General features: G+C 37.4%; 3 protein-coding genes across 3 annotated transcripts; all 3 read left to right on the forward strand.

The window, feature by feature from the left end:
* Window positions 1–2,286: 2,286 nt before the first annotated feature.
* Window positions 2,287–31,895, forward strand: LOC113079959 (segment polarity protein dishevelled homolog DVL-3-like; the record flags this gene model as incomplete). Its single annotated transcript, XM_026252205.1, has 15 exons — window positions 2,287–2,379; window positions 10,909–10,978; window positions 16,652–16,776; window positions 21,809–21,945; window positions 22,024–22,159; window positions 24,740–24,833; window positions 24,919–24,988; window positions 25,555–25,694; window positions 25,771–25,847; window positions 25,940–26,007; window positions 26,861–27,010; window positions 27,717–27,848; window positions 28,779–28,946; window positions 29,051–29,266; window positions 30,855–31,895. Coding segments are annotated over 15 exons (2,053 nt in total), but the record flags the coding sequence as incomplete, so codon positions are not given.
* Window positions 31,896–34,658: 2,763 nt separating this feature from the next.
* Window positions 34,659–51,365, forward strand: LOC113079958 (AP-2 complex subunit mu-B). The gene is made up of 12 exons (XM_026252204.1): window positions 34,659–34,836; window positions 37,051–37,165; window positions 38,424–38,689; window positions 39,772–39,854; window positions 40,089–40,094; window positions 41,021–41,156; window positions 41,264–41,408; window positions 45,719–45,838; window positions 45,912–46,047; window positions 46,136–46,233; window positions 49,394–49,505; window positions 49,745–51,365. The coding sequence occupies exons 2-12, from the start codon at window positions 37,092–37,094 to the stop codon at window positions 49,877–49,879; spliced, it is 1,311 nt and encodes a 436-aa protein (XP_026107989.1). The 5' UTR covers window positions 34,659–34,836; window positions 37,051–37,091; the 3' UTR covers window positions 49,880–51,365.
* Window positions 51,366–54,591: 3,226 nt separating this feature from the next.
* Window positions 54,592–59,906, forward strand: LOC113079960 (matrix metalloproteinase-23-like). The gene is made up of 8 exons (XM_026252206.1): window positions 54,592–55,152; window positions 56,656–56,798; window positions 56,987–57,126; window positions 57,232–57,399; window positions 58,326–58,490; window positions 58,792–58,902; window positions 59,050–59,176; window positions 59,675–59,906. The coding sequence occupies exons 1-8, from the start codon at window positions 55,075–55,077 to the stop codon at window positions 59,868–59,870; spliced, it is 1,128 nt and encodes a 375-aa protein (XP_026107991.1). The 5' UTR covers window positions 54,592–55,074; the 3' UTR covers window positions 59,871–59,906.
* Window positions 59,907–64,162: the final 4,256 nt, after the last annotated feature.

The following is a 64,162-nucleotide window of genomic DNA, read 5'->3' on the forward strand; positions in this document are numbered from 1 at the left end:
TTAATGTGTTGTGTCTGAGGATCCAACCTGGATTTTACTTTCTTGCATATGTGGCAGACACTCATCAGCAAGTTTCTCTAACTTGTAGAATCATAGTTTTGTTGATTGTAGGCTTTAACACTGCACAGCCAACAATAAAAGGGGTTGTTTTCCACCCTCATCTAATGTGTCTACCTTAATGAGTAAATGTGTTACTGATCCTGTCTGTGTGTGCTTTGATATGCGGTTTCAGCCATGTGACCCCTTCAGCCCATTGTCAGAAATATATCATGTTTTTCTACAGGTACAACTTAGCAACTATGGAATTGAGAGAGAATTATTGTAGATGCTAAATCTATTGGGGATAGAACAATTACGGCATTTCTAGTTACAATTACTGTACCATTAAAAACCACACTGTTTTAAGAAAAACAGTAACATTGGTATTACTGCAGTAGTGAGAAGTAAATCATTGTGGTTAGTATGGACTTAACTATGGTTAATATGAAAAACTGATAGGCGTGGACTATAATAGGCAAACATTAATTTATATATATTTAATAATGAAATAAAAACGATGTTTACCTTTTGTAAGCGAGACGGATGGGCCTGTGTTTTTGTTCATCCAAACTTGGAGTAAGACTCGTTACTGTCAAATCTTACTTATCCTCTTTAGCCTGTGTCTGTGTTTGCCTCATGCCTAAATATCTTCAGGATCATTGTCTTCAACCAAATGTCCAATTAATTAATCACTCCATTGCAAGCTTCAGTACACTAATGGGTTAACTGTAAGTCGCGCCAATGATGAAAATGGGCGGAGCTATTTGGCGTCAGAAACGTTTTGGATTGCGAGAAATATCGTAATAACGTAAAAACGTTTAGTTAGGCGATATAACAACACGATTCTTGTAATGAGATATTAATCTATATGTAAATCATTTCACGAAAACCTAAAACTAGTGCTATCAAATGATTAATCGCGATAATCGCATCCAAATAAAGGTTTTTGTAAACGTGTGTGTATATTTATTATGTATATATAATATACACACACATGCATGTATATATTTAAGAATGTTTTACATTTATATATTAAATATATTTATATATGATATAATTTATATGAATATAAATATATACTTGTAAATCCATGTAAATATGAAAACATTGCTGTTTGTGTGTGTCTTTTATATACATAATAAATATACACCGCACACACACACACATATATTATGTAAACAGAAACTTTTATTTTGGCTGTGATTAATCGTGATTAATTATTTGACGGCACCATTACACTTACTGTAACAGTGAAGTTTATAAATAGGTTACAGTATTTATATCAATGCAAATCCATCTTAATGACAACAAAATAGAATATATCAAATAATTAATACTAAAAAGTAAAAAAAAAATGTTTTAATTCTGTTAGAGAAAAAAAATCTGCTACATTTTTTTTAATTTTTATTATTAAAATTATAGTGTATTCTTAAAATTGGACCACAAATCCATGTAAAACCCAAGGAAAAGAAGTAATGTTTTTAACAAACTAAGTTTTCTTTAACTGAAAAATTTTAATTTTAATATAATTCATAGGCTATATGGGTGCAAATTAAACTTTTGTTAAAATGCCTTACTGACTGATGTTTCATGACCATTTAGTTGTTAACACTTTTCAAATTTCATGTAATTGAATACATGTAATCTCACAGTATTTACACCTCCTAAATTACTACATTAAGTCACAATTCTAGAATGGTACGATTTACTTCAGGCCGATTACTTTTTTTTTTTTGAATGACATTAAACAATTTCTTTAATATAGTTGTATATAAATAGGTTAAGAAAAACAAATGTGATTATTTTTGAAAAATTTTAAGGCAGACATTATGGTACAGTACAAATATTTTGAGCAGTACCCTTTTTCTCTTATTAAAGAATCACAATTGTTCCTTATTTTCCCATTTCTGAAGTTAATTGGCAACCCTAATGATGACCGTAATTATCGTTTAACGCCCCCCTAAGGGGACAGTGTTTTAGGCACCTTGCTGAAAAGTCGTCTGTTTTTGAAGATATGCGAGTAAATATACAATGGATTACCAGGCTGCAGAAAACAGTTCACTGAGGTTTTTATTACATTATTTAATAGGCCTATAGTCAGTTGTAAATTAAAGTGGGCCTGCATGAAACTCCAGGGATGAAAATGAGTCCCACACCAGCCCTGAATTACCACGTTAAAGGCATGCTTACTTTGATATAGCTTAAAGAAAAATAAGTTTTGATAAATGTTATGTTGTGCACCTCCAGAGGTCACCAGAGTTCACCAGCTGTACAGAAGCCGTTTCATCCTCTAGAGGGCGTTATCGGCGAACAAATCATTACTCAGCATCTCCTCCTCAGGTGAGTTTGTTGGGTTACTTCCTCACAGCCCCCTCTAAACACACACACACACACAAACATTTAAGGACATTGAAAATAATTAATGAATAAACTGTTCAGTTTGACTGCATGTAGTCAAAAAGATCGAGTTGTTCTATAGAGTGATTCATACAACACGACTGAACGCCTCCCTGCGTAATTGAGATGCGTCTTTCTCTATCCTGAGATCAAATAAGTACATTTATTAGCCTAGCAGCCAAAGACCAGTGCTATATGTGTATAGCTCGTCCTGTAGAGGAGCGCGGTGGTGAATCGATAGGAGGGGCTGTCTCGCTGTGCTCACATCGGCCGACAGTTGTTTCCAAAGGACAGAGAAGAGGAAAAAGCAACAGTATTCACACGCAGGGAGCCCAAAGTCCGAGCTGCACGATCCGAAAAACGCCAAGGACCATCTATTATAACTAATATATTCTACTATTAGATATATCTGTATTACAGACGAGGGCAAAGGATACTCTGTGCTTGTGTTTAATCGTCTCTGACTGGAGAGCGCGCGCAGAGGCTGCGGCTGGACAGAGGCGCGGTGGAAGCGGAGAGCGCGAGCCGCTGAAGGGCTGATGCGCGCGGCCTGTCCCTCAGCAGCGGCCCCGCCATGGCGGAGACCAAGATCATCTATCACCTCGACGAGCAGGAGACTCCGTACCTCATCAAACTACACATCCCGCTGAAGACGTCACGCTCGCCGACTTCAAAAATGTCCTCAATAAACCCAACTACAAATTTTTCTTCAATCCATGGACGATGATTCTTCGGGTAAGGCACGATATACGAACGTTTTAATGACAATAAAACCGTTTGTATTTGTGTCGTCCGTTGTTCCTGTCAGACTGACCACTTTGTAACGGCTTTATTCGGTGTCATTATTTACTTATTTTATCTGTATTTTCGCAAAAACCCCGTCGGTTTCTCTCACAACCTCAGAAATCTGAGCTCTACTGTCTGTATTAGTATTGTTTACAGTTACAGACAGGTAACAAACCGCAATTTTCGAGCACATATACGCGTCTGTTGTATAAAAGGTGGTAGGCTTCATGTGATTTGAGATTCAAAGTGTGATGATTATCAATTATTTTAATTATTATTATTTTTATTTTTTTATAAAAAAAGACGGGCTTTATTTCAGTGACAGATCAAGTGTGGAACCATACACCAGACTGAGTAAGAGCATGGTTTACATTACAGTGTCCATGTTTCATGTTAAAATAATGACTTACAATAGCAATAACAAGATGTAATTATACAGTACACTGTATGGTGCTCATTGCTTACTCATTACTTACTCATGTAATCGTTTCTGTGACATGGACACCGCAGTGTTAACTGTGATTGAAGAAGCATATGTCACTTTAGGCAGTGAATCAGGACTCTCACTTACATGGACAATTCGGAAATAACATGGTGTTTTAACTTTACTTTCCATGGAAATAATATTTTTCTAGTCATTTTCAGCTCAAAAAATATTTTATAAGCCAGAAACATGGACTCTTTGGGAGTGCAGTGTTTACTGAAAAGAGGCAAATTACATAAAAAAATTAAACACACTCAAACAAACAAATATCAATCAATGTATAAACAAACAATGGCGTGAAGAAATCAGGTCTTCGCATTTTCATATCATCTGACACAGTTTCTGATTTGCACCCCATTTACTCAATGTTATTAAGCTCTACTGCAAACAATAAAACCAATTCATTCATGTTTGTCTGGTCAAACTCAAGACCTGCCTGTTCCCACAGTCATGGAAATAACAAGACATTTTTTTGATTGTGATTTCCAGGCTTGGAAAAGTAAACAAAATACCCAAAATCCTCAAAAGTTATGACACTGCCTACGTTTTATTTATTAACCAGAAATGAAGAAAGTTAGTAAATCTGACTCATGAGAGCTGACCTTGGTTTTGACATAATCAGACTCAGAGTCAGACTCTTATCATATTCAACCACTGACACACTTGCATATGATTTTACACACAGCTCTACTTTAAACAATAAAACTAATTTGTTCCTGTATATCTGGCCTAACTCAAGACCCGTCCCACATCCAGGGTTCCCACAGTCTTGGAAATATCAGGGAATTTTAAAATTGTGATTTCCAGGCCTGGGAAAGTCATGAAAATTACCATAATCCCCCAAAGTTATGGAAAAGCCATGAAAAATCCTCCAAAGTTGTGTATGAAAGTATAAACGTCGTCGTCATGAACATTTATTCATCAAGAAATTTAGGCTATCAAGAAATGTGCAGCTCAAGAAAATGACTACAAAATAGTTCTTCGTGAGTTAAATCTCTGTGAAATGATTTTTAAAATCTTGAGCATCTAATAAACGGTGACTATGAAAGTAATGGCAATTCACTGGTCATAAAGTGTGGGATTCTGCCTGTCAATATTTACATGGTGTTGTTTCAATGCTACTGTGTTTAGAAAGCAGCAGGCTGCGTATTTAGATGTAGGAGTTGAAAAATGACTTTGCTCGGTCACCACCCCCAGTAGTGCAGCAGTCGTTCCAGTGTTTATGAGCGGTAAAGTGCACTTTAGTGCTGTTGTGCACCTCCCAATGCATGCGGCTGAGGTCTGGAATGCTGACTTGGAAACACCGGACCACTCGGGAATCATCCTCACTGATCCTCTGAGCAGATTTCCACAGTCACTGTTAAGCCACAAAGAACAGTGTCATGTTGCGAAATTCAAGTCCATGCGATCTGCTTTTTGTTTGCTTTTCTTGGCATGCCAGAAAGTTCTCCTTTAGACGCCCAGCTACACAAACCTCTTCGCACACACACACACACACAGACCCATCCACCACATGCAAAACAGGACCCTCCTAAGACACTTTTCCTGTCCACGTTGCTTGTTTGTATCAGCGTACTGTCCAAACCTGCTCATCAAGGTGAACAGCCAGCTATTGTTCCGTACCCTGTGGCATAATCACTTCCAGACTCTCCTCTGCCGTGCCATGATGCAAAACAGGCCCGCTTGATCCATGCCCATTACACTGCATGTGATTTCAATTCAAAACAACAGCTGAATTCGTCTCAGTGACCTGGAACAACATGCAAACTAAGAGAAAGATTAATGAAAGTGACAGTAATAAATTGTGGTTAACGTTTGTTCGTTACAGCACGTACTGTATGATTAGGTTTTGACCTACTGATTGGCAGTTACGACTGGTTTTATTTTTGACTGGAAAAAGTCTGTTTATGATCCCCTCAGTTTGTTTCACACACATATTTCATATGGATATGAGAAATCTGACGCATTTGACACATTATGATAATTCGCAGATTGTAGCGCATCATGATCTGTTGATCTAAGAGTGTGTAAATACACTGAAAAAACTGTGATGTAGAAACAAAAGAAAACAAGATAACAAAAGATAAAGAGAGTAGCAATGCATTGAATTTGAAATTTTAAAGGAGAAAAACTGGAATGGTATTTTCTTGTAAAACATGCTCCAATAATCTTTGCAGCAGTCCTTTATGAATTGAATAGAAACATAAAAATGTGCAATTTGATGTAGAGTTCAAAAACTCTTGATGAAACTAACCAAACTTACTGAATGTGCCTGGTGCCATAATTATAACTTCCCAACTCATAAATATGAACTTCTTGACTTGAAGACATCATTAGTCCTAGCACTTACTCTCCTCACTGAAGATGACTGCTGGCCAAACATTATGTTGATTATGTTGCAAGCTGATTTAGTTTAGAATATCACAATTTATAATGTGCTGAATGTACTTTTTAACCCTTTGTATAAACACTCTTATGTATGCACACTCATTATTAACAACATTATACTGGATCTCTATGCTCGGACTTCATCCAGTGGCGGGAATGTGGCGTTGTGATGTAGCATGAGAGCATGATGAAGCTGAGCTCACTGCAGATGTGTCATCAGTTTCAGGGAAGCGATCAGATTCAGTTTCATCATGTGCTTGTTCTAATGTATGAATTACTTCTCTTTGAGAAGGTGCCATTGAGAATAGAGATCTTGCCAGGTGGTGTACTTGATTAAATGGGTCACTAAGTTTTCATTCAGAATAGACTTTGTGTACATTTAATGGTGGTAGTCTGAACGACGGTGTGTGTGTGTGTGTGTGTGTGTGTGTGCATCAGCCTCTCTCTTGGGTCTCTCTCTAACAGCTGCAGGGCCAGTAAGGCCATTAGCATCATGATCATCATTATAGTACACACACACACACACACACACACACAGGTTTCACAGACAGATGGAGCATCCTACTTGAGGAAAGCCTTTCATGGGGAAACAGTAATAAATGGAGATTCAGAGGATTTGAAGTATATTTCATGGCATGCATCAATCAGGAATAAAGTATGTTTTGCCTCTAATTTCATTTCAATATTTAATTTTTATTTGGAATAGTATATGAAATTACAATTGCATTGTAACGTATATCAGAAACACAATAGTATTACAGTGCCCAAGCCTTAAAATATCGGCTATGTCACAGTGTTTTCCACGATGCATTGTAGCCGTTTAAAATCAGTTAAAGAAAAAGATATATTTTTGATTTGTATTATTTATCCTAAAACTTATTAAATCTTAAAATAATTATAGAAAGACAAAATTAAATGCTATGCAAGTGTAGTATATAATTATATTCAACAGAATAAGCCCAATGCCTTCAAAATGTGCTGCTGATGAATTGCAATGCAAACATTTATTATTAACTATTATTATTATTTTTTTACATGGAATTTTATGTAAAAAAATATATTTATTTCAATGATTTGAAAAAAAATAATATTGTATAATTGTTTTACATTTTATTATCATTTTTCTGTTAGTTGCAATTAACTAACCCTGATTATGACTCCCCTGCTCTCCCATACCACTCCGGAAAAAAGAGTCATTTGACAGCGTTACTTAAGTGCTTAAATTTCAATTACTTGCAAAATGTGATTCAAATTTTGAGCTATAGTTGCGATTGGATCAAATAACCATGCTCACACAATTAATCAATAATCTTGACAGGCCTTTTGAAAGCGTTTTGGAATGTGCAAGGAATCATTAGTGTTGTCCATCACTGTGGAAGCAAAGACTGCAGTGTTTATTTGTGCAGTGAGGGGGAAACTACCCACAAATTGTAAAATTATGAAGTTGATTATTTTGTCACTTTTGGAATTCAATTTCATAGATCATTTCTCCAGTGGTATTGAAATATTCTGTTGATTCTTGTACAGCTCTGCTGGCAAACACACCACATACGGTCTCTCTCCATACTCCATCTGATTGTTAAATGTTTGTTTTGAAGACTTGTGGTGGATACATCAAGTTTCTGAAGAAGTTGCATGAATAAAATGTGTGTGAGTGGTCAGCGGAGAGAGGCTGAACTTGTTCTCTCTGATGGAAGGGATGTTTCTGTAAAGGAGACTGACCTACTTTCCCCTGCTTTATTTTCCTGTCTTGTCCTCTGCCTAGTGCACGTGTGTGTGTACAGTTCTTCAAGTGTGTTGGACAGTATTAGCATATTGTACATGTGTGTGATTGCATTGTGTGTATTCTGGGTCTCTGTGGATTTCATTGCATCACTGGCTCTTTGTCTGGCAGCTTCAGGATCTGGATTGACTGTGTCTCCAAAGATAGGACAGAGCACTTTGGGAGTGCTTTCATTCCTTTCTTTTTTATTCTCATCTATTGGCCTTTCTCTTAACCTCTCCCTCCTCTCTCTCTCCTCCTCCACATCTTCTGCTGTGGGGGTCAAGGCTTGTTTTCTAGACTAAATCTAATCATCTTGGGCTATGAAGAAGGAAGGCCTCTTCATTAGAGATCAGCTAATCAATGGGCCTGTCCACACACATGAGCCATCTGCACACACTGCCCCAATTCCACTGGGCCAGTCTAATGAAGTCTTTGTGCGCAAGTATTGGAGCGATTTTATGTTTTATTGCTAAAGTAGACTGAAAAGAGATGGAGAAATATATAAACGGGGGAATGATAAGCTATGGTGTTTGAAACAAATAAAGATCTTTGAAAGAGTCGGAAAGCCCTGCACCATTGTAATAAAACCAAGATTTCCTGTCAGTCACCTCGGTCACAAGGGAGGGGGTTGGATGCATATGTGGGGAAGGAAGTAGAAAGACATGAATATCTGAAGATCCTTGCAGAGATGTGGACATCCATCTGTTAATCACCAGCATACACTATTTCAATCATTTAAAAGGCTGTTAGTTCACTAAAATGGTGTTGTTCCAAACCAATATGACCTTACCGGTAGATGTTTAAAGAATGTTCATGCCCTCTTTTCCAAAATATATATTTGCTAAGTTCATTTTCATACAGTGCACTTAAATCACAATATGGAATAAAAGATCTCACTACTTCCGTTTCATTGCATCTGATAGTTACTGTATACACACCACTTTTAATGTTTTTTTTTCCTTTGTGTTATATTTAGTCCTTTTTGGTATATTAACCTGGTTACTATATGATTTGGTACATTTTATTTCACTTTTTGTGTTCCGTGTAAGAAAGTCATACAGGTTTGGAATGACTTGGTGACTAATTGATGACAGATTTTTTATCTTGGCTGAACTGTTCATTCAAGTAAAGATATAACTCATATCTGAGAAGAATTTCTGCTGTTATCCAAACTGAGCATTTCAGACCTCATGCTGCCAAAGGAATGAGGAGAGCAGAGGAGAAAAACAGAATGGGAAAGGAGAAGTAGAGCTGCTCTCTGAGCCTCTTATGTCACCATCCCTACTGAGTTTTTATTGCACAGCCCAAGCAGGATTAGAGTCTGTGCTGTGGAACAGTTGAAATCCACTCACCAAAAGCAACAAAGTGCTGAGATTGGAATTCACTGAGAGCTGTCAATCATGCCTAAGTCTACATACTCTGCATGGGATAAAATATGCACACACACAATAATACATGAAGCATTCTGAGGCGTCCACCAAACTCAACAGCATGGTCTTTCTGTATGCTGTATTGCACAAGAAAAAACGTATATAGGCACAAGTGTATTGGGACATGGAGTTGGAATGAGATCTTGAGCCTGAGAGGCTCTGACTCATCACTTCAACAGATGTGCATTCAGCAGATACAGTCACTGTTGAAGGGTTTCATTAGATCAGCTTCATCTGGCAAGAAGAGAGGGAGAGAGAGAGAAAGAGAAATGATGCATGACACAAATCCCTTAATGTGGATGTAAAAAAGTTTCATCAGATCAGTTTGAATTCATTTAATATTAATTTAGTTAGACACTAGAGGAGGAAACAGTAAATCAAGCCAGTCGGATCAGATTGAATGTTGTTCTCAAATGCTGCCTTTTTATATGCAATATGCATCGGATGGGCTTTACGAAGCTGAGAGGGCTTGCATTCACATTAGGGATGGTAAGATTCACCGATTCACATCGATTCATCATCATAAAAGTTAACAATGCGATGCATCGATTTAAAAAAAGTGTGCATAATCGGATACAAGTTGCCATTTGTATCGCAATGCATTGTTTCTAACAAATTTGCATGGGTGAAAACTGATTCATTTATATATTATTATTAGTAGACGTGCTACAGTTTTATTATGTAGTAAGTGACCAATAATTAGTGACTGATAATTTATATCAAGATTGGTTTCTCCTCTATGAACTGTTTCTCAAGCACATTCTCTCATCACTGCTGCTATGTGAATATGATGCATCACAACAGAGACAGAGGTATGTCCTGAGTCACGTAGAATATAGATTAACATGGCTGTCTATCTGAACCGAAAAAAACATAAGAGAACTATCTGTAGCATATTGAATTGCTTAGCATAATTTTTTCCATTGCATTAAATTGTGTGATTAAAGAGAGACGCCCGGCTTTGATTTATATTGCATGAATGCAATCATGATCACTCAGCTAGATTTTTTATTATTAATAGATCACATGCTCTGTTTCTGCAAACCTCACGTGCTTTTCAAGCCAGCTGTCTTTCACCCTCTTCCTTTTTGACAAAGGTTTCCATGGCGACAGGAGTCAGAGGGGTCAGCACCTTTTTAAGGAGCAGCTGGGAAGGGGGAGGGACTCTGAGGTTTATGTTATGGATGACTAAATTAACCTGTGTACGTGTGAGGGGCTGTTTATAAATGGAGCTGATAAATGTGGCTTTACTTATTTAGGGGTGTATTTTAAGTCAATTGTCAATTATACTATGGCCTCTTTTGACATGAGACATAAGCAACTATTTAGCAACCACTCAGAACACCTTAGCAACCTATTAGCGATGCTATATCAGTCAACTGAATATAGCTAGATCTCTGTAGCAACTGCATAGTACAGGCAGAACTGAGATTTTCTTTAGTTTCTCAAACAAAACCATATAATTGGTTTAAGTGATTAAGCATAATCAAATTAAAGAGGATTTTGTTATGTGTGACAACAGACCACAGTGCTTGCTTTTATATTTTGAGTGCAACTCATGTATTTTTGTTACATTTTAATAAACTAAAATCATTTTAATAGACGTGTTGTCTCTGCAGGGTGGTGAAGGAGGAGATATCTGATGACAACGCCAAACTACCGTGTTTCAATGGACGTGTTGTGTCATGGGTAAGTTAGCCTTCACACACACACACACACACACACACACATCTTCACACATCTCATTTCTCCTTCATTTACCTCAGAATGTAGCAGGGCCCTAAGGTTTGATTAGGAGGCCCAGGTGTGAGGGAGCTCAGAGATCAGTCAGTCAGGGGTGAGTGTGTGTGTGGATGCGTTACATTGAGCGCGAGTGTTTAGCGGTTAACAAACATCTGCTCCTCCTCCGTCTGTCTCAGAGACACAATAGAAAATGTTGACAGTGCAAATTCCTGATGGTATTTTTTAAAGCTTCTTGAAGGCCATTGCAGGATGGAGATGCTTCTATGAGGTTCATTTTCAAAAAACATGAGAATCTTTACACAAAGTGCCCTTCCACAGTTCTGTCATGAAACTCTAGATGGCGCAGTCCAATAGGTCTAACTCAATCTCACAAAGTGACATCATTATCACATGGTGCAGCTGATTGGTTCTTTTCATATCAGCAGCAGCAGTATTCAAAAACTTGGCTAGTGCTTGTTGTAGCAGTTGCAGTGTGCTTCAGAAACTCTCCACCTTCCCCAGCTCCACCTGTATTGATCTGCTGGAGGGTGATTTCATGTATGCTAAATATAGGAGCTATTTCATATGTTAAATGCGCAGCAGCAGTATTTCTTACATGCTCACTGCAGCATCTGTGGATGTTTTGGCAGTAGTTAGTCTTTCTATTTGATCTGCAGCAGCAGCGTAGCAGATCTATTCCACCGGGAACAAACACATTAACATAGGGTGCGTTCACACTGCTGCTAAATATTGTTGTTACTGTTTTTTTTTTAAAAGAGAAAGAGAGAGTGAGTGCTCACGAGAGAGCGCATGCGAGAGAGAGAGAGAGCGCGTGCGAGAGAGAAAGAGAGAGAGAGAGAGAGAGAGTGCGTGTGCGAGAGAGAGAGAGAGAGAGAGAGAGAGCGCGCGCGCGCGAGAGCGTGAGAGAGCGCAAGAGATAGAGAGACAGAGTGCGCGCGAGAGAGAGAGAGCGAGACCTAGCCGCACGATCACCGGTCTTGCTTTCTTTCCCTCGCGCATATTTATCAATTGACATGATGGTGTCATTAAAAATGAGAATGTAAGTGTTCTCACCCCATTTTTGTTTGTAAGAAAAAAAATTTGATTAGATTTCATATCGCAATATATATCGCAGAGAAATAAAATATTGCATTGTAATTTTTTCCCAATATCGTGGAGCCCTAGTTTCTGTACACTCTTAAAAAGTGAACTTGGCAATAATGTTAAATGTTTTACTTTAAAGTACATTTTAAATTATCATTCATCATGTCTTAAAAGTAGTCATTTTGATGTGTTGACTAACCTACTAAAACTCATGTAAAGTAGATTATTATTTAAACTGTATTATGCCGTTCAAATTTCATTTAAAGTTAATATGTTTTAAATGTCTAGAAACTGCATCTCCATCTTTACAGTTGTGTAATTATAAATGTAACCTATTTAAAAACATGACATATACATAGGGGTAGTTTTGTAAATCGTCAGACATGATATTTACCACTTCATTAAATTTTGCTTTGTAGAAAACCTTTCTTAAAAACGAATTTCGTTTTGAACAAATTTTATCTTAATTTTAATAAATTTTTCATCAACCAATTGCATGTATTTTAATAAATAAAAAGCAAATATAGCAGACAATGATAACCATGACATGGAAGCACTAGCGCGCCGCGTTCACTTGCACTGCACTGTGAACTAGAGCGCATCTCATCGTAAATTAAACTCAGCGTAGGCCTATGCCTCATACATTAGCATTAAATATCTTTGCTGCATCCTTTCTAGAACAGACAATGGCTTTTATTTTTTTGCGGCTCGCATCAGCAAAGCATTGCATCGCCATAGACCACAAAACAGTCAGTCAGCTAATCAGTGGATGGCGGGCGGGTGCGGCTTTGAAATTTGCTCAAAATACTTTGGCGCGGATGATGAGTTTTGTGTCAGATCTCCTAAATGGAGGTCTGAAATCTGTGCCCCTTTACCGATCAGAGCATGCGCTGACACGGAGTTAACCCGCTATCTCCAAGATCAACCAATTGACTCTACGGCAGATCTACTAGCATGGGGGCGAGACAATATGAAACAAAATGAAACACGCTATCCGCTAGACCCCCCCCCCCCCCCAACGGTTAAGTTATGAACCGTCCGTCACATTTCACTCGCGTCATAACCGTCATCACCAATTCTGAAAGCGGCACACCCCTACATATACATTATTTTAGTTTACCTTAAATGCTTGTTAGTACATTTGTCAGTTCACTTTAATAATAGCGGTTTCCATTTAAATTTAGGAATTTAACTTATGCACAAAATTGGAATATTGCATAAAACATTTGAGAGTTTCATCACTACCCAGAATCATCACTACCTGATTAACTTGCACAAAATATCACAAAGAAAAACTGAATTTGCTTGAGTAGGAGAAGGTAATATATATAATAATTTGTATATACAACAAATTATGAGTTACAGAGTGCGATGATGAAACACGGTCATGTTATATTATTCTCAGAGTCTGCTGCTTGCGAACACAGTTCTTGGAGTTAATTAGAACAAAGCACTTTGACGAGACTTTGCTCAAGCATATTAGAATGACAAAACTAGCATTTCAGATGCTGTGCAATGAGATCGGTCCATTGGTTTGTCCAGTTTCTTGCTGTCCCATCGCAAAATACCGTCTTTTTTAATGAGCAATTGTGGAATTTAGGGAATTTTTTCGGTAAAAGTGTTTCCTTCGTAGATTATGCGCTTGTAGCTCATAATTTGTTGTATACACAAATTACTATATATATTACCTTCTCCTTCTGCAGCAAATTCAGTTTTTCTTTTGTAGTTTATGTGCATGTAAAGATGTACTTACTGTACTGTAAGTCCTACATAAGAGGATGAAAAAGCACTTTTTATTTTGACCTATTGAATTTAATATGTACTGCAATTAATTCATGTTGATATCCTGAAATACATCACATTACAGAAATTGGTTTTAAACAGCATTTCTTTTTCACTTTAAAGCAAGAAACGCACACCTGTACACACACACACACACACACACACACACACACCCACACACACACACACACACACAATCAGAGGTACTTGCTTACACCTGGTTGCACAATTTAGATGAATGCACATGTAAGTAACAAATTCTCACATTGCCTATTATTTGCATCACCTCCCTCTGATTGACTCTTTTCCAAACACACACGTACACACCCTGTTTCTTTCAGCCAAGAGAAACACACACTATTCCTTCACATGGATTTAAGCACACATTCACACATGCAGCCAGATTCCCGTCTCTCGAATCTCCCGTTCCACAGAGAAGCACAAGGTGTGCTCTTTATGGCTGCTTTACTCCCTGCCATTTTCAGATGCGCTTTTCCAATGCAGCGGCCAGGAGAAGCAGGAACCTGGGGCGAGGGAAATATGCACGTCCTCTTACTGCCCCCGTTTCAGATTCACACCAGCAGCTTTCCCATGCAGAGCCGAGCCTGTGGAAGCTGTCGGGCAGGGAGGGACTTGGCTCTGTCCGTCAAAGAGCTCGCAGCCTTTGAAAGAGCAACGCAAGTGTGCTGGAGGGCCATCTAGTGATCAGAGCGGTACTGCATCGCTTTCAACACCTGGGAGTAGTCAGCTGGTTATCACTGTAAAACACAACATTTGATTTTATATCTGGCATCCATCAATTAGAATTAGATCTAGAGTCTGCCAACAGGAAATTCTACCATATATTAACATTTGCTGCCAGAAAAGCAATTTATTGTGGCAGATTAGTGATTGGGATAAATATATATACAAACACTCACACACACTACAAATCAAATAAGTTCTAAAAGTTATGGATGCCCTTTTTGGCCTCATTTCTTTCTCAAATGCATACATAAATGTAAGATTTATGTATTCATGTTGCATATCAAATTTCCATTTATGCAGTTTTAACATAAACTAATAAACTATTTATCACTCATACATTAAAAAATGAGATTAGAATTATTTACTAAAAAAATTGCATAATTTATTAACTATTTGCTTCTATTTTTTTTTAAGTAAACATATTTTCGAAATGCATTTATCCTAATTGTTAATTCGGCATAAATTAGTTCATCATGAAAAAAATTTAATATATTCAGTTATGCACACGATTAAACATAACTGTGTAAACCAGATTGGATTTATTGATGATAAATACATAAACCTGGTTAGTGTGTATTAAAACACTTTCAGTTTATTAGTACTACTACAGAAATCATACTTATTTCTTTTCTTTTTAATTTCTGTATGACAGGCAAATATGCATCACGTTAAGTTTATTATTTTATGTAATGTTTCATTCTAATGGCAATTTTTTTGGCTATATCTTAAACCAGGCCTAAATAATGTTTTGCATGTACCATTTTACAAGGAGTATCATAAGAATAAACTTTATTTATTTATTTATTTATTTAGATGCATTTGTATTTATTATTTTATACATTTAACATATCCGATTGTGCTTTTTCTTTCTTTCTTTTTCTTTTCTTCTTCTTTTTTTTATTTGAGCTGTTCCTTCAGATTGTGGAAAATATGGGAAATAGTGTTAAAAAAGAAAAAAGAAAACTATGACCCAAAATGTAATAAGTATCACCCAAGGTGTAATAAGTGAAAATGGCTGCTTCTTCTCTGTGCTGCTGTGCTCTTAAAGCACATTGTCTCCTTCCATGTTGGCTGTGATTGGATTATCTAAGTGAAGTCACAGGGTGGGTGAAAAACACTCCTGAAATATCCCCTCCATAACGAGAAGATTCAATCAGACAGATTTAGGGTGGTGTTGGGACTCCAATAGCACATTGTGGCCAGTGTCGCAGGACGTATGAGCGGATGTGGTCGTATAAGAGACTCTCTGTTTCTCCAGCAGGCATGTGAAAGCTCTCTTTCCAAGACACTCATAATGATCATTATTATAGGGTTCATGGCATTCTGGTTCATTTATACCCCTCCTAAACTATGACATGCCCCCTGTGCCCTCAGATCTCCGTTGGTTTTAAAACATGGAGAAAATTAAGCGGACAGTACACTTTTGATTAAGATTCAATACAAGTTCAGTCCTTTACACTTACAGTGATACTTGTACAACAGGAAATCGATTCAATGAACTGTTTATAAAATATAGACACAAAGCTTATTTATCTATCATACACAACTGTTTAGAAGAATGATGCAATTTTTTGCATGAATTTCTAATTTCTCATTCTAACATGTCTAATGTTGCAAAAGATTTATATTTCAAATTAATTCTGTTCTTAGAATGATTTCTGAAGGATCATGTGTCACTGAAAATTCAGCTTTGATCACAGGAAAAATCTGAAAAAAGCAACCGTTTAACTTTATCTTAAAATATATTCGAATAGAAAACGGTTATTTGGATTTGTAATAATATTTCACAACATTTACTGTATTTTTAGTTAAATAAATACAGCTTCGTTAAGTGACATTTCTTAAAAAAAAAACATAAAGAATATTTTGACAGAACCCAAACCTTTGAATGGTTGTAAATACTGGTATGTTAGCATGAGACATTTTCGATCATGTCACATATGCTGTAGATAGAGCTTAACTTCCTTTGCTGTAGATAAATAACTCTTTTTCTGTGTCTCTGTACAGCTGGTGTCTGCAGATGGCTCTCATGGCTCTGACGGCGGTTCAGTGTGTGCAGACTCTCAGGCCGATGTGCCGCCCCCGCTGGAGAGGACAGGAGGCATCGGGGACTCCAGACCCCCCTCCTTCCAGTCAGTAACCCCACAGCTATCCCACACTGTGTGTGTGTGTGTGTGTGTGTGTGTGTGTGTGAGAGTGTGTGTGAGTGTGTGTGTGTGTGTGTGTGAGTGAGTGAGTGAGTGAGTGAGTGAGTGAGTGAGTGAGTGTGTGTGTGTGTGTGTGTGTGTGTGTGTGTGTGTGTGTGTGTGTGTGTGTGTGTGAGAGTGAGTGAGTGAGTGAGTGAGTGAGTGAGTGTGTGTGTGTGTGTGTGAGTGTGTGTGTGTGTGTGAGTGAGTGAGTGTGTGTGTGTGTGTGAGTGAGTGTGTGGTGGTGTGTGTGAGAGTGAGTGAGTGAGTGAGTGAGTGAGTGTGTGTGTGTGTGTGTGAGTGTGTGTGTGTGTGTGTGTGTGTGTGAGTGAGTGAGTGAGTGAGTGAGTGAGTGAGTGAGTGAGTGAGTGAGTGAGTGAGTGAGTGTGTGTGTGTGTGTGTGTGTGTGTGTGAGTGAGTGTGTGGTGGTGTGTAGTACACCAGCAGACCAAAATAATACATATTCAGTCGATATTAGTAGTGATGTACTAAAATAAAAAAATTATAGAAACCAAAACTAAAGTTTTCACTGACACTTTAAGTGATGTTTATGTATAATCAATTAAGAACATTTCTATTTCACATAAAGCAGTTCTTACATCAACATGATATAATTATGTTTCTACTCAAATGCTTTCTCATTAGTCATTGTTAAAGCAGGTAGTCACACCTCTAAGACTATGTTTATACGACATCGATGAAGTCAAAAACAGGCAGAAATGCTGTATGTCAGACCAGTAGTTGGCGCTGTCACCGTGGTATTAAACAGTACCTGACGATTATATGATGTATATGATGCGTCTCCGCTGTTGGTTGTAGTATTGGTGAAGTAAATTCACACTTTGCTGATGAAGTGTTAGCAAACTTATGAGCAGCAACAACTACCAAATACTCGGTTGCACTTTATTTTACAGTACGTGTACTAACATGTACTTATAGTGTACTTACAGTATATTTGTCTAAGAAAGTTCTGGTAACACAAGGTAACTACATGGGGTAAGGTTAGGTTTAGGGGTAGGTTCAGGGTTAGTACCTAGTTATTACATAGTTATTGTAATTACTATAATAAGTACATAGTATGTACATGAGGAACAGGACTGTAAAATAAAGTGCTACCAAATACTCCGCCATTGTTGTGTAGGTTTGTTCGCATTTGCCTTTAAAAACAACACATACTGAGCATATTGGGTGTTTATACGAAAAAACAATAATGGTGGCATTTTCAAAAACTTTGAAACCCATTTCCAAAAATATGTTTTTCAGTTAACAAAAAACTGTTGTCATGTAAACGCACAGGCAAAATGCATAAAAAGTGTCCCGTTTATGTCTGAAAACCTTTTTGTGTAAACGGCCTCTGAATCACACCACAGGTTGAGCCCGACGTTTTGTAGCCACAGTTTTCACACTGTATGGCTTTGTTGTAGTTGTCTTTGAATAGTAAACTAGTATAGGAAAATTTATTTTAACTCAAAACAATTAAACAATAATAACTTAAAGAAAGGACACCGTATTCTAAATGATGTTTGTGATCTTGTCAGATACATTAATTTGAGGTGGTTAGAGACCGGAAGCGCTCGGTGTTGACATTAACTCATTACCCTTCGTCTCAAAGGCACCAGTTTCCTTTAACGTGAACTAATCAGAGCCCTAACCCCAAGAGCGCTTACACGTCAATACCCTTAATGACATCTGGCTGATCACAGGAGTGTGTTATAAGGAGCTGTGCGAGTCTCAGATCCACGTGTTCAAATTTTCCAATTAGCCGGAGACCCTGTTACTTGTAAATCTAATCAACTCTACAGGCCCTCAAAGAAAGACCTGCTCATCAATTTAGATCAATGTTTTACTTACAAAGGCATTGATTGCTTTAAGTGCTCATTTTGACGGGAATGTGAAGGTGGTTAAGAAAAAGACCTGGTGGAGGTGAAGTGCTATTAGGTCTGAACAGTTAATTAAAATGTGATGCAGCCTATTTTAAAGGGTTCATATGATGTTGTTAAAAAGAACATTATTTTGTGTATTTGGTGTAATGAAATGTGTTTATGCAGTATAAGGTTAAAAAACACATACTGTACATTATTGTTTCTCCTCTATGGCCCGCCATTATGAAATGCATAGTTTTTTACATAACTCATCGGTCTGAAAAGCGAGGTGTGCTCTGATTGGCCAGCTGTCCAGTGCATTGTGATTGGCCGAACGACAAAGCGTCTGACGGAAATGTTACACTCCTTAACACACTGTGATGCGTGTCCCGGATTGACTAGACAAAACAATAAAAACCCATTACAAACGAGGCATTTGTTGCATCCAGTGGGGACATAATTGCAGATTATAATGACTTATTCTGTCTTTTAACAAGTTGCATTGTATCGTGCCGCCTAAACAGAAAACCATGCCTGCATTTGTGATCAGAGAAACGTCAAAAAAAGCGCTATTCTACACCACTGGTTCTCAATTCCAGTCCTCGCTCCCCCCATCTCTGCACGTTTTGCATGTCTCTCTTTGTTAACACACCTCATTCAGATAATCCGCTTGTAAGAAGTGAGCTCCGTGCATGAACTGTGTTCCAATTAGCCGCTTTTCCACTGTCGGGCCAGTGCGAGCCAGTGCTTTAATCGGGTTGGATGGGGCTAATAGCCTCGGACCTGTAGCACCGAAGCCAAAATAGCGCTGCGTTTCCACCATCGGGTCAGAAGCTCTGCTGAGCTTCACTAAAATCCGGCCTTTACACACCTCTCAGGAAAACATCATGAAACCTCATCATTTCACCAACAAAGAGAAGTTATCAGAAAACTAATGAGAAATAAGTCACTGGAACTAGCACGATCACAAAACGAACACTAACTAACGTCTGCTGACTAAGAGTGAGTTTTGAACTCAACTTATGTTAATAAGTCTTTAATGCTGATGTTATAACTGTTATCTTTCTGAAATGATCTGCGGCACTGATGCTTTCCAGACATGGAGAAACTCTGCCTTTGTTCATAACCACTTCTCTAGCTCCAGCTGGCCCGCTTTGGCCAAAGGTTTTCGTCGGGCCAAAAAACCCTGGCCGTTTTTTGTGTGATAATTTTTTTGGCGATGTTATGCAAATCTTCCCACATTGTGATGTAGACGTGGGGCCATGTTTGAACGAGGTGTTTTAGGGGGGTATAGACGAGTCTTAACTTTGATAAAGAATATCTCTTTGGGATTGAGACTTTGCAACTGTACAGAGCTTCTTCATGCACCAAGAGCTTGTAACACTCCCAAGGAAAAATTCAAATCGCATCCATACTTTAGAAGCAATTATGAAATATAAATATGTACTTAAGTCCTAAGCCAACAAAAGCACACTTAAGTTCATGTAATTGCATTGAATAAATCCCTGTGGAGAAAATGAATTGGAAAAAATGCATCCAAAACCAAAAAGCTGTTGAACAAGGGCTTACTGTTGGGACGTTAAATGTTACTGATTTCAGAATTCAACTTTCACTCTCAAAATAATACCAAAATGATTTATTTTGACAAAATCGTGCAGCCCTTATATAGGTTTTGATGTTATTTATTTTCTTGTTCATATCAGTGTGTGGTCCTCCAGGTTTCTGGGTTTCCCCACAGGTCTGTTTGTGGCATAGTTGGTCAGTGGGTGTCTTTATCTGTGTGTAACCACATGTGTGTGCATACTTGTTTGTCGTGCTGGTGTTTCCTGTCTGTGTGTGTGTGTTTCCTGTTCTGTCTGTCAGGCAGCATGACTCCCCTCTGTGTGAGTGTGTTTGTGTGCAGGTTAATTATTCATACACTGAACACAGGCCAAGAGCAGTTTGGAGAAATACAGCCGCATCCTGTGATCTCCCTCTGCTGTTGATCCTCAGTACACATGGACGAAGATCTCCTCACATACAGAAACACTTCAACACTGTACTTTGCTCCAATACACAGGATCAACTTACATTAAGGATACTTTCAGGAACTTTCTGAGTTACAAATTGTAATTAGCCATAATTAGGTTTTCATTGGGAATGTTACTGTACACATTTTGTGTACTATTGATGCTTTATAGCTTTTAAGCCAGCTAGAAAATGCTGCTCATTAGCTTGTTTATGGCATGACAGGCTAATGAAACACATACTGTCTGTGCATGTGTTCTGTCCAGTGTTATTTTAGGATCATTCATATACTGTATACTATTATAGGAAAACACTATTAAATATATTATCTGTTTAATTTTATTTAATTTTATTTTTGTATTTTCTATTTTCATGTTAAATTTAGTTCAAGTTTTATTTATTTTTTATTTTATTTTTTTATTATTATTATTATTATTATTATTTTTAGCTAAATTTGTTTAGTTAATTAAGTACTTCGAGTTACAAAAATGAGAATTGTTGGCAGCTGACTCAAAGAAAACATGTAAAAGTTTTTATTTTATTTAAAAATATATTTAAAAAATGTATATGGTATAAATATATTTCAAAATATACCAAAAATTATATGTTTTATTATACATAAATTATATATTTTACTCATATATTTTGGGCCATTTTTTGTTTAGTATATTTTCAAGAAAATAATAATAATAATAAAATAAATGTGTGTGTGTATGTGTGTGTATATATATATATACTTCTGTATGGAATTTCAAGTAACTTTTTTAATGGTTGTAGTTTTATCTGACTATAATATGAATTTCATTCTTAGTTCAATACTGCAGTTCATCGCAGTGGTTTTGTTTAATTGTATTGAATAGGTCAATTGTTGAGGTGTCTATGATTCTAACATGACACTCTTTCATATTCCAATGATTTACAAATGCTTTATGGATTGATTTTGCAAATTAATTATTAAGTTAATTGGTTTTGCTCATCTATGACTAATTGTAAAAGAGTTCTCTTTAAAAAGCCTTCATATGTGAACTGTGTGTGTGGCACGTATTACTCAGCATCTGTCTTCTGGACACTCGTCCTTCATCACTTCATCTTCATCCTCTTTGGTCCAGTGCGAATGCCGCAGGAAGTCAGGGTGACCTGGGCAATGATACCGAGCCTGAGGTGGGTCCATCGCTGAGAAGAGACCGAGAGCGAGAGAGAGTCAGAGACAGAGAGAGGCCTCGGAGGAAAGATACACACGACCATGGTGAGTTTACCCACAAGTCAGTCCTGGCTAATGACGAGGAAACACACAGGCTTGTTTGATGAGTGTTGTGTGCTGCAGGAGGCCGGTTGAACGGTCACTCACGACCGGAGCGCAGGCCGGAGATCGCCGGCTTCGAGAGCTCTTCCACGCTGATGAGCAGCGAGCTGGACACAACCAGCTTCTTCGACTCCGAGGAGGAGGACTCCACTAGCAGGTGAGTGTCAAGACACCAGTCACGGAAAACAAGCTTTTCTCTTACTCTTTTGAAACAGATGTCTGATGTAGGCCTGGGCGATAAACATATCAAGATCACAAGAAAATTTGTCAATACGATGTAAATACGATGATAAGCTCTTGACATTTGTGAAACTGGACCACAAAACCAGTCATAAGTGTCAATTTAGATGTATACATCATCAGCTTTCCATTGATGTATGGTTTGTTAGGATTGGACAATATCTGGCCGAGATACAACTATTTGAAAATCTAGAATCTAAGGGTGCAAAAAAAAGAAAGTACTGAGAAAATTTCCTTTAAAATTGTCCACATTAATTTTTAGCAATGCATATTACTAATCAAAAATTAAGTTTTGATATATTTATGGTAGGAAATTAACAAAATATCTTCATGGAACATGATCTTTACTTAATATCCTTATGATTTTTGGCATAAAAGAAAAGTCAATAATTTTAACCTGTACAATGTTTTGTTTCTGAGATTCACTTCACTTTAAGTTTAATTACTTAAAAATAACTACAATTAAAACAAACATGAAACTCAAAATATCTTCACGTTAAACCACCAAAATAAAAGTTTGGTATACTACTGTATTTTTTACTTCTAAAAATAATAATATCATTATTCTTAAGGGAAATTCATGCAACCAAGATATTTTTTCTTTTAGTATTTTAATTGATACATTTTGCTATGCAGCATCTTATTTTACCAAAAAATTATGTTGAAAGCATTTCCTAATATGTTGGGATAAATATCAATATCATTTGATCCAACCAAACAAGAAAACTCATTAAAAAGCCATTAAATTAGGTCCTTATATTTTTTACTTTTTTTTTTTTTCATGCACAGCTTTTTCTGTTATCTAGTTATTAGTGGAGACAATTTTTGCAGTCATTTATATTAATTAATTTTCCCTTGCCAGTCTGCTATTGTGGCATCTGTGATTTGTAATAAACCTGTCTTTAAACCGCACAATGGTCAGTCAGCCTGTAAAGAAAGAAAACATCATATTTTGCAAGTAGATTTAATCTACTGTACTATTAGCATGATCAGAATTGTTTCCAATATGACATAAATCTCAGTTCACATTATTATAGTGCATCTGATATGGTCTCTCTCATTATTTTAATTACAAATGATTTTCTTTATAGTAATGCACTCCATTTTTTGTTGTATTTCAGTAAAGAATACTATTTTATGTTTTAGTAAAATAAATACATTTCGCTAACATTTTACAATATGGTTCCATTAGTTAATGTATTAACTAACTTGAACAAACAATGAACAATACATTTATTACACTATGTATTAAACTTTGTTAATGTTAGTTAATGAAAATAAAGCCGTTCATTGTTAATTCATGTTAATTTACAGTTTATTATTCAATGTTAACAATCACAACTTTAGATTTTAATAATGCATTAGTTAATGCTGAAATTAACTTGAACTAAGATTAATAAATGCTTTAGAAATATTTTCCATGCTTATTTCATGTAAACTAAAGTAGTTAACTTATCTTAACTAATGAACCTTATTTTAAAGTGGTATCTAAATTTCTCATAATTTTTAATGCTGATTTTTGTTACAGTAAAACTTTTTTTACTGCATTATAGTGCAAAATACAACTTTGCATTAATTTTTTTAGCAAAATAAATGTCAAACAGTTTTTGTGTATATTATATATGTGTGTACTGTGTATTTATTATGTATATATGAATACAAACACATACAGTATATATTTTGAAAATATTTACATGGTTATACATTTATATATTCATATTCTTATATTTTAAATTATATATAAATATATTTAGTATATAAACATAACATATTTTTCTTAAATATATACATGCACGTGTTTGTATTATATATAAGTATATAAGTAAAAATTTACATTTAAATTATTTATTGATTTAAGGCTATACAACAAAAGCTGATGTATGCGTTATAATAATAGTAAAATATGTTAATTTTTATTTTCTATGTTACAGTAATAAGAATGAAATTTTGTAGTTTGTATTACCATGATGAGAATCAAAAGACAGAATGAGCTCGATGGTCCTGAAAATAATGTAAAAATGCCCAAAAACCATAAGGGTCCAAAGTATTTTTGCATAAAGATAATAAAATCTATGACATCTGCCCCATCGTGATCAATGACAGTGTGAACTATACTGGTGTTTTTCACATGAAAAGAGGACAATCTTAAAAGAGGTCATCTGAATATGGACATTATAAAGTTATATGTACAAAAAGATCCAGTATAATTGTTAGAATCAGATATGTTTGAACATGTTAATTGTAGCTTATGGCTCCTCATGAAGATGACTTAATGTACACTCAGATCACATGCTCTGGAAAGCCAACACAAAGCAAGGTTTTCCATGCTCTGATACACTACTACACTAATTCAGGTGATTGGCTGGGAAGCATCACGTGACTCTCAGGACCAATCAGAGCTGAGACGACTGTAGTGTGCATTATATGTGCACAAAAGACATTTTCAGGCTGAATATGATGTTCTGAAGATTGTGTGTCAACTGTGATGCTGCTACAGGTTCAGCAGCTCCACGGAGCAGAGCACATCGTCACGTCTCATGAGACGCCATCGCCGCCGCAGACGGAAACCCAAAGCACCCAGGATGGAGCGGGTGAGAGTCCAGATAAACCTCATGACTATCAGTGTGTATATCAGTGTGTCCTCATCTCTCGCTCTCTTTCTCTCGATCTCTCCAGTCCTCATCGTTCAGCAGCATCACTGACTCCACCATGTCTCTGAACATCATCACTGTCACATTAAACATGGGTGAGTATATGCGCATGTCTATCTGTGTGTCTGCTGCTGAACACTCTGTTAACATTCTTTATTTGATCAAAAATAGAGTAAAAACAGTAATACTGTGAAACATTTTAATTTATTTTCAAATGTAATTTATTCCTGTGATCAAAGCCGAATTTTTAGCATTGTTACTTCAGTCTTAAGTGTCACATGATCCTTCAGAAATCATTTTAATATGCTGATTGGCTGCTGGAAACTGTGCTAATCTTTGATAAACTAAAGGCTTGAAAACAGCAGTTATTAGATTTTTTTGTAGCATTATAAAGGTCTCTACTGTCACTTTTGAGTTTTGATCAGTTTAATGCATCCTTGCTCAATAAAAGTATTAACTGCTTGAAACCCAAGATCCAGTTGCACCAAATCTTTACCAGAGACTGTTTAATAAAAAAACAACTGAAAGTGGGGATTGATTTTTTTTTTCTTTTTACATTTTAACAAAAGTTTCATTTTAAAATGTTGCATTCTCATATAACTAAAATTGTAGTCTACTGTTCATCTCTCCATTTTGTTTTTCTCTCTCCGTCTTACTATAGAGAAGTACAATTTCCTGGGCATCAGTATAGTCGGGCAGAGTAATGAGAGGGGCGATGGAGGAATCTACATCGGCTCCATCATGAAGGGTGGTGCAGTGGCTGCTGACGGACGCATTGAGCCTGGGGACATGCTTCTGCAGGTCTGTTTTATACTGTAAGATATTCCTGATCATGCCGGCTGTTTGTGATTTCTAAGAGTTGCTTGTTTTGTTGTAGGTCAACGATATCAACTTTGAGAACATGAGTAACGATGATGCAGTGAGGGTGCTGCGAGAGATCGTCCATAAACCTGGGTAAGAAGTGGACGTGGTGATGTCCCGTTATAGACTAAACGAGATTTATATAAGCACTGATGATTTTTTTTGGTGTATCTTTACATTTACAGACCCATCACACTGACTGTGGCCAAATGTTGGGATCCAAACCCTCGTAGCTGTTTCACCCTCCCACGAAGTAAGAGAGCTGCTGCGTTACAGTGCATTAAAGAATCAAAATGATGTCACCCTGAGGCTATCCAAGATGTAGATGAGGAGTTTGTTTCTTCGTCAGATTTGGAGAAATGTAGCATTGCATCACTTGTTCACCAATGGATGCTCTGTAGTGAATGGGTGCCGTCAGAATGAGAGTCCAAACAGCAGATAAAAACATCACAATAATCCACAAGTAATCCACACCACTCCAGTCCATCAGTTAATGTCTTTTAAAGTGAAAAGCTGCGTGTTTGTAAGAAAAAATACATATTTAAGATTGCACTCCTATCCATGCTATATTGCTTTCTCCAGTGAAAACATCTTGATCAAGCTCTGAAAACAGTCAAATTCTAAACATATATATCCGTGGATTAAGATGTGAGAGGGAATGGACTTTTTCACTTAAGGATGTGTCATTATGGATTATGGACTTGGATTTTGGCCAAATATGATGGTTTAAAGTTAAAATGTCCAAAGATGCAGCTTTTCACTTCACGAGACTTTAAAAGATGAACTGGTGTGGATTACTTGTGGATTATTGTGATGTTTTTATCTACTGTTTGGACTCTCATTCTAACGGCACCCATTCATTGCAGAGGATCCACTGCTAAGCAATTGGTTTAATGTTGAATTTCTCAGATGAAGAAACAACTTGGATAGCCTCAGGTTGAGTAAATGTAATTTCTGGGTGGAACTATTCTTTTAAACATGAAGTGCTGTTCACAACCATTTCACTCTCACAATTAAAATTAAACCATTTTCTTTGACCGTTTTCGACCTCTTTGGTAGCATCTGAAGTGACCAGGCACCTGTTTGCTCCCCCTGTGTTTGTTCAGGTGAGCCGATCCGTCCCATAGACCCTGCTGCCTGGGTGTCTCACACTGCCGCTATGACGGGGGCGTACCCAGTGTACGGTATGAGCCCTTCCATGAGCACAATCACCTCCACCAGTTCCTCCATCACAAGCTCCATTCCAGAGACTGAGCGTAAGTGTTTATCCATCCACCCTTCCCATAATCCACCTCTGCTGTGCACACGCTGTCTGTCACCAGAGGAGGACTTCATCTGCCAACCCACTGCTTACTGTGCTGTGACCATTAGCCTTTACCAACTGAGTGTGTCAAATTAAAATCAAAGATTTATGAGTAGTTATGAACAAAATATATTCAGTAAATTATACACTGAACAAAGACTATACAGAAAAAGAAGTACACTTTAGAATACGTTTACATATAATTGTACATAAAATAAGAAAATCCATTTCTATGAACTGAAAGAAATGTTTACATATAACTCCATGTTATTTACAATTAAAAAAATGATTATAGTTTCAATTTGTATTAGTGTGCCTTAGTATGTTAACTCAACACAACTCTACAGCTTTAAAGCATGTAAAATGAATTACAAATAAATTATTTAAATGCACTTTTTTATTTGACATTATTACTAAGAGCACTTAAGTGTTAAGAGAGTCATGGAAGTGTACTTTTAAGATGTAAAGTACACTACAAGTGCAATTAAGCGCACCTCTTTTTCACCGGGGAAATCAGATTGATTTGTGATATTTGAGAAATCAGAAACTCCTCCTAGATCAGTTGAGGATGTCTACATCTTGATGTTCAGAGCACATGTTTGTAGTTGACTCACATCTGTAGACTGCCGTGCACCATCTCGTTGTGCTTCACTCTGCAGGGTTCGAGGATTTCCATCTGTCCATCCACAGCGACATGGCAGCAGTCGCCAAAGCAATGGCATCTTCAGAGTCAGGCCTGGAGGTGCGGGACCGAATGTGGCTGAAGATCACCATCCCCAACGCCTTCATAGGTAAACCTGTGGCCTCTCTCTTAACATTTCACTTTAGCATGAAGTCAAAATGCCACCAAAAGGGATAAACAGGTCTTTTTTTTTAATATCTATGATCTCATGTTTGATGTTTCATCATTGTCAGTATCTATCCATTTATACCTGTGTGACTGCATCGAATGTACACTTGTAGTGTGTTTCAAATCTTGAAAGTATATTTTTGTAAAAACTGTAATATAATATATAATAATAATTGAATAAAAGGCTGCTTATGGGCACTTAAAAAGAGAAACACACACTTAAGTACACTTTTTTTAAATGTTTTACTTTAAAGATGGAATCCTTGTGTTGTCCTTCTTTAACTACTGCTAATACTATGTGTTAAGTATGTTTAATAATCTTTTGCTTTAAAGAAGTACACTTATTTTGATGTGTTGATAGCATACTAAAGCACATGTACTTGATCATAATTTTACTGTAATGTGATATTGGATATTACAGTTAAAAGATAATTTACAGTATTTTAAATATACTTAAGTTCAACTTTATCATTACTAATGTATAATTGCGAATATATTTACTACTTACTACCTACTTAAGTGGGCTAAAAAGCACTCTTTAGTTTAAAAAAACTGCATTTAGTATAAATTATTAAAACTATTTAATACATTTTAATTTAAATAGCACACAAATGTATTATACTCAGTTCACTCAAGTATATTCTTATAAAGTCAAATTCAAAATAGTTATTTTTTCCATAATAAGTACTCTTTTCTAAAGGCTACTTCTTTTTCACAAGGGTGAATTTACAACCACTTTTGCATTTGATTTTATTGGTAACAATCATTATTGTTTTAAATAATAATTAGTTTCAGAGAATTTATTGAATTGAAGTTGGATGGGGATATTCCGCTAGTGTCTTCAGAAGTAAAATATTGGTTTTCCTCTCAGGTTCAGATGTGGTGGATTGGCTCTTTCATCACGTCGAGGGCTTTACTGACAGACGGGAGGCACGCAAATACGCCAGCAACCTGCTCAAAGCTGGCTACATCCGGCACACTGTCAACAAGATCACCTTCTCTGAACAGTGCTATTACATCTTTGGTGACGTGTGCGGCAGTGAGTTCCTCCACTTCTCCCCACTCTTTTCACACTGAAGCATCTTTTATTTATTCATTTGGAGTGAACCCTCTTCCCTCCTGTTTGTTCCTCTTCTGTCTCAGATATGGCCAGTCTCTCCTTGCATGATCATGATGGTTCTAGTGGGGCGTCTGACCAGGACACTCTGGCTCCGTTGCCTCACCCTGGTGTAGCTCCCTGGCCGCTCACGTTCCCCTATCAGTACCCGATCCCTCACCCGTACAACCCCCACCCTGTGCACGACCCCAGCTACAGCTTCACTGCGGGGGGCGGCAGCGCTGGCAGCCCGCACAGCGAAGGTGAGACTGTGTTCCATCAGGGACAGAAATGAACCAAGGGCTTGAGGCATAAATGCCCACCGCAATTAACAATAATGCCCTCCAAATTCAGGATATGGGGGTAAAAACTGCACCTGCCCAATTAAATAAAACTATTATGATTACATTGCAATTAAGACGTATGGCGTTACATTTAGTTCTGCTCAGCATCAGCATATTAGAATGATTTCTGACTGATCACTCGACGCCGAAGATCGGAGTAATGATGCTGAAAATGTAGCTTTGCATCCAAGGAATACATTTTAAAATAACCTTTTAAAAGAGATACTAAAAATGAAATATTAAAGAATTTCACAGAATTTAGTTTTTGCAAGAACTAAATAGGTCCATCTCTTCCAACCGAGCCAGGGACGGCTGAACGAACCGGAGCGATCACACTAGTTAAACGAACACGGGGGTCAAACGCTTAAATGTTAGAGATTAACAATAAATATTTTAACTGCTATTATGTAAAAGGAATTCTGCTGTAAAAAAGCAGCATATTTGTTTAAAGTGTTTGCAAAACAAATGTTATTGCACTTTTGTTCATATAGCAGTAGGGGTGTGATGGTTAGTATATAACCGTGAGACCGGCGGTTATAGTTGAACACCGTCATTAGAACTCTATAACCGCCAAAACCGTGTCATTAAAATATTTTTTACAAACATTTTTTATCAAAAATTATTTTCATTTTTTAGATAGATTCATAAGATGCGCAATATATCGGGAGACATGGTCTTTTCCACTTAATGAAGTTTTGTAAATCGTCAGACATGATATTTACCACTTCATTAAATTTTGCTTTGTAGAAAACCTTTCTTAAAAACGAATTTCGTTTTGAACAAATTTTATCTTAATTTTAATAAATGTTTCATCAACCAATTGCATGTATTTTAATAAATAAAAAGCAAATATAGCAGACAATGATAACCGTGACATGGAAGCACCAGCGTGCCGCGTTCACTTGCACTGCACTGTGAACTAGAGCACATCTCATCGTAAATTAAACTCAGCGTAGGCCTATGCCTCATACATTAGCATTAAATATCTTTGCTGCATCCTTTCTAGAACAGACAATGGCTTTTTTTGTTTTGCGGCTCGCATCAGCAAAGCATTGCATCGCCATAGACCGTATGTTATGACGGTTTATGTTATGAACCGTCACATTTGACTCGCGTCATAACCGTCATCACCAATTCTGAAACCGGCACAGCCCTATATAGCAGTACTTTTAAATGAATGAATTGCACAATACACTACTTTTGAATGCATTATTGAATTTTGTGCATAATGCGATTAATCACAGAAAAACATGTGATAAATATTTTAATGGTTGCACAGCACTTATATGCACACACACACACTCACAATGGTAAAGAAAAATGCCCAGGAGATCACTCCCAGGGGCTAATATCGCCCCTTAATGCCTCTTTCTGATCCTGTGGTCAGCTTCTCTCCCTTTATTATATCTGATCCGATGACAAGGTGAATACATTGAAAAGTGCCCAAAGAATTAGACTTAAACAGGAAGTCTCACTTTTCTTGTCCTTTCTTTCATTTCGCTCACAGGCAGTCGAAGCAGTGGCTCGAATCGAAGCGGCAGTAAGAATGACACAAACGCAGCGGCTGTAACGCAAGAGTCTGGAGGCCGATCTGGCAGTGGCAGCGAGTCCGAGAAAAGAGAGAAGGCTCCCAGCGAGTGCTCTGCAGCGCCCCCTAGTGAACACAGCGTGCGTAGCTCACACACCATCCGTAGCGTCCAGAGCCTGGTGTGTGCAGCGCCCAGCCTCCCTCCACAGCCACAAACACAGCCACTCGTAACAGCAGCGCCGGGCTCTCCTCCAGAACGAGACCTGGCCTCTGTGCCGCCCGAACTCACAGCCTCGCGCCAATCTTTCCGCATGGCCATGGGAAACCCCAGTGAGTTCTTCGTCGACGTCATGTGATGCTCTTCAGGTGACCCCTAGGGTCAGCTCACATGCTCAAGGCACTGTGAAATCAAGAAAAAAAGATGAGGAGGAAGACAAAAAAGAGATGCATTGAGTCTGAGTGTCCCTCCTAATGTCCCTCCTGTGTCCTGTGGCTTGCACTTTCTTCAGTGAAGAAGACTGGAACAGATCACGTATCCCATCATGCCCTAAGAGACCCGAGGTCTCTGATTTAAGGAGACTCTGTGCGATGCAGTGATGAAGGTGATTGCTTGCTGGCTTTTGTGTACTTTGTATGTACTTTACCTGCATTTTTTTTTATTTTGTCCTCTGACTGGTTTATTAACCTCAAGATATGTTTTTCAATCAAAGATGAACTAAATTAAGTGGGAGAGAGAAGCATGATATGAGAAGGAAGTGAGGACCTTTTGCTTTTTAAGGATGAACAAATCGTCTTTAATGATTTTTAAAAAAGACAAGCACTATCAAAAGATAGATTCTTTGGAAATTATTTTATATCTTTGGCTTTAATTTTCTGCTAAGAATGGTGGAGAGTGAGAGAGAAAAAGAGAGAGTTTTTGAGTTTACATACAGGACTTTTCAATGTTTCAATGTTATCAGCACTCCTAAAGCAACCTGAAGATGCACTATTATTATTATTATATGATGGAGACTCTCACTCTTCCTCAAACAACACAGTACTTAATATGTTAATGTCTGTCATGATTAACCATCAGCACTCTGCTTCATTTTTCCTCTGTAAACCTATTTTTTTTTCTCAGATGCATTTATCACATTTTTTATTATTGGAAACAGATAGTATTGAATGGATCAATTTAATACTCGCTGTACACTGTTTTACGACAAAACAAAACAAATTGTTTTATTTATAAATATAGTTTATTGCCTAAACACTGAGTGTGCATCTTTTCTAGTTTTGGTGTTGAAAAGAAAATCAGTTGTGCAGAAGCACAAGTGCAAATTGAATGTGACGTCTTCGGACACTTAAATGCATGTTAATTACAATTAAATTTAAATATAGTTTAAATTTATGTTAAATGCAATTAGTTATTTCATAATTACAGACAACAAAAGTCGTCTCTGAAATATGATTAAAGTGTACTGCAGAATGTGCTGAAAAGCATTTATAGTAAACTAAAATATATTTGAATGTTTTTTCTATTGAAACTTGTATGTTATATGGTTAACACATTAAAATAAGTGTGCTTCTTTAAAGCATGCCAAAATATTATTATATAAACTTTTATTTATTTGACATACAGGTGCATCTCAATCAATTAGAATGTTGTGGAAAAAATCATTTATTTCAGTATTTCAACTCAAATTGTGAAACTCGTGTATTAAATAATTTCAGTGCACACAGACTAAAGTTGTTTAAGTCTTCAGTTCTTTAATTGTGATGATTTTGGCTCACATTTAACAAAAACCCACCAATTCATGATCTCAACAAATAAGAATACTTCATGAGACCAATAAAAAAAGAAACATATTTTAGTGAACTCTTTGCCTTCTGGAAAGTATGTTCATTTACTGTACATGTACTCAATACTTGGTAGGGGCTCCTTTTGCTGTAATTACTGCCTCAATTCGGTGTGGCATGGATGTGATCAGAGTGCTGTATCCAAGCATTTTAACAGAAAGTTGAGTGGAAGGAAAAAGTGAATTACTGAAATAAATGAACTTTACCACAACATTCTAATTTATTGAGATGCACCTGTACATTACAAAGTGCACTTTTAAAAGTGTACAGGAGTGTTAAGAAACAAGAAAGTGTACTCTCTTTAAATGCACTTAGGTGGAGTTTTTGTATGAAGTACAAGTGCAAATTAAATTCTTTTTCACAAGAAACACTAGGGAATTTTATATATGTGCTTGGGGGAAGTCAAAGCTTATTTGCACTCATGCTCCATTTAAAGTGGTAGAAAATGATGGGTGGATTTATTTCTGTTTTATTCTCATAAAGAAAGTTTTCCCACACTGATTCTGACAGTCTGCCAGCGTTTAAGGGAGAAGAATATATTTAATTTTCTTTGGCTCTTAGAAGAGCTATTCTATGATTTATATTTCCACTGTATCAAAGCTAGATCTAGGTACAAACCATAATTTATATACAACTCAGACTGAACACATGATGAATGCTTCACACTTTATATATATATAAAAAAACAACCTTAAAAAAGTAAGTTTAGCACGTAACCTGTCCTGTACTCTCAGTCTGCATCCTTTGTGCTGCAGACATAAATCATGCTGCTGGTTGAAGAGACTGTTGTGACTACATCATCATTCAACAATAGAATTGGTGAAAAATACCATAAACTTCCATTATAGGGCTTTTTTGACATTTTTGTCGGGTGTAATAGCTTTTCAACTAACACTTAAGCACTGGATTCTCCAGTCCTCCACCAGTGTGATTTACTGAAATGTTTACTGAAATATTTAAGACGGATATTTATAGTCATGATCTGTAACTCTTCATTTGACAAGATGAAGCATCATCAATTGCTCAAGTGAAAAATCATCCAAAAATCCATCAACACACATCTGGAGTAAAATCTACTCCAACAGTCTTCAAGTTTATTTCTACAACATTTTTATATTCATTGAGCACTTTACTATGACACAAACATTTTATGCATTTTTACAACAGAGAAAATGAAGTTGTATGACTTTAATAAATATAGTCTCATTCATTATAGAAAAAAATAATATAATACACTGAATGTAAAGTTTTTTCTTAATTGTATGTTATTTACAATTACATGAAAATTAAGCCATTGCAGTTTAAATGTACTTTATATGCAGTTAGTTCAACTGTACAGTGCTTTTTTGAAGCACTTAAGTACATCTTTATGTGTAATATATATTTTTACTTTGGAATTTAGTACATTTAAGATATAATACATGTAATTAATGTGAAGTAAAAAATAATATTGGGTAACAAATTACAGTTCATTGTAATCAAGCAAAATGTGTTCTTTATGTTAGTCAACACATCAAATTAAGTTATTTAAAATCCAAAACCTTTAGTTTGACATTATTAAAATGCTCTTTTTAAAAGAGTATTTAATTGTTTAAAAATACCATGACGGTGTACTCTCTTTAAGTACACTTAGTGGAATTTTTTTATTATTATTCTTTACCTAAACACGTATATAAAAGCACAGTCTGTGTCTGTGTAGCATTTTGTTTTTGTTTGTTATCTGCTACTAAAGGCTTACCTACATATCGAATAATACATGTAAAGTGTCTCAATGACCTTATTTTCTTCCGCAGAGGTTGTCAAACCAACTTAAGTTCAGCAAATAACAGCACTTCTGTTAAAACGGATTCTGTCTATGGGTCGTGAACCATTCGGCTTTCGTTTTCTGATCCATTTGGCTTTCGATACGAAGCCAACGTTTGCGCGTGCACGTGTCAGCTGACTGCTGCAGAGGGCGGGAGCAGCGGCGACATCTTGGATTTTTGAGTGAACGGTGACCACAACCTAATACACCGAATACGCGGAATAACACGGAGCTTCTGTCAGAACCGGACACAGCTGCCTCTGTTGATCCGGTCGGGTCCGGTCCGGTCCGGAGTGACACAGAGACTGACACACCGAGGTGAGTGAAGGAATCCACCGACGAGTCAGTCGTGACAGCCGAGCCGGGCTAGTTATAGTTAACGTTAGCTTAACCAGCTAACCAGCTGGACGCGGGTGCTTCACGTTACATTCACTGATGGAAATGTGTTTCATTAATAACATTGAGAATTTGGGATTCGATAAATAAAGAAAACATAATTTAATACGCATAAAACCGTGATGTCTTTGCATTTGAATGGAAAAAGCTGCGGCTAGCGCCACATAACGTTAACGTTACTGTCAACGATTTCGGTGCATTTCGGACAATTGTTTTAAATTAAATAAATAAATCAGTTTTTTGATACGTCGATATAGTAAACAAACACCATGTATTTAAAGATATTAATGTGGTTTTGAGGCGAGTCGCAGTGGACATGACGGATCACGATGAATGACATGTTAATTAATCATCATATTCATCATGTTTTATGGATATTCATTTCGTATCTCATATTCATTTTGATATTTATACGGCTTGTAGATATCACTTGTCACTATATCTCTCAATAATATGTCTTAGTAAGACAATATTTAAATGCTTAATTTTATATTTATATCTCTTGTTTGTTTTTTGGTTTGTTTTTTATTGTGGTCGCAAAACGACACAGTGACGATTGATAATCAATAATTACTATGGATAATCAAGTAAACTTAAGTTGCTTGGCTTGGTTTTAAATATCATTAAATATTTTACAGCAAAAAGACATACATCATAACCTGAAAGCTGGACGTTTTTACAGTTGAGTTTATTTATAATAAAAGGCATTTACTTGCTAAAAAAGCATAAACTCACTCTGTTGACTGACTCAAGAATGTAAATTGTGTACAACCGTTTTGTTCATGTTGACAATTTAGAAGGCTTATCAAATATAATGCTACAGTAGCCCTTAAGCATTCATCCATCAGAACAGACTTAAATGAGTTTGAAGGCAGGATTGGTTAATAATTAGTGGGTTTTTCTGCAGTCTTGAAGCGTTATACAGGTAGTTTACTCAAAAGCTAATAAAAATTTTAATTGGTTACTCATCCTTCCAATAAATACATATTTTAAAGTGAATACAAATAATGTGTGCTAATAATTTGTCCCAATGTGTCTGTCACAGATCATTTACTCTTAATGAAAGAATATTTGGTGTGGTCTGCACATTTAATTTGCGTGTTTTTTGTTTTGTTTTATTGATTTTTCTTTTTTTCTTTTTTTCTTGATTTCTGTGAGGTGTATTTTTAGTGTAAGACTAACAGGAGCAGGGTATTTTATGGAAAATCTCCACGTGCTTTCAGCATCTTTGTGGTTGTGCATTTTAATCTCTTGTCTTGTTAAGCTTCTAAGGCAGTTTTTTTTTTTTTACATTTTCAACAGATCACCCTGAAAATATATATATTTTTAAAGTCAAAGCTATTGACCGTAATACAGCGATTAAAAAAAATCAGAATTTAAACTATTTAAATTCAATGCAAAAATGTTTCATGGTGTGTAGATTAGGGTTGTGCTAAATAGAGTTGCAAAGGGTTGGAAAATTTCTGGTAAATTTCTGGAAACTTTCCAAAAATCCCTGGAATATTCCAAAAATTCTGAAAAGTTTCCAAAATATCTGGAATATTTCTTTTTTGCAACCATAATGCCAAATAGAGAATAGTGTGACTGATGCCTCTGACGATAACAAGACTATTGTTATTATTAGTAGTAGTAGACGTCTGTGACAGAAAAATGCATTAAAAAGAATTCAATGGAGTAAATAAAATCTAACTATAATCTCACAGGAACCTACATTTTTTCACATCAACTTCAAATTTGGGACATAACTTATTTAGTCATAAGGCTTTAATTTTATACCAATTTTAGTGTAAAACCTTTTATATAAAATATGTATTATATATATATAAAATAAAATGAGTATAGTGCATTTTCTTTACAGTAATTAAACATTTCTATAACGTTTTGATAAATAAATAAAAAAATCCACTTTTGCAATAATCTGCTGTTTTTTTTTCTTTAAAAAGAGACCAACCTTAGCTCTGTGTTCCTAAATTGTGTTCATAAATGACAACAATTTAAGTTTGTATAGTGAAATTTCGTGCCCATTTAAAAAAAAAAAATGTCGGGTGACCGTTAAGGAGTTAAAGTCTTTGTCCTTATTTTTTTGATGAGTTCCCCATCAAGTGACTTACAGCTTGGCTCCGCCTCTTTCTTCAGTTTTCCATCATGGCCAGTGAACACTGAGTGAGACCAGCACCATGATCGGAGGACTCTTCATCTACAATCACAAGGGCGAGGTGCTGATCTCCCGGGTCTACCGGGATGACATCGGGTAAGTCCGTGAAATGTGAGGTTGTGGAGAAGTTGGGCTCTGATTGCTTCAACAGGAGGTAGATCTAGGTTATTTCATCAAGGGTACATGTCCTTCATGTTCATGCATATCATGTTTTCATGATGTGTCGGTTTGATTTCTTTTCCTCCTTTTATTCACCCTGTCAGATCTGATTGTTTCACTTGATTGTGTAGGGATAAATGTCCTGACCCGACATTTTTTTTTTTTCCCATATGTGACCCAGTTCCATCTTCATCTTCAGCTTGGGTGTTAAGAGAAACAGGAGTGTGGAACACAATCAAGATCAATTTTAGATCACTGTTAGAATTTTAGAATGAATGTTAGGCCTCTGATTTCGTGGAAGTTCCTTTTTTTGGAGATCCAGGAATCCTTTAAACCACAGAGATGGTCTGTTCAGAGAAGGGTTGCTATGGATACAGTGGGTCTGTACACCGCTGCCAGCTCATACTGTCGCAGTGTGTGTGTGTTCACGCAGGCGTGCAGCGCTTTATGAGAAAGAGATCATTAGATGAAGTCGCAGTGCGTGTGCTTGATGAGTGTGCTTGGAGGAAAGGGAACTCTGGGAAGGAGACCGCATTTAATGTCATCATGAAATTAAAGCCCTCCGTGTCTACAGTTCATTTGTGTATATGTTTAACATTTTTCGACCTTGTAATGTTAAATCAGAATGTCATAAAAAATGCCTCTCTGGAGAACGTATACAGGTCTTTTCAAATCATTTAGGAAATTTAAATTAAACTCTGCCCATGCAAGCTCACATTCATCTGCCGCCTCTTTTGAATGCCACACCCACATCTCAACAGCCAATCAACAACCAGTGCACAGAACCAAAGTCCTTTCAGGCAAGTCGTGCCACTCCTCCAGGCAGCTATTTCAGAATAACAAGACCAGCTCCTATCTAAATGAATGGGCAGAGAGTCAGAACTGCACTTTCACTGGTCACCGGGACATAAAAACAGCATGTATAGAAACAGCAGTGAAATATGATAAAAATCGCTGAAAATTTTCGAGGCTTTGCCCCAAAATAAGGTTTAAAACACCTTTTTACCTACCGCAGCTTTAATGCTATACATTTTTTTTTTTAGAGCAGTCCAATCAATCACGTTTGGTGGAGGTGTTGATTAGGTATAGTGTTGAGATTTTGTTTGATTATTTTTCTGTTTAGTTGGTTGATCTAACTGTTATGTTTGGGATAAATCCACACCAGTCTCACACCATCTTGATGGTGTTTCTGCAGGAGGAATGCAGTGGATGCGTTCCGTGTGAATGTGATCCACGCTCGCCAGCAGGTGCGCTCACCCGTCACCAACATCGCCCGCACCAGCTTCTTCCACGTCAAGCGCTCCAACATCTGGCTGGCTGCCGTTACCAAGCAGAATGTCAACGCAGCCATGGTGTTTGAGTTCCTCTATAAGATGTGTGATGTCATGGCGGCCTATTTCGGCAAGATCAGCGAGGAGAACATCAAGAACAACTTTGTGTTGATCTACGAGCTTCTCGATGGTATGAGAACTTCCCTTTACTGAATTATCTTTAAATTATAAATACAGTAAAAAGAAATTTGCCTGATTGATGCTTGACGTAACATTGATCATACTGCAGTTGAGTTTTCTCTTCAGCTCCAGCCGGTCCCACAGCTGTTGTGCTGTTGTTTTTTTAGGTTTTGATTTTTATGAAATGTCGATGAGAAAATCAAAACCTAAAGAAAATACTGCACAGACAGACAGACATCTCCTCTGCTCTCTGAGATGGATGCTGTTAATATACAAGTGAAGTCACATTTATTTGTATAGCACTTTATATAGTACAGACTGTTTCAAAGCAGCTTCACAGTAATAAACAGGAAAATAACTCTCAGTTTTGCACAGTTAATCAGTTATGAAACTAATTTACTTTCAGCTATAAAGCAGCTCTGTAGAACTGCCATGACTGACTATAATGCCCCATAAATTTAGAAACACTTGTGATACCTGACATTTAAGACTCTTGATGAGGACAATTTTCTTTATTGAAGATGCTGACAACAATGTTTTTAAGCTGTAGTTTGCATCCCTTCCATATAAAATCTGACTTTACAGACACTGTACAATGGACAGAAGCAATTTGATTGTTGGGAAGCTCTATAAAAGTCTTTTGCTTGAACAACATTATTTGTAATTTAATTTAAATGCTATACAATTACATTTAATTTAAATCATACGTATACATTACATTTAATTAAAACAATGTAATAACTTTAATAAATATTATCTAAAATATAAAAAATATTATTTAAATCCCTAAAATATATACATTTAAAATGTATACTTGTTTATTATAGAGTTTTATATTATATGTTTCTTCATAATATATATTAAAGTGGGGTTAAGGTTTTTTTTTTTTTTTTCTGGTTAAAAAAAGTCTTTATTTTTAATGCATTTGTTTTGTTAAGAGTACACCAGTATATTAGATGACCTCAACACTAATAGACATGAACCACAAGTTCAAAACCAAATCTTTTTTGACTTTTGATTCTGTAGCACTTCTTTATACTGCTATATTAGTTCAACACATAGTCATAGTTTTTCTCTTTGCCCTTACTATAGAGATCCTGGATTTTGGGTACCCCCAGAACTCTGAGACCGGAGCCTTGAAGACCTTCATTACTCAACAGGGTATTAAGAGCCAGGTGCGTTCTGAATGAAACGCCAGCATTTGGTCCATTAGGTTTTCTAATATGTTGAATGCTTTATGAAAATGGACAGTTAATGTACCTATAACAGAAGTGTTGGAATCTGATTTTATGGAGCACAGCCTTTATTGAAGTATGTGGAAACTGAACTGTGTGTTAATGTTTTTGTCACCTTCATCGTCACATCACTGCTCACCACGTGCCTGATGACCTGTAACTCACTGCCTCCAGCATCATGTAAGCACAGCTGTACTCATACAGTCATAGAGTGCTGCGGTGATGATGTTTTTTGTAGGCCAGTCATCCCTCGATGAAGATCCAATAGGATTTTCTTTCCCCTTGACTTTTGATGTTTTAGGTTCATTTCAGAACATTAGCTGACCAAAACGGATTTATGATTCTTACATGTTTTGGTGATCATGATAATCTTCATGATAGTCTTCAGGAATTTAACAAAAAAAATCTAAATTGACCTTAAATGTTAAAGGGATCAATTGATGCGATTTCATGTTTTCCTTTGTCTTCGGAGTGTTACAAGCTGTTCTTGCATATATAAGATCCATAAAGTCACAAAGATTAAAGTCTCAAACCCAAAGAGGTATTCTTTTTAAAAGTTAATACTCGTCCATACCCTCCTAAACGCCTCATTTAAACACGCCCCCACATGTCTACGTCACTGTGTGGGAAGATTTGCATAACACCGCCCAAATGTATATGCAAGGAAAGATGGTGTAACTTTTATTCTCGATGTGGTATAGTTGCTGCCGCTATGTCGCAGAGATGCTGTGTTTCCAAATATGGCAAGGGGCGTAACGTTTCCGTCACACTTTTGAGGTATTTGACCAATCACAACACACTGGATAGCTGGCCAGTCACAGCACACCGCGCTTTTCAGAACGATGAGCTTTGTAAACAATTTTTTTTTTTTACCTAAAAACTGCATAAACGCATTGCAATACACCAAATACACAAAATAATGCTAATTTTTTTTTTTTGCAATGTCATATGACCCCTTTAACTCGTTGGCCTACAAATACAGCGTCCCTGAAGCACTCTATACCTCACTTTTATATTTTCACAAAGCTTTACATGACAAAGTAACTTGCTTGTTGTTTAGTGGTGCTCATGTTTCTCTCACACTCTACACTTTGGGTTCTTCTCAGACGAAAGAGGAGCAGTCTCAGATTACCAGTCAGGTCACCGGACAGATCGGCTGGAGACGTGAGGGCATCAAATATCGCCGCAACGAACTCTTCCTGGATGTACTGGAAAGTGTGAACTTGCTGATGTCTCCGCAGGGTGAGCCTTACTGTCCTCTACTGGCTGAGAGTTACAGTACCACATGGAGATCATTACTTTGCATTGAAACTTCATGTGGTGTTTTCTGTGCGTCTGTATGTGTGCAGGTCAGGTGTTGAGTGCACATGTCTCAGGGCGTGTGGTGATGAAGAGCTATCTGAGTGGAATGCCTGAGTGCAAGTTCGGCATGAATGACAAGATTGTCATTGACAAGCAGGGCAAAGGTGGCACGACTGATGACTCGGGCAAAAGGTGAGTTGGATGACACTGAAATGGAAATGTGAGAGCCTCTGGGGGTTATGAAGGGGTTATGAAATGGATAATCAAAATGGCATTAATATTTACACATGTAAGATGTTACTCTACATTCAAAAAATAATGCAAGTTTCATACCTCGAAGCAAACTCCAGTTTAAAAGAGTTTTCTGAAACGCCAGGAATTTAAGTCACTCCATTTGTGATGTCATGATTTTCCTCTACATTCCCTCTAACAGTCATATGCAAATCAAGGAGGTTTGCTCTTGGAAACTCATGTCTGTGCATTAATCACTGGTTCATGGACTATATTATAGGGGTGGGCGATATCTCTATTTTTTAAAATATATCGATATATTTTTTAAACACGATATGGATTTTGACATATCGTATATATCAATACATTGTTTATATTTAATTCTGATTCCGCCACTTTGCTTGTTTGCGTTCTCTGTGCTGTGCTCGCCCCCGCTCGCTCGCCCACCCACCTCCTTGATTTTGTCCCCCTACCCTCTCGTGTTGTCTCATTGAACATGGCGATGTCCTCAACCAGACCGGAGGTTACAGAACTAGTATCAGAAAGGACAACAGGCTCCATTATATGGAGATACTTTGGTTTTAAGGTGTCGGGCAAACAGCAGGCAGATGTCTAGCGTAGGGCCCTATGATTTCCACGATGCAGAAAAGGCGGACGGAATCGCAGAATCCAGTCATAAAAGTGGAATTTACAGTTTAACGTGGAATGACACAGAATTCGTCACATTTTAAATGAATTAATCAAAAGTAGGTCATTGCACTCACATCAAATCGTGATATGGACTAATATCTGTAAATATTAAGCCCGGAAAAGTCTATTTGAATATGAATCCTGCATGTTCTGCTGTCTGTGTTAATGAATGGCACAGAAGCGCGTCTTCATTCATTAAACATACGGAAGCGCGCACGACGCTCGCTGTGATTTCAGCGTCTTTCCTCTCACTAAATCGAGACGTGAACACATGAGGAACATCTCCAGAACTGCACTGAGTCACTTCATGAGCATCTGACCGTTTGATTTGAGTAAAACTAGCATCATATATCACATCATAGACTGTAGTATCGAATAATCTATTACTATTGTTCAGCAGAATGTACATAGAGCTACTACTACTACTATTAAAATGAAACAAACATAATTTTTAAGGAATAACCACACAACATTTCTTCCATGATTTATTTTTAATAGTAAACCCCCTTTGTTTACAAAAAATGAAGTTTACTTAATTTTCAATAATTAAAAGATAAATTAAATTAATGTTTTATGCCTTCATTTGATAACCAAAAAAATGTAAATACACAGAATTTCAGAGGGGGGAAAACATTTCATAAGGCTATTTAAAAAAAAATAGTTTTTTTTTTTACAAATTAAGTTGTTTTTATGCATTTAAATAATTACAAAAGCTAAAACACAGAATTAGGTAACAATAAAACATATGGTGAAGAAAAAATACAAAATTTCATAGGGCCCTAAACGTAATATTTGGCATTTTCTTTTTTTGTGGTAGTAGTAGTTTTTGGGGGGTTATTTTTCCTTTAAAGATATCGAGATGTATATCGTATATCGAGATATTTTTTTGCTCCATATCGCCCAGCCTTACTATATTATAGCGCTGGCCGTCTTAAACATCAGAATAGACATCACACATGCTGTGCGTGGATACAGTGCAGTGATGTTTGGCATTCAGAGCAGTTTACTTTTGTTTTTGAAACAGGTTACTCCACTCAGTGAAAGATTGTATGGAATATTGTAATTTTTATTTTTTTAACAAATATTTTAACTTTTTTTTTAAGAAAAAACTGATAACTGCATAAGCTAAATTCCAGAAACATAATATAAAGATCTAAAAAAGCATTTTATTAGGGCTGCATCCGCTGATTACAGAAGTGGCTTTACTGACACGATGCACATTAAATATCGCATGTAATTTAGCGTGCAGCCCTAGATTTTATGACCCCTTTAAATTTAATCTAGCATCAGCATTTGTGTGACTATCTCAGAAACCCCCTGCAGTTCCATCACAAACCCCTAGAGGTTCACAAACACACAGTTAATGGAATTGACAAGTGGCATATTAGTGACACAGTTGGTCATATTTTTGAATCTCTCCCCTATAACCCCCGTCATATAAGAACTTCTCACAGTAAAGTCAATTCTTGATCATTTAAGTCAGGGGTAGGCAAGTTCAGTCCTAGAGAGCCACAGTTCTGCAGAGTTGAGCTCCAAGCCTGAAAAAAAAAAAAAAACTCACCTACCGGTAGACTTACCGTAGTAATCCTGAAGACATTGATGAGCTTGTTCAGGTGTGTTTGAGTAGGGTTAAAGCTGAACTCTGCAGGACTCTGGCTCTCTTGGACCAAGTTTGCCTACTCCTGATTTAAGTCCTGTTAAATGTTAAAATCCATCACATTGTAAAAGTAAAATGGGTTGTAAATGCCAGACCACAGTGACTTTAAAAATAGAGTAGTTTTGATTTGTATAACATCCCCCTCGGCTTCAAATGTAAGGCCTTATGAGCAGACCAGTTGGACACAATATTACAGGAAGTCTCACATGGAGCGAATTCATTCCTCCTGGCCTTTTCTGTGTTCTGTAACATCCTGTCTCACAGTCTCACTCTCCCCCTGCTGCATTTTGTGCTAGAAGGTATATGAATCTTTACAGAGGAATGTTGGATTCGCCCTTTATTTTTTCCATTTTCTTCTGTTGATTTGTGTGCCTCTCTCCTGCTGGACTTCAGTGAGTTGGGGGGCAGGTAGCGTAACTCTCACTCCTGACGTCACCTGATCTATCACCTTCACTCTGTCCTGTCTTAGCCATTTGTCCGCTGTCTTCGTGTCATGCCATCAAACGTTTCAATAAAGATGATCTTTTTGCATGGGATGACACTGCCGTTGCCTCCTGATGTGAGGTGCTTAGCAGCTCTTGGTAAAGGATTGTAGCGTTTTCTTCAGTTTATTTGTCTCGTCTCATACAAAGTCTGTCCCCTGTCTTGTTTTACTCAAAAGCCTCTTACCTGAATGAACTAATAGACATTCTCATTAGAGTCTGTGTTAAAGTGATCTTCTCTTGTGACCCCTCAAGCACCTGCCCCCCTCGGCTCTGACCACAACATAATGCTGGTCACTTAAATCTAGTATCTAAACCACATCCCTCTTACAGACCTTCCCATGCAGTTTTGTTGTGGTCACCATGCTAAAAACAAACATCCTTCCCAACATAATGACAGTATAGCAGGATGTTCTTGTGCATCATGGGTAACCGAGTTAGGCGGTATCACAGTTTTGCACAATTTAATAATTATGTTTACTGCAATATGCTCTACCATTCAAAAGTTTGAAGTCTGTATAATTTTAAAAGAAGTAATATTTTGAATTAGCAAAGATGCATTCATTAATTTGGCAATAAAGGCATTCATAATGATAAAAAAGATTTATGTTTCAAATAAATGGCATTTTGAACTTTTGAATTTTATATGCATCAAATTAATCTTAAAAAATGTATCCAAAAAAATTTGAAGCCTGTTTTTAATATTTATTAAGAAAAGTTTCTTAAGCAGCAAAACCACATGTTAACATGATTTCTATTCTTGTTTTTCTATATTTCACAAAATTGCTGCATTTTTGCCTTGGTGAACACAAGACTTCTTGCTAAAAAAAATAGCAGAAAACAAAACTTTTGAACCAAAGTGCAGTTGTTGATGGAAATTAAAAATGGCTTAGATATTAAATGAGATGTTTTGGATAACTGACTGAATGACAGTTATTTGGAACTTTGACATCTAGTCAAAAATAATTTTGTAACAAATTAATATGTCAGACGTTATTATGCAACACAAGCAGAAATTTTACTAAACTGTAACTGATTAAGAAACATTCACAGCAGTTGTAAAATAGCTATTAATCTTCACATATCAGTTAATCTCTTAATGTCTCAAGTTGCAAGGTTGCTTGACAATCGTTAACTAGGTGAAGCCTGCTTTGTGTTGTGCCTAACAACAGTCTCTCCTTTCCTTGTTCAGGACACATCAAGCTTTGTGTTTTCGCATCAGTTCATGTTTCTTCATCACTCTCATGTGTAACTGCATAAAAAGCCCTTCCCACTGATGTAGCAATCTAAATACGTCCTGCGTTATACATCACAATCTTTCCCAGTTGACCATTTTCTGCCGTCACACCCCTGTTGAGTGATGTGTGTTCGGTCTCTCTGCAGTCTCTGCTCATGCTTCATTGTTTCCTCATCGTTTCTCTCCTCTGTGTCCCCTGCTGCAGTGGGAAACAGTCCATTGCGATCGATGACTGCACGTTCCATCAGTGTGTCCGTCTCAGCAAGTTTGACTCGGAGCGCAGTATCAGCTTCATCCCTCCTGATGGAGAGTATGAGCTCATGAGGTCAGTGAAGAGCATGTGTGTGTGACTGCATACGAGTGTGTCCCACAGCACAATGACAGTGTCCTTGTCTCAGGTACCGCACCACTAAAGACATCATCCTCCCCTTCCGCGTCATCCCATTGGTCCGTGAGGTGGGCCGCACCAAGCTAGAGGTGAAGGTGGTGATCAAGTCCAACTTCAAGCCCTCCCTGCTGGCACAGAAGATAGAGGTGAGACTGACTGCAGTAATAATATTCATTATTCTCAAAGTGCATAATTGGTTTTATGTATTGAAGTATAAATCGTGTGTTTCTACAGGTGCGCATTCCTACTCCACTCAACACCAGTGGGGTTCAAGTTATCTGTATGAAGGGAAAAGCCAAGTACAAAGCCAGTGAGAACGCCATTGTCTGGAAGTACGGCTTGATTTTACTGTACAAGTTTATTATCTTCATTTGCGGTTTCATCGGTTTTGGCCATTCAAAAACAGAGGATTGAGGATTTCATTAAACAAAATTTGCTTCATACTTTAAGACTATTACTAACTTATGCTCCCACTGTCATGGAAAACCTGGGAATAGCGTGGTTTACATTTGTAATTTCAAGGACTGTTTGTTAAAAACTACACAAAGTTTTTTTATTTTGTGTATCCATGCATCCAAATACTCCACCCATCAATACAAATACCTCATCCATCCATCATCCATCTGTATCCATCCATCCATCCATCCAGTACTCATCCACCCATCCATCCATCCAAATATTCCTCCCATCAAAACAAATACCTCATCCATCCATCCATCCATCCAAATACTCCACTCATCAGTACAAATACCTTATCCATCTATCCAAGTACTTTATCCATTCATCCAGCCATCCAAATACATTATACATCCATCCGTCCGTCCATCCATCCAAATACTGCACCCATCAATACAAATACCTCGTCCGTCCGTCCGTCCATCCATCCATCCATCTATCCACAGGGTCCCCGCGGGTCCTTAAAAAGTCTTGAAATGTCTTAAATACAATTTTCGATTTTTAAGGTCTGAAAATGTCTTGAATCCTGGAATTGTCCATATGAATGTCTTAAATTTCATGTGGGATCTTAAATTTCATGTCCGACTTGTCATTTTTATTTATTTTTTCAACCGCAATTTGACCAGCGCAACATTTGGGGGCAGCACTTCGTGGGTGCAACCTGCATCATTCCATCGGTGACATACGATTAAGTGATTGATGAACGCGTTGCGTTGATGGTTCGCCACCACGGCAGTTTGCGAAATCGCAAGCATGGGCAAAGACGATAAACCTGTGGACAAGACCACGATTGTCAGGTCTCGCTATCTTGGTTCTCAGTTTTTGAGCCCCTCAACGGCAGAAGACTTGCTAGAGCACTTTAAGGTAAGACTCTAAAAGTAACATTTAAAATTATTTGAATATGTTAAAATGCTTCATGTGTTTTTGTTATTTCCTAATGAATATTTGGGACAATATATCGATGCGTCACAATTCTTGGATTGATTTAATTTTTTTCCGAATGCGTTGCGATATTGATTCTGAGCTTAGTTTTTGCAGGTGGCGCTCTAGGCTAGTTTTTAACCGAACACTCAAATGCTCACGACGAAGAGCGCTCGTGCATTCTGCTGAGTCTGAGAATGTAATTGATATATTGCTTTAATGACGCGAGATTAATGTAAATGCCCCACTGCAAACACCCTTGTACTTCGCTTCAACCTTTTCGAACTTTATTAATTATTATTTTATAGTAGGTTCAAGTGGTGTGTGTAAGGCACATAAATCACGCAGTGGCATCTGCTGTTAAAAACTAAACTAAGAGAGAGAGAATAGAAATGTATTCAGAAAAATTGGAATCGATCCAGAATAATTTCTCGATTCAAAATGCATCGATATATTGTCCCAGCCAATCAGTTAAAAAAATTTTGTGGGTGGGTGACATCTAGGCATAGGACTACTGCATTATGGATGGAAGGCAGTGCTGTAAATAACTTTATTGTATAAAGCATTCAATATGCATTATGCTTCTTGCATATTTTTTATGTGAAAAGTAAATTAAATTAAATAATGTAGCCCAGTTCATAATTAGACTCCAAATATCTGTTTTGTGCTTCTCAATTTTAGGTTAACAACGTTGACACTGAACCCTATCACATAGGCCCAATTTGTGAGCATTCACTATTATGGCTAAACTTGTTTCTCAAACATTTTTTCTTTCAAATCAAGGACCACTTAGCCAATTAAAAAAAAAAAAAAACTTGACATATTTGGCTTAATGATCATCCCTAATGCATGTAAAAATGCAGGCCATTTTAGTCTTCTGAAACCATGGCTAACTTCACCTGCTAATAATGTGCATGATTAGAAAACAAGTCATGAGAAGTGAATTGGAAATGTTCAACGTGTCACAGTCCATGTCAGTCATTTTTGGTTGATGACTTTTGCTCACAGACCTCTTTGGTAATCTGGCATACCTCCAGTGGTCCCCAGACCACAGTTTGAGAATCACTACTTTAGACAAACCATCTAATCTGAGTGAACATGAATGAAAATGTTATCATTCTTGAGGTGGACTTTGTTTTGATTTTATTTTTTTATAATTTCAGGAGGGCACCAAGGAACTTAATTTAAGGAACATGCTTTCTGTGTCAATGGATGGACCCACAGTAAATTGGAAAGTCATGGATCTCCTACAACTGGAACATGCAATAAATTTCTGATCCTGATCTTTCCTACAATTGTCTGTCATTCATTAGGTCTATGCATAGATTTTTGAATGTGCTTGCATTTATCTGTGTCTGAAATGACATAGAAAACACTAATCAGACCCTGAACAACGTTTTCTTGGGGGAGAACCCCTAAACCCAGCTCAAGGCTATTAGGCAGCAACATTTAACCATAATTTAGATCAAGTATGATGAATTGGGCTTTTGTAATGTCCTGGGGCTGTCTTCCATGTCTTTTTCAAACTGCTATGAGGGGCCAGAATTTAGAAATTACCTGAAGTACCTTAAAGGCTGATAGTTTATACATAGTCAACCATGTCAGGGTTGTATGGTCAATCAGCACTTGGTATAAAAGTTTTCGCGCCCCTTTGACCTGTCTTGAGCGTGGTTGTGATGTGTTGTGCCACACTAATGCTTCGCCACATCAATCTGTGTTGTCGGACTGAACATTTTTCTGTTTTTTTGTTTTGTTTAGATAAAGTCTTAAATTTTCCTTTTAGAGGACTTAAAAAGGTCTTAAAAGTCATTAAATTTGCTGTTAAAAAATGTGAAGATACCCTGATCCATCCATAATACCTCTGTCCATCCATCTGTCATTCCAAATACTTTGTCTATCCATCCAAAATATCAGGATGTTTTTGCCTTTTTGGAGACAATTTTACAATAATAAATACTCACTTAAAACTGTAAATTCCAAGGATTGGATCTTAACATACAAATGCAAATATTTCTCAGAATTCTCTTTAAAGTTGAGATGAAACAGAAGTATTATTATTTTTTTCTTTTAAATATTCTGCCAATTTTTGACTCTTTTTGTCTTTTTTTTTTGTAGGATCAAGCGAATGGCTGGTATGAAGGAATCTCAGATCAGTGCCGAGATTGAGCTGCTACCCACTAATGACAAAAAGAAGTGGGCTCGCCCACCCATCTCCATGAACTTTGAGGTCAGCCTGAAGCCCCCAACCTCTTTCACACATGTAGACATTGACTTCTTCTTTAGGATGTTCTGCAGTTTTTTTTTTTTTCAGCATGGTCTCTAAAACTGGACGGATATTTTTAAAAGTTCTTTTAAGTGGCATGTATTTATGCTGATACAGTAGTATACCAGGTTTCTCTGAGATTTTCTTTAGATGCTTGGTGCAGTCTAATGCAATCTTTGTTTTATTTTTCTTTTGTTTTTCAGGTACCATTTGCTCCATCAGGACTGAAAGTGCGCTACCTGAAGGTCTTCGAGCCAAAGCTCAATTACAGCGATCACGATGTCATCAAATGGGTGCGTTACATCGGTCGCAGCGGCATCTATGAGACCCGCTGCTAACAGCAGCCCTTCTGTGAGGAGGGGGAGAGACACAGATGAATAAATGGGTGTGACGAACAGAGGACGAAGAGAATGGAGTTATTCATTGTCTCGCTCTCCCCTGCCTTTCTCAACTTTTTATATGGGGCTCTGTTCACAGCGAAAACATCAACTAAGGGAGACCCAAAAAGAACATCCAAAACATCATGAATTCAAACAAATGTGCCCTTCAAAATAAAACACACAGATTATCTGCAATGATGTAAGTTTCACTTGCTATGATATGTAAACCCCCATTCGTTTCTCCTTTCTAATTCTTCCACAACATGCATTCCAGACCCAGTCCCTATTAAATCCCAGCTAATATGAGGCTGGTTGTCAGTGATTAGCGCTGAATCAGTGTGGCCATTTCTGGCTCCTAAATCCCTATCTGCTAACCTGGACCCTGAAAACATACACCTTCATGTGTTGTTTTTGTAGCGTATCAGTTGGGTATCGTCCACATTCTTGTTCGTAGTGTAAACGTTAAGCCAGTGGCCCGCAATGTTTTTCAGCATATCTTTTCAGTGTCCATCCAGAGTTTTATGTACGCTGATGTTACCATTTCGATTTTGAGTTAATTTTTTTGTTGTCTCAATATAAAATAATTTCTCGATGTGACCAAAATGAGGTGTGAGGACGTTTGAATTAAAGCAACAAATTGTACTAAAGCTTAAGTCCAGCTGTCTGTGTGCATGCATATATGCTACTATATACACTGTAACAAAACCACCACACCGATTGGTGTCATATAGTGACTGATGCGTATGTGTGTGTGAGTCAGGGGTCCCCAACATCTCTCAGGGACTTTACATTTGTGCACTTAACCTTCTTTCCATGTCACACTTTAACTTTCATCCTCGTTCACCACTTTGTTTACTTGACTGAAGTTTAGCAGATGAGTTTGTCGAGTGCACTGCGTCAGTCTTTGCATCAGCGAAATCTCTCCCTGCATTTCAACACGTCTCATGGGATTAGTTTGAAGGCAAATGCAACTTCAAAAAGACGCATTTCACTGAACACTTAAGAGAGGGGCTAGAATATTAGGGAGAACCTTTTCTAAACCTCTTTCCTTAGTCCAGATCTAAGGCTAGAGATTTTGGAGATGTCAAAACATATAAGCCATGTCTGCCTTTAAGGTCTTGAACACCGTGCTCGCTCCTTTCATGTGCATATAAACTCTCCACTCTGTGGAAGGCGCTGGAGGATTTATCTTAATGCGAAGGCATTTTGGATGCCTACTATGCTTGTGCTATCTACGTTACGTTTTCAGGCAACACTACAAACTCGACCCTGCAGATATAAGTGTGCCTCTTCTTGAACACTTGTGTCATAACACTTACACCGTCTGACCTCAGTATGTTTCAGCTCTGAGAGATGATGAGGCTCCTTTTGCTGTGTATCGTCTTCATTTGGTAACTCTGTGACTGTTGTCTTAATCCTAATAAAATCAGTTACTCTAAACAGAGTTGGTGTTTTTGTTTCATATTATATAAATATTTTATGCCATTTTAAAGTTGGTATCTTTTAGCTTTTTATCTAAATCTTTTGGATAACTGACTAAAAAGACTCTTAAAACTAACTGTTCCAAACAAGCGTTTGGAGGTTTTATCTGGACTCTTCGTTTACTATGAGCAGAGCTCTTTTGAAATGTTGTGTGAATGTTTCTCTGGATTGGTTTATATTGGCTGCAGTGTACTGTAATCCTGTAGATGGAAGCATTTAATCAAACTGGCCAAAATGCTAGATACATGAACACAAGAATGTGTAGAACCTAGTGAATTATGGGTGTTGAATTATCTGGGGAGAAAAAAAGAAATGACGTGGATACTACGTCAAACCACCAAAATCCACTGGATGAGTGAGACTTCTAACTGAAAAGCCTTTTTGCTTCATAGTTCAATGGCTTTGTTTAGCACATAAAGTAAGAGAGCTTCAGTCAAACATAACAAGAGCTCTGCATAACACCAATTGGTGGCACAGAACAAACTCTTACTTCAAAATGAACCATGAGAAGCAGTAAAGTTTATCAAAAAAAATTGTTGCCGGTTGTGGGCAAAGTTAGTTGTAAAAGTAATGCATTAAACTAATGCGTAACTTCATTACTTGGTTACTTTTTATGGAAAGTAATGTGTTGCATTACTTTTGTGTTCCCTTTTCTCATCTAGGCTGGGCTTGTTTGTTTAAAAAAAAAAAAAAAGTTAAATGTGGAAGCCTTTTCACACCAAATGTGAAACAAATCAGCCTCAGACTGAAGGAAAAGTACATTCAGAATGGAGAAAAAAGTTCAACACTTCAGCAATTAAAAAAATAATGAAACAAATTTTATCTTAATATTTTGTTGAATAGTATTAGAATTGGATCATCCAAGGTCAGCAGCAAGGACAGTTAATAAAATGTGATTAAACATAAAGGATATTTGTGTTAACATATCTTAATTATTGCAGATTTGAGTTACTCACTCTGAGAAATGCTGAATCTGTTTTTGTGCAAGTGAGAAGTGTAAATGCATGTTCACATTTAGCGTAGAACTACAGTAACATCAAGTTCACACTGCACACACAACGCCTCCCGATTCACTCCCGATTTCTCTCAACATTTCTCTCAACTCTAGTTACTAGTTTTTCAAGTTAATAGTTACTTGCATCAACACTCATTTCCACGTCATTCCAAACCTGATTTTTTTTCTTCTGTGGAACACTGAGAAAACATTTTTTTGGGGGGAGGTCAAAACTCTTTGGTTTCAAAATATCTTCTTTTGTGTTTCATAGAAGAAATAAAATGCATGCAGGTTTTAATTTTTGGATTAACTATTCCTTTTGTTTTTTCAATGGTTGGCAATTGAGAAGATCATGTGCTCTTGTCATTGCTGCATAGAATGGCTCTACAAAATACAAGATAAATCTGTTTTATTGCTTTGACATAAGCCACACAAGGGAAAAAATCAGTAAATGAGACGATTAGGAATGCATACAAGCACGTTTGTGGGTTCGGTTGGTTGCTGGTGGTCTGATTTTGCTCCACCGTTCTAGCTGGTTGGGAAAGGTTTGGAGCTCTTTTGGAGGGACGGGGTGTTTGTGTGGGAAGTCACTCATTAGTGCGAGTATTTAGGCTGATGTCATGGCCAATCATCAAGTGGGTGCAGGAGCCAGAGGACCTACTGATGGATCGATGGCCAATTAAACTCTCATCTCTCAGGGCCCCTGAAAGAGAATCTCCTGTCCCGCTAGTCTTTTTCTCCTCCGTCCTTCCGTCTCCCTCTCCCTTTCTTTTTTGCTCGTTCCCAGAGTGAGTGACAGGGAAGGGTCGAGCAGCCCCCGGTTCCGCAGTCACCTGGAGTGCAGCCAAAGCCTGGGCCTCCTGCCAAATTCAAAACCACTCGCAAAAGATATGAGGCTGCCTTTCACGTGCCCTTCTCCAAATCCATGTTTCTCTCTGCTTCAGGAATGCCATACTTTATGTTAATGCAGCGTTGTCATTGCTGTTCGAATGACACTGACTGACAACCAAGCATCGGCTCGCTGAATACTGACATGATTGCCTTCTGTAGAGCTGAATTCAACTCGTTTTGTAATCGATGAACTTTGGAACACTGATGCTAAAACAACACTGAGATGAAAAATGACACTATTATCTTCCACAGAGCTGCTTTACAGCTCAAATTAAGTTAGTTTACAACATTGACACTAATTTTTGACACCTGTTTTATTAATGTGTAGCTGCTTTTTAAAACAATCTGTAAAGTGCTGTATAAATGAACGACTTGCCCTTCAATGGCATTGTGCTTCTGTATATGTGTAAGCAGTTGTAATTTGATTAGCCATCTGCGACTGAATGGGTGCCCAGTCTTTGTTTGGAGAACAAGACTAACTTTTTAATAAATGCATCATCTTTTAGACGTCAACAAAGAAATGCATTATGAATGTGAAGCCTGTACACTGACCTTGAAGGTCAAAGAAGATATCCATCATAAGTGACTGACTTCCTCTCAGAGACGCTGACTTCTCTCCATACTGATGTGAGAGTAAAGTAAAGCGCTGTGAAAAGCCCTGGCTGTTCCTGAACCCTGCGAAGGTCAACCAAACTAATGAGGTTAGGGCTAGAGACTGAGGGCCGTTTGGCCATGAATGCCATGAGTTATGCCAAAATCTGCAATTCCTCACAATGGATTTTTAATGAGCGCAGCTTATGCATGCTTAATGTGTGGCCCTTTCAAAATGCTCTCTTGCATGTTGACTTGAGATGTGAGTTTGATATCACTGAAACTGCAGAAACAATGACTCTACATTTTGGAGTTCAAAGTGAGGCACGCTTTTAAACTTTCAGTGTTTTTCTAATGTTTTGTAGAGCGGACCCAAGGTATCATTATTATTATTATTATTACTATTTTTGCAGGAACCTGTTGTGTTGTACTGGAGGTGTTGTTTAGCCTGCGGTGAAATCCAGATATACATTCATATATCTGTTGGGAAAAATGAAGAGGAATTCGCAGTAATTTTTTTTTTGTTTTTTTTTGCCTAAAATACATTCTTTTCCCTACAGCTGAATTTCGCCTAACAAAAAGCCTGCTAAAATTTTATTTCATATATATGATTTTTATTTTAGATTTCGCTTTGTGTTTCCGCCGACACGCCCCCCGAAAAAACGCCTTGAAGCAGCGCTAACATTGTGACGTCACTCAGGTAACATGACCACCTGGGCTACTGTGAATATCGCTGTTCCAGAATTTGGCAACTTGAAAATGTATAAATTAGCCTACCCTACCTTTATTTCAGGTCAATGTGAGGAAAAAAATGTGTTTTTATGTTCAAATGTTCTTTCATGTTTTTGCATGCGTCGTGAAAACACAAGATAGGCTGCATTTTCGATTATCACGCTGCTCTGAGATGGTAAAGGGAGGAGATGAGGAGGAGGAGGACATTAGACTGGAGCAGGGCGGCGCTTTGTGCTCCTGCGGGATCCTTCCTGCACCCTAGAAAGAGCGAAAGTTCAGAGCAGAAGCAGAAGAGCACTAAACAAACCCGTCTGCGAGTGTTAAACACATTCAGCTGTCTGTCCTGCAGCGCGCGCCTGGATGCGGCTGGTTGTGTGGAAATACTTTCTTACTCAAGAACATATGGATGAAGCTCAAAGTGGAAAGGAATTGCCTTGAGGAAAGTTGTGTGATTTAATTAAAGATGCTCTGGGTTTGTTCCTGCGCGCTGCTGCTGCTGCTGGAGAATGCCGTGACCGCGCCTGCGTGGAGAAAAGCCACGGTAAGCATCTCAACTTCACACTGTTCTCGTGAAACCACTGGAATGACATGCACAGGCTTTTAGGATCCTTCAGGATAAGTTTAGCACTGGCATCTGGCGTGCGTCATTTAAACTGTTTCAAACTAATTATTAATTTCATACATGCATTTTTAAGCAGAATAGCCTACTAGAATGTGTTTAGTTTTACACTGCTAAAAGGTGGTATATTGAAGCAAATATTTGCGTTGAAAAATAAAATACAATTGGTGTACGATTTAAACACACACACACAAAAAGTACATTTCATAATAATTAAATAGTACCTGGTGCGTTGTAGCCTATTAAACAATACATTTTGAAATACTTAATAGTATTCTCTTGTAGAAACCAGAAAAAAACACTTTACTTGCTCATTTGTCAGACTGAGACATTCATTGGCGGTTCACTTGCTTTTTTTTCTGGAAAGAGTTGTAGAATCTTTGCAAAGATCAAAACGAGGAGGAAGAGAGAGGGGGGGAGTGTTGAAGGTCACGGGGCGCGTTCACGTGTGTGTGTGTGACAGATCTCCAGAGCTTCAGTTTCACGAGTGACTGACAGCAGATACTCAACCACAACTCATATATATGTGACCCTGGACCACGAAACCACTCATAACATAATAATAATAATAATAGATTTTTACAGGTATATCATCTGAAAGCTGAATAAATAATTTTCCATTGATGTATGGTTTGTAAGGATAGAACAATATTCGTCAGAGATAGAATTATTTGAAGGGTGCAAAAATCACCTTGGAAGTTTTCCAAATGAAGTACTTAGCAGTGCATATTACTGATCCAAAATTAAGTTTTGAAATGGTAGAAAATATCCTAAGGTTTTTTTTTTTTTGACATAAAGAGATATTGCTACAATTGTCTGACTTTAGACTAGTTTTGTGGTTCAGGGTCATATATGTTTGCTTTTTTGTGTTGTAGCCTAATGCAAATAAAAATAGATTAATTTTTAAAAAGGGTGCTTAGTACGAAAAAGTTTACTTCAGAAGGATTAAAGTGTTAACTTAATGTAACGTTTTCGATGCTTAATTTGCATGTGAAATGAAATTAAATGAGAGTAGCTATTAATAGTTTATATTTAGGCTATGTTAAGAGCAATTAGTAGGAATACAGACATCTTATGTCATTTCATAATTACATCATAATGTTTCAGAATCCTAAAACTTGTTGATTTCCACTGTACGCATGTCTACTATCTTGACATAGGTATGTCAGAGTTATTCTGGACCTTCACAGATATCATGGTTGCTCAGCACATGCTTCCTGGATTGGTTAACACTGTGTAATCAAGGTCTTTGCAATCATTTGAGGAGGTTAGGTCTCCTGAACTGATCATATTAACAGTACTTTAATGGGTCAGAATCATCATTTGTGTTACACTTTGGACTTTGTGTTTTGCTAGATGATGATATCGCTCAACATCATAATATCTGCCACTCTTTCAGCACACCTTCTCCTGTCTTCCTCTTAGGTGGCTAGTATAGTAGTGAATAAAGCGTGTGTGCAGACAGCAGCAGCCGTGGAAGAGAGATCTCATCGAGGTCAGGTCCGATCCAAGCGCTATGCCATCAACCCACTGGGATACAAGTGGGAGCATTTCAACATCACCTACAAGTGAGAGAGACACAGGATATATACACACATGCCCGGACAGGTGCATGATATAATCTGGGGTTCAGATGATGAGGGATGTTCTGTTGGGCTTTTGTAAAATTTCATTCTGATTGTTAGCAGACACAGAGACTCTGAAAGCGTGTCATTCATTTTTGGCTGGAAGTAATTTAGATCTTTCCCTCTTCAAGGATCACAAAGTTCCCCAACACACTGAATAAAGATGACACCCGCAAAGCTATCAGCATCGCCTTCACGAAATGGAGCGATGTTTCTCCTCTGACTTTCACTGAGATCACCAACCCCAACAAAAGTGCTGACATCACTATAGGTAAATAAATGTGCGGGAAAAGAGCCAAAACATCAGGCATGTGCACTTTGGCAGGCTGACAGAGTACTCTGTGCAGTTTATTAACACTTCCTTTCTCTGAGTCAGGCTTCTACACGTACAATCACACAGATTGTTGGTGGTCTCCTCTGCACCCGTGTTTTGACGGGCTGAACGGTGAGCTGGCCCACGCCTTCCTTCCCCCACGAGGAGAGATTCACTTTGACAACCATGAATTCTGGATTCTGGGCAAATCCCGCTTCAGCTGGAAACAAGGTACAGATTTAATGCATTTTTAATCAAATGGAGGGTGTGTGTGTGCTTGTCAGAATACAAATATTACTTATCTGCTCGTTGATCCCAATGTTGAAAACGTTGATTTTTTTTTTTTTTTTTACATTTTTGCCTCAATAAACACCTAATTAATAGTCAGTAAAGTAATTGTTCAGTTTAGATACAGGGTTGGATTATGGGATCTCAAGTATGGTCATGCAGAATAATGCTTTATAAGCACTTATAAACAGTACTAATAAACAGCCAACATGCTAGTAATATTCATAGTTATTAGTGAAAATCAGTCCTTAAAATAAAGAGTTAATGAAATTAAGTATCATTATCTTTTTTTAATTATACAAGTACAAATAATCAAAAATAAACCTACATTATAAAAAGAAAAGAAAAAGCATGCACATCCAAACCCTGAATTGGGCTCAGGTGCAGGAGAACAAAACAACAATAAATGGAAAAAGAAATTAGACTGCACACTGAAATTATACCTCCAGGGTTTATTAACATTGTGCCTGATGAAGACCTGGCTAGACAAACCATTGTGCCTTTTTGTAAATCATGACTTCAGTATTTTTCCATTAGAAAACCATTAGACACTGGTTCATGCGTTCATCAGAGCGATATCATTTATTGGCAGACCACTGGATTTTCACACTATTTGGAAGTAAGGTTTGAAACACTATGATATAATGACATCATGTGACTTGGGGAGTGTGATACAAGCTCTGAACCACTGATTTGAAACAAAACATTCATGAATGTTCAAGAAGCAGTTTTTTAAAGAGTTCATTACTAGTTCACCTGCAATTTCAAATGTTTAAACTCACATAGAAGGAACATACTGTGAGGAGATATCTTCTAAAATATCCTCCATCTATTGTTCTTTGATTGGATGGCGTGTTGTCTCGGGACAGGTGTTTGGCTGAATGACCTGGTCCAGGTCGCTGCTCATGAAATCGGTCACGCTTTAGGCCTCTGGCATTCACGGAACCCGAATGCATTGATGCACCCTAATGCAACATACACGGGTCAGAGGAACATCGCTCAAGATGATATCTGGGGCATCCAGCGCCTTTACGGTAAGCATATTCTGAAAAGTCACATATTGTGACACATAAACTGTAGGGCAGGACTTGGTTCTGTGAGTCAGTTGTTAATTGGATGTTGTGGGCATGGCATTTAAAAGTGGAGGCGGAGTTCTGTCCTTTTCACCAGAAGATCCAGTTATTAAATTTTTATTAAACATTATGAGGTCAAAAATGAAACCTACACGGATGAATTGTTAACAGTAGGTTGAATTTTTATAGTTTGAACTTTAAAAATAAGTGATTTTGAAACTCTCCAAAGTTTCTATAATCTGCATGTGTGTGTTTGCTTCAGGATGCATGGACAAGAAGCGAGTGTGTGATCCTTGGGCGCGGTTGGGTTTCTGTGAGAGGAGGCGGAGCTTCATGAAGAAGAACTGCCCGCTGCGCTGTGACCTGTGCTACGGTGAGACAATGAAAACATCCTTCACTTCCACACAGTATTCTTCATTGTGCATGTGGACGGACGGCGTCCATTAGCTGAAGCAGTAGTGATATTATAGACTCACACAGTTGTACAGCTGACTCTTTAACATGCTCGTTTGCTCCTCAGAGCCTCTGGACGCTGTGTCTACACCGACTCCTCCTCCTGAAAATGTGAAGATCAAAATTGTGCCTCGTGGAAAAGTTGTGGGCTTCCGCTGTGGGACAAAAAACACCAGAGTGCCTCCAAAAGTCAGGTAGAGCATCCTGTTGTAAAATCTTGAGAATAATGAGAATAATGAGAATAATATTTCTATAACTACTAGTAATATTTCAAGAGGAACACTGAAGTAACTTAGATTTACTTGTTTATCCAGATAAATGCTCAAATGTGAGTGTCAAATATGATCATCAGGCTTTTGAGGAAAGTTTATTTGTTGATCTCTCAATCATTTTTGTGTTGCATCACATAATATGTTTTGCCCACAATACAACTACAGAGTTTTGATCATGAAACGGAGCATTTAAAGAAGTATTGAACACATCACCGTTTTTCTCAGTGAATGTGTTTCTAAAGATGCTGTTGACTTGAAATTTCGAAAGGCATCGTTCAAATGCAGTCCTGGTTTTATGTTGATGCATTTATCTTTGTAGTGTAACAATTACGAAATGCATCATTTTATGGGCTTCATAGAAAGTGCTACCCTTAGTTTCTGTCCAGTGTATCTCAGCCGCTCCGTTTCATCTTTCATCAGCTGGTATAAAGACGGGGAGCAGTTGCTGACATCCATTCCTGGCTATATTGTAATTAAAGATCGAGACCTGCGGCTCGTGGCCAATGAATTCAATGAAGGCACGTACACCTGCCGCATCCATCGGCGCGGTAATGTCGTCTCTGCCAACTCATGGGCCATCCGGCTGAAGCCAGAGCAGTCGTTCAACAACAGCTGAAGGAGCGATGCTGATGTACTGATCTCACGCTCTACCTCCAGGGCTGTACTTCGCTGAGGTACACACAGCTCAGAGTCATAATGACCGAGTCAGGGTCTCCAGCCTTCATAACGCTGAGATCCAAGACAATATTTGGAAGGACCACCTGTTTTCTTATGTACTTCGGCTGCAGTGATGAAAAAGGTGCTTTTTTTATTATAAGGTAAACATCACTTCTGAGGTATGATATTTGGTTTCGAAGATGCTTAAAAAAATCTCTGAAGGTTAAAAACTAATTGCAAAAAAAATCTAAATCTTCACAATGCATGTGAAGTCCCCAGTTTTTCAGTAGCCTTGACTTGAGTGTTTTTAAGGGCTGTTCACACCATGGGACTAGAACAACAATAACTGTTAGTTAATAACTGTAAGTCCACACCACAATTATGAAAATAACAACTGAAGTGAAAAAGTTTGTTTGTTTAGCACTTTGAAAAAAAAAAAAGTTTTAAAGCAGCTTTACAGAACAATCGTGATGTTACTGTTTATGGCGTCTTATATTCAGGCCTAATAGCTGCATTTAGTAGATCACAGCTGGGCAATTTTATACATAGATAAAGAAGAATATCAAGCACTTTAGGTTTGTTACATAGTACGTATGTGGATGAAGATGGATATGACCATTTATAACTTTATAAACAACTTTTATAAACCCCTGTCGCTGTGGACACTCATATAGTAATGGCTTGTGGTGTGAATGGGCCTTTAGCATGTTAACTGTAAAATTATTTTAGTTTAAATGAAGTTGGTTTTGGTGGCCCTCAAAAGTTCTCAAATAGCCTGAAGTCCCCAAGTTGAGAAGCACTTCGAGGCAGGTGTGACTCTCAGATATGAGAATAAGAGCTTATAAAAAATTCATTCTAGAAAAATTAATTCAAGAAAGAACTAGTAATAGAAATGTGAAAGCAGAAATGTAGCTTGAAATATGAAACATCTGCATCTGATGTCAAGGCCATTTAACTATTCAAAAGTGGTAGGTAAATGTTAGTTGTTTTTTTTTAATTCATCTTTTTCTAAAATCATATGTTATTAGACATTAAAGGTGGTGTATTATATTGTGTTTTTTGATCCTCAAGCCACAAGACAATACAGGAAAATGTGTTTTTCTTTCTACAGTAGATGGTTTAGTGATTCACTGGCATTATCCACACAGTCCTTTTGATTCCCAAAGATCATCTAAAACAAATCAAATCTTAATGTTTCTGATCACAAGAATGACAGTTTGTCTTTTGGTCTGCTGGCAAACAAATTAAATCCTACGGTCCTATGTACACATGTAAACAAACAGGTCCTGGTACTCTTTCGGGTTAACTCTGTCTCTCAGTGGGCTTGGGTAATGTAAACATTCAGCAAGCAAAGCTTTTCCAAAAAGACTGGGACCCGTGCCACGACTAGCACAGGGTTTAACTGGAGATGCCAGACGCCATCACTGCCAGGCCCTGAAATTATTACTGAGAGAGTTCATATGAGGAAAAACACCTGATGAACTTTAGCAGAAACATAAAAAAGGTCAGAAAGACATGAATATTCAAAAAGTATAGACTTTTAATATGGTAACCAGCTTAAAATGAGAAGAAACATTCCAGAACTATACAAAGACAAGCGATCCTGAAGTTTTCTGTCCTGGGATCCCTCCCCCATCCTGGAATTAGTCTCAAATTTGGCCCCTGTTCAAGTATGAAAAGATCTGGACAATGAAGGCAGGTGAGGGTGAGTTTTATGCACAACCGAAAACGAGATTACATGCAAGCAGACGCATGAAAAAAAATAAAGAGGCGTTAAAAAAATGCATAATTATGCAAGTTCCAGCCCGAATACGATCCAAGGAATAGGCCAACAATATGAGCCTTTTGGTTTAGTGGTGTGTGGCAAATCTCCCAAAAGCGAGAGGGAGACGTGGGGTCAGAACCTTTAGAAAGTACGGGTGGAATAATTTGGTCACTATTGTGCATTTCAATACATTTTTCGTATTCAAATAAATCTTGAGCTAGTCCATCCTTCATTTATATTCTTGGCTACTCAAAATGGCTTAAGGAAAGCGTATAAAACACGAAGAGCTGCTTGTGAGCGTGATTTCTAGAACGGATGGGTCCTAGTCGTCCTCATCTTTGCCCGTGTATTGTGCGCCGCTGTGATGATGATGAGGAGGAGGAGGAGAGAAGAGTGGTGAGGAGGTGAAGAAGGGAAGACAGAAGGGGGACGGCCTATGAAGTTATTTTTGATTCAAAACAACTGAACACCTGTGGCAGTGCGATTTGTAGTTGTAGAGAAAAGCCACACATGTGTATCAGTAAATTTGAAGTCACAGAGTGAAATGTTTTAATAGTTGCAAACCTGTATACTTTTTTCTCTCTCACAAACACAACACAACAGTTACACCTTCTCAAATTCTTCATTGCAGGTGCACAAATCCTATTCTACAAATCACACATTTAGAAACTCGTACGCTCACATTTTTGAAACAATTGCTGCAGTGAATGTGGTGCAAAACGCATTTACACACCCGCATCAAGAAATGTGCAGTCGTGGAGGAATGTTGAACATCCGCAAATCAGTACGTGAATTCATCAAATGAGAGTTGCACACTTGTAGAATATTTTCTCAGAAATGTCTTGTATATTTTTCTAACACAAACACAAAGTACATAACTACAGCTGCTTGAATCTGCTGCGATGAATGTCAAACACTGTTTTTCGCTTTCAAGTGACAAGTTTCGCGCTCTCCCTTTTGCACCGAGATATTTGGTTCAAAAGTGATTTGTGCATCTGTAGAGGCAGTGGGCGGGACTGTTTAGAGATTACAGAATTTCAGCCAATCAGAAGAGCTACTGAGCCGGTAGATATATGCCCAAAGCAGTTTTACGCCCCTGTTGTTCCTTATGCGTCCAGTGGGGGGAGGCAGTATATTAGTATATGAGCCCAGTCATTTATAAGAACAGCAGACCATATCTATATGTATGATAGCAGCAGACCTTCTTGAAGCCATACGGATGAGGTATGTTAAATAATCTGCTAAAGTAATTGTTGTTGATTGTATTGTGTAATGATGCAACATTTATTATTTATAAAAGATTGATCAATTAAATAAGAAAGAATAGCGATATCAATTCAAAAGATGGATCAGTTTATTTCGAGAGGCAAAAGTACTTGATTGAGTCAGATGTTCTGTCTGACTCAAACTTAACTAACCACAGTCTATCATCAATGGACAAAAAAAAAACAAAAAAAAAATCAAAGTGACTTGACACTTTTTCCAAGTGTTCCATCAATATTGTTCATTGAAGATCAGGAGCGAATTGATGTTATCTACACTCAGATGACTTCAATTTTGGATGGCACACCTACACACACCCACAGTGACCAGATCAGATTCATTATGGATGTCCCTTTCCAGAGGTATGGTCTTGTGTGTTAGTTGTGCTCTGCATGGTGTCATATTCACATTGTTTTTAATGTCAAATAGTTTATCCATAATGTTAGATCATTGCTATAAAATAATAGTTTTGTGCTTAATATAGAAAAGGCACTTTTGATTTTGTTGTAAAAAAAAATAAATAAATAAAAATGCAAAATGATGCTTGGCTTATTTGGGCTGTGATAAATCTTTCTCTGGTAGTCCATCATCTGTGCTCTTGCTGTTGTGAAACGTGTCCATCTTGGAGGCTGAGGAGAAATTCCTTCGAGGACCTGTCATTGACGCAAGGTACTGTAAGGATCCTATAAAGGAAAAAAAAATTGAAACATGACATCCTGCCATTATTTATAAATAACCATTGTTTCTACCACTATGCAACTTTTGCTTTTTTATTTATTTTTATCAGTGAGTGGGATCACTTTGACCGCAGGATAAAGAAACAATTAAAGAAGAGTGGCAAGCCATAGGAGAGTCATCTACAGGAGTCATGCTGTTAAGAAATAACCAAGTCATGGTGTTAATAAATATTTTTTTTTGTGAACAACAATATTGTCTTTCTTTTAAATGACCCTTGGAACTTTTAGAAAATGGTTAAATTGTGTTCATAAAATGCTATGTAGAACATGTTCTGTTGCTGTATTACGAGCAATTGTGAATTGTAAAGCAAATATTTCAATTAGGATCCATATGATTACACAGTACTGTATGTCTATGTCTAATGGCCTGAATATGGTTAATATCTAAATATAACTTAATATAAATTCACAACATCATATATCAGTCAGTCTCCTGTATATAAAAACAGTTTATAAATATATATAAATAATACATTTACAGTAGGT

Source organism: Carassius auratus, unplaced genomic scaffold (assembly GCF_003368295.1).
Source record: "Carassius auratus strain Wakin unplaced genomic scaffold, ASM336829v1 scaf_tig00029941, whole genome shotgun sequence".
NCBI classification, from domain to species: domain Eukaryota; kingdom Metazoa; phylum Chordata; class Actinopteri; order Cypriniformes; family Cyprinidae; genus Carassius; species Carassius auratus.

Bases quoted from the DNA above. Each gene is read 5' to 3' on its own strand.
- LOC113079958 (XM_026252204.1), top strand. From the start codon at position 37,092: ATGATCGGAGGACTCTTCATCTACAATCACAAGGGCGAGGTGCTGATC. The intron at 38,690-39,771 runs GTATGAGAACTT...CCCTTACTATAG, and splicing joins GATCTACGAGCTTCTCGATG to AGATCCTGGATTTTGGGTAC. The intron at 46,048-46,135 runs GTGAGACTGACT...GTGTTTCTACAG, and splicing joins TGCTGGCACAGAAGATAGAG to GTGCGCATTCCTACTCCACT.
- LOC113079960 (XM_026252206.1), top strand. From the start codon at position 55,075: ATGCTCTGGGTTTGTTCCTGCGCGCTGCTGCTGCTGCTGGAGAATGCC. The intron at 57,127-57,231 runs GTAAATAAATGT...TCTCTGAGTCAG, and splicing joins AAGTGCTGACATCACTATAG to GCTTCTACACGTACAATCAC. The intron at 57,400-58,325 runs GTACAGATTTAA...GTCTCGGGACAG, and splicing joins CCGCTTCAGCTGGAAACAAG to GTGTTTGGCTGAATGACCTG.